Source organism: Poecile atricapillus, chromosome 1 (genome assembly GCF_030490865.1).
Source record: "Poecile atricapillus isolate bPoeAtr1 chromosome 1, bPoeAtr1.hap1, whole genome shotgun sequence".
Classification (NCBI taxonomy): Eukaryota; Metazoa; Chordata; class Aves; order Passeriformes; family Paridae; genus Poecile; species Poecile atricapillus.
In genome coordinates, this window is record NC_081249.1 from 161,367,984 (window position 1) to 161,440,072 (window position 72,089).

The 72,089-nt window shown below is 38.4% G+C and overlaps 1 protein-coding gene across 2 annotated transcripts; it reads right to left on the reverse strand.

Annotated features, from left to right (window-relative positions):
* Positions 1–5,157: 5,157 nt before the first annotated feature.
* SEL1L (SEL1L adaptor subunit of SYVN1 ubiquitin ligase) lies at positions 5,158–41,914 on the reverse strand. Of its 2 annotated transcripts, XM_058835487.1 has the most exons (21): positions 41,728–41,914; positions 34,670–34,707; positions 34,092–34,314; positions 29,956–30,123; positions 29,253–29,358; positions 27,389–27,551; positions 25,886–25,939; positions 25,746–25,805; positions 25,065–25,146; positions 24,578–24,732; positions 23,771–23,827; positions 22,701–22,769; positions 20,161–20,238; positions 18,971–19,033; positions 18,112–18,199; positions 17,714–17,862; positions 16,992–17,157; positions 15,448–15,522; positions 13,779–13,951; positions 10,316–10,444; positions 5,158–9,082 (listed from the first exon to the last, which is right to left on the reverse strand). In XM_058835487.1, the coding sequence occupies exons 1-21, from the start codon at positions 41,819–41,821 to the stop codon at positions 8,879–8,881; spliced, it is 2,394 nt and encodes a 797-aa protein (XP_058691470.1). In that variant the 5' UTR covers positions 41,822–41,914; the 3' UTR covers positions 5,158–8,878. The 2 variants fall into 2 exon arrangements, with proteins under 2 accessions (XP_058691470.1, XP_058691480.1); XM_058835497.1 differs by lacking the exon at positions 15,448–15,522.
* Positions 41,915–72,089: the final 30,175 nt, after the last annotated feature.

Here is a 72,089-nt window from a genome sequence, read left to right on the forward strand (position 1 = left end):
AGGCAGTTTAACTTAATGGTCATTATAGATCCTTTCCACTGAAATATATTACAATAGAGAGTCAAACCCAAAATTATTCTATTTAAGTAAGTATATTCAATTTCTGGTTGCTCTTCTTACAACAGAAAGAGAGGTTAGAATATACTTCAGCACTTATCCCCACCAAAGAAAAGACAGGGGGAAAAAAAAATATATATAAAATAAATAAAAATAAAAAAATTCTAACACACTCCAGAGTCTGATTTGCTTACTTCAAATAGTTTGAAAATCTTTGAAGAACAAAGATTATGTTCTTCCATTTTCTAGAATATGACAATATTAATCATATTAACCATAAAAATTACAGCATTCTATTCTTGATATTCTGACTGATGTTGAAGATATATTTATGACACGACTCTACAGGGTTAGAGCATGTGAAATCATATAAACACATGTACTGAGTAACTAAAGGCTAGAATGATCCCAATTCTAATTTATTTTGAATACACAAATCACCTGACTTTTTGTTCTTTCAACTTGACAGCTAACTAGGTTTTTAATATTAATATTTCATTATAAAGATATTAATAATTCATTATATCCTGGAAAATGATGCTATTTTATTCCAGTACAAAACCATGATTCGCATGCAAGCTGTACTGCAAATTTAATTAAATATGTCAGTTAACAGAATTCAATATATTTCATCATATTAAATGAGGCAGTATGACTTAACCTTAGTGGTGTGCCAAGAGAGGGTCAACTCAGAAGTGTATGGAAGCACTTTGAGATTTTCTTTACCTATCTGGACCTGCTTCCACAGTCTGTACTTCACGTAATTCTTCATACCGTATCCCAAAGCAGTCTCACAGGAGTGCTCTTTCTCAGCCAGTGAACTGATACTAACCACAGCGCAGCAAGAGAAAATAAATGTGTAGTGCCAAAATATTGTTTGCTTAGCTCCCTTACCTTGGACCATGTGCACAACCTGAGTGGTCTTTGCTCCAGCTGCCACAGCCCAGCATGGAAGATCACATATTTCAGGAGAGATTTGTTTAACTACACATCTCAGTAATGGCAAGCTTAGTTTAAAGTGAATATTGCTGGGACAAATGCACCATTTCCAGCATGGAAATTCCATCACCTTCACTTCCCCTTCACAGACAATATTTTCCCCACAGAAGGACATTTCTCAATGACCAGACACCCTTGTTTTGCTCCCTAACAGCAAACCAAATTACCAGTATCTGCAGAGCTTGTTCTGCCTGCAATCTGAGCAACTGAAGAGCTTGTAGAAAAGCAGTGTCAGGAGTGTAATGGCTAGTGGAGAAATTTGGAAGCATCAAATGCTTAATATAAGCATAGAGAGAGCTAAAGGCTTATCAAACATACTCATTTTAGGTAATTTCAAAGCTTCCTTTTCTGTAACTGCAAGAGTGTCTTTTGATTTGGCATTTAGAAGTCCCAAGGAGACAGTGGAAATTAATATTTTATTTGCTGTGCTTAAATAAGGAACAGTATTTTAAAATTACAGAGAATATCGTTTATTCAAGCACCTTTCACAGTGCCAAACGGGATGAGACACTAGATCTGAAATCTTAAAGAGTATTTATTTTTAGCTTACTTTTCTATAAATTTTCAGGATTTACCATAGAGTTTTTTCAGTTTTCAGCCGAAGGATTATTTGCAAACAGTTTACTCTAAACATGAGAGCTGTGTTTTATGATGCCGAACTAGTATCACCAGAAACATTTAGAAGTATTTAATATCATTCTATCTTTTGGAACTGAACTAAGAACAACAAATGTAGTGAAGAGTAAACTCTTTGGGACTTGTGAACCCAAACATAAAAATTAGGCCAATTTTGTGCAATTATGTGTGCAAAAAACCTCAAGTATTTTTTGTGACTCTATGGAGCTATTCACTGAATACGCGAGATAGAGTAGGCAAATAGTTAATAACAATGTTCAGTTTGTTAGCTGAGAGATTACATCAATGAAAAAAATCCCTTTCTTGCTCTGTTTTGAGAAGCTTCTACCTACTTGCACCCTTTGCCTTCCAAAAAATTCGGACTCCTGGTAGGGAACTCAGGCTGTTAGTTTAGCAAAGAGGCAGGAAAAGCCAACACAGCTGCATGCAGTGAGATCACCACATTTATCTCACTGCGTCTGAATTCTCTTACTAGAGTCACCTCCCTCCTGTGCAATGTTTCCCAGATTTCAACAACCAAGTCAAACACAGAATTTGTAAAAAATATGAAATCCTGTAGTTATCCAATTACAGCTGAACATTAACATAACATTGGATTCCACAAGAAAATGTATATAGACTTTGGTGTGGCTATTCTTCCTAAAGGAATGTTCAGTCCTACAATCAATGTGATGAAAACTCAATGCAACCTGAAAAGATTTAAGTCATTCTGATCTCACAGCCCCAGTAATGAAGGTAACAAAATCACTTTAGAAAACTCACCAACATGTAAGATTGTCACCAAAATGTATGATTGATTTGAATTCAAAGCTGGATGATTATTCAAGAAGTATCTTTTTTATAATGCAAAGTTTAACCCTTAAGCTGGAACATTCCATATATTTGTCAGTAATTTTAACAACAGCTATAATAATAACTTTGAAGTCTATGAAGTGTGTTTGACTTTTATCACATATCCCTTTTTAATACTAGCAATGCAAATTGGCTTTTCCTTTAAAATTGCTGTTGACTACATCTGGGAAACTTTCCAAATAGTAGTAGTAGTAATAATAAATTATTTAGAAGCACCTAAAATGCCATTAATTAATAGAATTTCAGTATATAGCAAAGTCTGGAGCCTAACAAACATTAAAATAAGATTGGACAGAAACAAATAGCACAAAATATTTTTAATTACCGTTTTCAAGCTATTTGGATAGCTCAAATAATGGACCACATGATCTCAGTGAAAAATTATTTTAAAAAAATTCTTCACCACCTGATACTAAACATTTTCACTTATTTTTGTGGGAAAGATTTTGTACTCTAAGAAAATATGGATTTAACTCTGCAAAAGAGGCCACTCTCCTGGAGACTGTGTACATAATATTCCAAACAATGTTGGAGGATAGTTTGGCACATTTTAGAATAATTTACATACTAAAAAAGTTGTAATAATCATGGGAAGGTAATTATTTGCCGGGTCTTACCAGAAACTACAGTGATTTTTAATTTTGAACATTTGCTCCACTAATATGAGAGAAATAAGAGTATGGAATTTAATTCCAAACACTCAGACACACATTCTCCCACGATGTGACAGTGATACCAAGTGTGGAAGTTACTCCCCAATCTTTGAGACCTCAAGTATTTAACAAGCCCGAGTTGCCATTATCGTCCAACACCCCCTTGTGGCTACAAACACATACCCCACGTACAAGATTCCACCACCCCAGCAAAGGCAGTTAATTAGAAGCAATAAAAAAAGTTATGAATCTTGTACAAAAATGGAGCCACATTCATAGCAGATGGGAACTGGAAGACAAATTTTACAGAACAGCCTGTGTTTAAGAGGAAGAATGAACAAAAACAAGTGTATAAAAAAATAAGGAAATACAGAAAATGATTGACAACAGAATTGAAGAGCTATAATTTCAGTATTCTGCAACACTGCAAAAAACGGATCCTCTTCAAAGTTATTTTCAAAAATCTGGAATTGAAACCCATGTTATATGGAAAGCTCAAAAAATTGGATATCAAAGAAATAAAAATGTCAGCAACCCATCTCTGTGGAAGCTAAATGACATCTATCTCTATTACTACCTGAAGTGCAACTACAATGGTACTTCATCTCCACTAACTTTTCTTTCTGAAAATAAAGCTTAAAACTATATGTTATAGTTTTCATTATCTGGATAGATGGTACACTGCCCTCCCTCATTCTTGGCTTTAGAAGAAGCTGATAACACTTGACTGAAGATTTTTGACAATAAGTAGGCTAAAGTGACTTTTTTTCTCAATTATTCTTTATAAAAAAAAGGAATTAAAGTCATGATTTAGAAAATCCATTAAGACCATGGTAGTTTAGAGAAGAACATTTTGTCATTATACCAAATAACACATTCTAATCAAACAGGTCTTGTAGGTTTAGAAACTATACTCTCTAATAATATTTTAACTGGTTGCAGTCTCAAGACTAAAATATAGAGATTACAGAAATATACCAAACAAAATATACTAGTCTACAATGAACATTATCCTGGAGCTTTTTAAAGCAAACAAACAACAAATCTGTTGCTCCTCCACACTGCATCATGTATTTACCTGGTACTCAAGTTCCTCCACAAAACACAGCTCCACATTGACTACAAGCTACAAATTATTACTATTACTATAAATTATTATTATTACTAAATTGACCGTACCTCAACTGAATATGTCAGCAGTCACATCTCAAACAATGGACTTTTTTGGAAGGTGAGGGATGACCTCACTAAGCTTGAGCTTTGTTAGTCCAACTCAAGCTGGTTTTAATACCTGATATTCCATTTTTACCTGCAACAACTACTTTTGGCAGAAGGACACAACATAGAAAGCCTCCAAATACTTCAGAAAACAATGTAACTTGGGCTGATGCTCAGAATCACTTGATGCCTTCCCTACCATTACTGCTCCCACACTGTTCTTCCTTTTATTCTCCCCAATGAACAAGCACACTGGAAAGCCCATCAACTTAACAAATTTAACAAGGGAGGACTTGATCTCAAGAGATGGAGCCTGAAGGGATGAATGGTCAAAAACAGCATGAAAAGCAAACAAATTTATCAGCCTGGAGTGGCCCCTCCCTCAGTATCTGTTCCAACTGAGTGAATTATCCCTGTATCAGTATTGAAAATGCAGTAGTAATTCTAAAGTTACTGGTCACTACTCTTGAATCACTCAGCAGTTCTGTCTCTACCAGGCATGGTACAAATGCTATCTGTATACACTGTCACACACATACACACACACAGAGGGAAAGTTTATAGCATAACTGAAGACAAAATGCATAATGATCCATTCCCCCTTTCTTTGCCCTTCCTAAGGAATGGAAGTGAAAGTATGAGAATCTTTACAGGAAGGGATGCATTGAACAGTGGCACGTACCAGTGCACATGACTAGCAATTCACATCTTCTGTTATCATAACCACTGTGAACACTGAGGGTAACCACACAGGTGGTATCTTTATTTCACAAGATTAAAGATACAGTACAAAATGAATCTGTACATCTTTCTATTAACAGAATTTGTTTACACAATTATATTACATTTGACCAGCCTTTATACTGATTTTAAATACAAAATAAATTTACAAAACTCCTACAAGACCCCTTAAAGAACTGTAGCTGATAAAAACAAAGGGTTGCCCCCAATAGTCCCTATTTGCCATATGCATTTGCAGTAGTTCAAATCAAACTAAATCTTTTCAGTTTAATATTCTCTGAAACAAAAATAGAATTTCAGTTCATTGTTGCCTGTCTAAAAGGAAAGCAACTTGCAAAGGTGAGTGTAATCCCCTTTTATAGGCCAAAACTAGCATATAATAGGTGGATATTAGATAATGCATAGTCTTAAAAAGTCCTTTCACAAGCCATAACCTAATGTTCTTCCCCTAAATTAAAACATTTGATAGTTTTTGTTTCTTTTTTTTTAATAAGAGTAGCTGACTTATGGAAGATGACTAAAAAGTGAGTAAAACTAATCTCGCAAAAGTCTCACGGGGATGTTTGTAACAAAGGCCTTATCTGCTGTTACACTGTCCCATCATGGACAATATAAAACAAGCAAATTATTTTAACAGCTCTGGGACAAGTTTCACCAGTGATGAACTAAAATCCTGTTTTCTCAACAGTTCAGTGTTTCCTTGAACTAGCAAGAACAGCTAATGTCTTTGATTAATAACTTGAGATGCAGAATAATGTATTTCTCTGTATTTTCCCACAGCTTTCCTACATATAAAAATCCCACCAATAACACTGCTCTGTAGTTTCATTTTCTGTGCAGGGAAAAAGAGCATGTGTCTATGAAGGTCAAACAGACAGGCTCTGGCCTATGTTATTACACACAAAGAGTACAACTTTTCCATTCAAACCATGCTGAACACACCCAGGAAGGCTTCTCTTAAATCAAGTTTCCCTTCTAAAATACTCCTGCATATAAGCTATAAGATAACCTGTGTGCTACTTAAAAGGGAAAAGTACTTCACTACAGTAAACTGAGCAACTCAGCTTCTTTAGGAAAAGGATGCTTGATTAACTGAGTGTACAACAAGGAACATATTGCTAGTAAGGGTTATATATACTTTTCTCAAAATGCAAGTTTCAGAACGGAGTAGTAAGGGATTGTCACAAAAACTGAAGTCATGGTGTAGATAACTGACTTAGAAAACTTATTCATTTCTTTAATCCCTGAGTAAACTTGCCATTATTTATGGTAAGTACCTTTTTTCTTCTACCACCATATTCAAATGAATGTCATCTGAAAAGTTAGTGGTAGTAATTTGGTGGAAGGGAAAAAAGCAGGAGAAAGACTTTCTTATTGCTCCTTCAAAAAGCATTTTTTTAAAATGCAGTAACTTGCTGATCTTCAATTGTTTTCTTCTGCTGATTTCTTGGATGTAAAAATGCATCAGATTCATTGAAAGTCATCTATAAGACTGTCACATAGCAGCAGTGATGAGAGATTCTCATGCAAGTAGAATAGAGCTTTCAGAATTTAGTTCTAATAGATCAACAACCAAAACATTTTAATAATGCAGTAACAAAGTAGTTAAATTGCCTACAAGACCAATACCAATGAACCAATGGTATTTAACTGAAGAACATTTTCCATATAATCTTTAATTTACTCATGCCAAGCTAAAAAAGAGTTATTAAGTGACAGTGGCAAAGTATTTCAGAGGGAGTGTTCAGAAGTCGCAGCTATCTTAGAAATGCAGCTGGGGAATGCTGTACATATAAGACACTACATTTAAGTTCAATACTGTTTCATCTGCTAATGGACTGAACAAGACATTCCTCTACAACATGCTGCAACCCTCCACACTAAAAGATTTGTCTTCATATGACCAACATAAACATTATGAAGTAGTGAGAAGTTCCACCTATAATACTAGTACCTTTAATACTAGTTATCCATGACATTTCCATTTACAAAAGGATGGATTACGTATCTCCTATCCCAAACTAGAGATCTATTGTAAAATGATCTCCTTGCAAATGTACCAAGTATGAAACCATACCAAAAATCTCAATTCTAAATTAAGTGTATTGATACATTGTTGCCAATACACCAGAAAAACATTTGCATGAAAAGAAGCCCTTAACCCTTCAAACACAACAGCTTTTGTCAGAAAGCAGCTAAAGCCTCCTCATTTGTATTCATTCAGCTTTATAACAGCATATTCAGAGGGTTTAATGCTAGTACAGAAACCAATATTTAATTACCATTGGTAAATAAGAACAGACACTTCTGCATTTCGTGCTTCTAAACTATTCCCCCACTGCTTCCCACCCCCAGCCCCAGAAATTATAGTTCAATGAAAATTGTCACTCTAAGTGAAGATTCCTCTTGCAGTCTTAAATCATCAGTCCACAGGTCACACTCTTCACACTCATTAAAAGGCCTTTACACTGACCTGGTGGCATCAAGAAGCCACTAGTCTTCTTTCTCTTTGGATTTTCTTTTTACAAGGGGTCCTCGAGATGGCACAGGCAGACATTACTGTGACTTTCCTCTTTGCCAGGTGTAAGAGAGGTTAGCAACAGCCAGAGCACCCCTGTAGCTTTGGAGTAGCATCACTGGCATAAGCCCATGCCCTTTTGTAGAAAGTATGCATTTTTGTGGCTCTTTTTTGTAGATGCATTAAGCAGATGCATGCATGAGATACAGACATTTCTTTCTTGCAGTACAAATCACTAACAGGATTGTTGAAAATTAAACACAGAACTTCCAACTCTAAAAGCAATTCAGCTAACTCACTGAGATTTCTGGCTCTTTCTTCAGTGTGCGCAGTAATACTGGTGCTTTCTGAAATCTAGACTCAGCCTCTTAGTAAAGACAAATTAAAATTTAGGAACACTACCAATATGGTTTCATGTCATGAAGGCTTGCAAACTACACAGGCTCCTGAAAAATTTTAGAAGTATGTGAGATCTGGGCGCTGTGTGGACAGTTTTCAATTGACAAGCTTTACCCAATCTGTTCCACTCCACCTCACAGGCTACATACTGACTTCTGAGAACTGTGTAAGGGGAATGGAGGAAAACACCCAAATGAAGAATGGCATGTTTGCTGGCTTAGTTTTAGAGGGTTTATCAATAATCTGTGTTAAACCATCCAAGACAGCATAAAAGACCGAAGTGTAAGAAATCATAAAAAAAATGAAATAAGGACTATATAAATAATTGGGATGCATGTCAGAATTTAAGTTCCTAACAGCTCTAATCTTTTCAGAATTTGAATACAGTTCAGCTTCTTGGACTTAAATTTGCCATAAATTTATTATTATTACTTTTAAAAAGGGTAACTGCTATTAAGCAGGCAAAAACCTTCCACTGCTCGCCTTCTGTCTCTCTAGGAGATGAAAAGGACTCTGAATAAAGAGGAACTAGATACAGCAGGCAACATTTTTGTAGTAGCACTCTTGTGTTTCCATGAAAAAAGCCATAGTGTTATTCCATTGGCACTGAAATAACATTCAAATCAGTTTCAAAATAATTTTCTTATCCCTGAAAAAAAGGCATCATTCTAAGCAGCTTTCAAACATTTTTTTTTTAAACTTCTTTGTGCCTCTTTTGGGGAGGGACTGTTGATCCAAAGTCCTAATTCACAATGAAAATTGTTCCTTTTGGAAAAATCCAGTTCTTTCACTGAGGCTCTTGTTGCTATTGTGGTGGTTGATGCTCTGGGGGCGGTTCTTGTTGAGGCACAGCTGGCCGCAGTCCTGCTGGTCTGGGAATTGCTTGGTGTTGCCTTTGTCTGTAAGCTATAATTGTTCCCAGGAGCAAGGCGATGATAGTCATAAGGTAGAGATCCCACTCAGGCCCCAGCAGCTGGTCCATATCAATATGTGAGAATACCTCTCTTATCTAAGAAAGAAAAAGTCCACATCATGTGAAAGAATACAAATGGTAAATTACTTTGATTTTAAATTTGACTTGTAACCGTTTTCATGTACAAGTACCAGTTTTAAAATCTAGTGTCTCTTCCTCTCTGAAAAAATAGTATCACATCAGTGACATTCTTAGTTTCCAGGAACTAAAATACCATTAATACTAAGAGCCATGAGAATATAGACTGAGGTACTCTATTTTCTACTTTAGAGATGAAAGTGCTCACTATGGAGTTTTGTGGCTTTCCCCATGAATGACAGAGCATCAAGCCTCAGGACACGTGTGCAGTACAACACTGAGATTTGTGCAGGTAATGGACAGGGAAATTAAAGTGACTTACTTTTAGTTTTGACTGAAGTGTCTTTTTGTAAGACTCCATTTGCATAAGGATTAGCCAACACACACTTTTATGCTTCACTACTGTATCTGATGATAATACACAGTCACTGCCAATTTAAATCTGAGCAGCAGACTTTTATCTAAGAAAAGCTGTGTTCTGCATACTACCTTCTGTGAGTGCTACGTGGGTATTTGCCCAATTGACTTAGAGCGTTTTGACTATCCTCAGCCTCAAGGCTACTATAATTTGTCAAACTTTGCTGAACTGCCTGAAACTGCATTTGCTCTAAGTGGTAATAACTTCCATACCATCTTAATTTATTACCTAATCCAAAAAGGCAGTAAGATGTCAGAACACTGAGAAATATTGGAAAGACGTCACTCTAATTCCAGACAATTCTTTTTCCACAGCCATCACCCAGTAGGAACCTAAACTATCTAATACAAATACATTTTTCACCCCCCAGAGATCAAACACAACTCTAATGGGGTTGTTACAGCTGAATATAAAATAGCATGAGAATTAGAGATATAATTTTTTTCTCCCTGAGCAATTATATCAGTTAAATCTGCTTCATTTTGATAGCAGATGGTCATGGATTAGAACAGTCAAACAGTTCTGAGAAAGTCTCTTCAAGGGAAGAACAACACAGAAGAGCACTGCCTGTGCACATTTCAGTTTCAGAGTTGCACAAATAGGAAACAGGAATGAAAGCTCCAGTGACTTTAATATGCAACAGTAGAAAACAAATCTATCCTAAGTTTGCACAAGGCTCAAGTAATACTTCTACTCAAGTAGGATTACAAACTGAGCTTCTTTTAAAAATGGAAAACACGTTTGCTGTTTTCTTTTAATTCTGCATTACTTACATTGATTTCTCGTATGTACTGCAAGGAATAAATCACTCCAAGCTTGCAAAGTGCTAGGAAGACTGGAACCTGGGCATCTGGGCTTGCTTCAGCTGCCATGTCATAGAATCGTTTTGCAAGATGAATATCCTGCAGTTAAGAAAATGCAAAGCTCAGTTTTGAAGAACTTGCAAAAATAAACCATAGTTTGTTTTCTTTTCCTGAGATATGTTCACCTTTGAATAAACAAGTAAATGGAAGCTTCAATTTGAGGATGAAGCTATTTTAACTGATGCTAGACTTGAAGTTCACGAACAGGTTAGCAATAACATATTCAACCTATTCAATGTAAACCAAGGCATGTATTTCAGAAACTCTAGTACTCTAGCATCTCCAACACAAGCAACATAAAAGACTACGAAAACCCAAGTTTCAGAGGAATATGCAGCAGCATTTCCTCTCAGTTACACTAAAGTATGCCTGCTGCATAGTGCAGCTTCTAATAATTTCTGCACATATAAACAAATTAGATTTTACTACTTGTCCAATATGCACATAACTGGCATTAGTGAGAGCAGCCTGGCAAAAGTATGAGCACGAAGAGCAATTTAAGGAAGAGCTTAAATTAGTGCTCTCTTTGGTGGCAATTGAAACAAGGTGGTGACTGTAAGAACTGAGTGTACATGTACTAAATAGTTTAAGTTTCGTTGTTTGTTCAGTGTTTTTTTCAGCTCTGCTTCAGATACATACTGTGCAATGTTAGGATATTTGGATATAAACTGGCTATGTTTACCCAATGATGTGAAGAACAGGCTCAGCTAAGACTTGCCTCTGAAAGTGTTCCAAATCAGACACTTAAAATAAGAGAAAACTCCAGGACTTCATGCCACATGCTCATCTGATAATTTCCTGATGGTGAAATACCATAAAGGTTTTTTCATTGATACAGCAAAGCTTAGTTCTATAACACTCATGGAAATAACAGTATGAAAGCTGACAAATGAAGGAGATGTAGTAGCTCACATTTTAGTATTTTAATTTAATAGAACAACTCTTAGTACTCATTGAGGCTAGAAAGTTTATCTTTTGTGTAACTCTTTAAAAGTGTTTCCTTACCTCCTCCGCATTGTGCTAGTGTTGGTTTAAAAGGAGATCCTAAATAATGACGTATTTTCATTTCTAATTAGCAAGCGCTTCATTCTGCTTATATATGCTTTTCTCTTACTTGACAGAAAAGTGCAAAGCATAGCAGTCTGGGCTATAACACACAAATAGCACTGAAATACCACACCAAATTTTGAAGATGATACTGTAATAAAATTAACTCATCATTTTGAGCAGTTTATGGAAACCATCTTCATTCTGACATGTATCCTCAGGGACTGACAGCATTAAACCTATGAAAAGTGTCTAAGTGTACATGTGTGAGATTTGTGAAAGGGATTAGTATTTGGCATTGGTCTGAGTTTGAAAACCATCTTGGTACAGGAAGCATAGCATAAAATTCTGTATGTAAGAAAAAGACAATTTTTCAATAATTAAAGTGAGAATAAGGCAAAAGCTGTTTGGTGGGGAAAAAAAAATAATCCCCATATTAAGAAACACCACATTTATCCAGAACAAACAGTGAGCTGAACTGAAGTTGTGCAGGCCCCCTTATTGGAACTCTCCCTGGCTCTGGAGTGTTTGCAATCTCCATGACATGGATCTAGGTAAGGAAAGATTTAAAGTACATGTCCCTTTCTTCAAACACTAACCTCCCAATTTTGTTACATACCACAGTACCACTACAGTTTATATGACCCATCCAGAGGCCTCTAGTGGAAGAACAGACTTCAGTGGTAGACATCCTACCACACCAGGAAATATGACTTCAACTGTCTGTCATTTTCAGAGGTGCTCAAAATTAAGCAATTTCCATTCTGTGAAAGCCAAATATTCTGCTTCATGCAAAACTCAGTCTTAGCCTTTTTTAGAATATCTTGGCCCAGTCTGTAGCCTTATCTAATTCGTCCTAAATCTCCAGCTTCTCATCTTACAGTTGTAAAGTTTTAGAACACAGAAAGCAGACATTACATATTCAGAATTACTAAGACTGGTTTTATACATGCAGTTTCCTTGCTTAGACATTCTCAGTGCTCCTTTCCTATATCTCTATCTCTATTTCGCTTGCAATTTCACATTTCATTCCATGGTGGATCTGAATGAGAGAAAATATTATTCCTCTGCATAAAGGAAGACTACATATGCTCATCATGAGTCTTTGTGCACTCATTTTGTCTCCCTGTGTGTAACCATCTCTGCTTCAGACTGGAGTATACTCCAAGCAAATGATAGCATTAGGAATCATTTTTCTCATCATGCTGAACATGATGCAATAACTTTTTCAAACCTTTCATTATTTGATCTACATTGTATTCAAAACAGAAGCAAAATAAAAAAGGTCCAGGCCTGAAAATTTTTTTTGAAGAAAACTACCAACTTCATATATGTTGCTTTTAGCTGCACACTTGCTTTCAGAAGTCAACTACTTTTGAGGGCTCAGTTACCAAGGGAAAACCATCCTAAAGTAACATTTGAAAAAAAACTTTAGAAAAAATGGTTTGTGTACTGTGTTGTCACTTCTGCATCTAGGTAATTAAGCATTTTTCAGATGTTGATTGCCTGATGCTGCCAAGTAACAACACGGACCTATGATCTGCTCTGCATTGTTCTCTTATTTTGTCAAGAAGCAAAACCTGGTATTTTAATAGACAAACAGAATAATGAAAATGTGCATATGTAGACAAAGAAAAGTTGAAGCTCACCGAAAATAAGAGTAAATGAAAGCATTTCTTACAGTTTCAGGTCAAGTTATTAAATTCATACATTACACTAAAGTAGGCTGCTCAAAATTAGTATGCAATTGCCAGTTGCACTATTTTGACACATACAGAAATCTGTTGTTCTGGATTCTATAAGAATTAACTCATGGACAGCGACACACCACAGGCTTCCTAGAAGAACCAGAAATACTGTCTTCTTTACACGATGTAGCTCGCCTAACTTGAAAAACCACAGTTGATTTGGTTGTGGTTATGCTTTGTTACCTTGTTTCCAAAGTGTCATTTTACAGGAAACAATTTAACCAGTGTTTCAGAGGACGAGAATAATCCTATACTAAAATACCATGAGCCTGGATCTGATTTGCATTCATATCACTACACTTCAATGTCTTGAAAGCATTACTGAATCATATGGCACCCTTTTTACCAATATTCACAATTTTGGGCAAATGTTTCTTCCCTGTCTATTCATCATTACTTCACATAGTGAAGTGTGAAGTCAATATAGTTATCCATTGCCTATTGGTGAAGGTATTGGGAAACATGCTAATTCCAATTAAGTGGTTATATAGTACCCAAAGCTCAGTAGTATATGGACTTAATTGATTATTAGCAAATGTACCCTAACAAAGCAGACTCTCAGTCTACAGCTTACTCACCTGCTTGATGCCCAATCCCTTTTCATGCATGTAGCCCAGATTAAACATTGCTTGAGCACTGTGCTGCTGCTCTGATGCCAGTCGATAATGAATAAATGCAGTTTCATAATCAACATCAGTACCAAACCCATAAAAGTGGTAATCTCCAAGTTTAATTCTTGCAACAGTATATCCTAAAAATCAAGCAACAAACAAACAAAAAAAGGATAAAGTAGCTAGGCAAAGAAACCCTTTTGGCTTCCTATGAAGAGGTAGTAGGAGCGTTAGTATTACTTTTCACAGCTTGTACGAACTTTTTATCTTTCACCACCTCTTACATAAACAGCTTTTATTTTTTACATTTGGTTAAGCTAACCAAAACACAACCAATTTCTATTTGCAGGTAAGACCTTTTCCTAGTAATCCTACCAACATTTTTATTGCTATTAAGTAGTATCAGCTTAAAACCTGACATTATAGAAAAAAAAATTCACTTGCTATATGGCCTTTGAAGGATTCAACTTTTTTTTTAAAGCAGTGGAAGCTTGAAAAATAGTGTCTCATCATCCATGTTATCATCTCAATTTCTTAATTTTCAACTGAAAGCCTTGCAAGTCTGAATTTGCATAGAACTGTTACTCTAAAGTCAAAAACTAGTAGATATATATTAGCGTAGATACATCCATTTGTAAGTCAGATACCTCAAGATACTTCATCATTAAGTTCACTTTTTGCTGATGTTAGGGTAGGATTACAAGCACCAGAGCTTAAATTTGTGTTGTTTGGACATCAAGATTGCATTCTTGATCACTGGACTCTGCCTACTTTGAATAGGAAATTGCATTTCTTATAAATGATGAAAAGTAACAAATTACTCTTAAGGAATTCGGATCAATTTTTTCAAGCAGATGTATTTTTAGAAAAGTCAGTGCACACATTGCTAATGTGGTTTAACACTGCTCTACAATTCCATATGAACTGTAAAAAGAAAGAAAGAGACAAAAAGAAAAACACAATACATTTGTATTTTAGTCTTTTTAGTCTTCAGAATCACAGAAAGGCTCAGATCTGCAAGGATATTGCAATGACACTACAATAGATAACAACAGAACAAAAAATGCCAACTACCCTACCTGGGATACAACTTCCGTTGAACAGTAGGAGGTAAACTTTTCCTCTTTACATGTTTCATAGCAAAACATATGAAATCAGAGATTAATGGCTCTACTAAATGTTAAGGAAACCTTCCTGTCCATTTTGGAGGCACTCTGGCCATCACACTCCCACCACTATTATGCAGGGACTGAAGCACCTTCCCCCTTCACAGTGGGTGGCTGCAAGGGCTGATGGGCGCTTCACTCCCGGACTTGTGTCACTCTCACACAGTCAGACAAGCTTTCCTTACTGGTTTGACCCTCCAAGAGAGAGTCTCAGATGCCTGAATCTTTTATACAATTTAATAATGTCACAGTAACATAAAAAATAGCCTGAGCTTGTATTTCCAAGGAGGAATCCCAAACAAAGGAATCCCTGGACTTTTATACCCTCACAGTCTGTCCATACTTAAGTCTGGGGTCCTTAACTCCTGCTGTGTCTCCTAACCTGGCTGGGCCACAGGTCCCCATGCCCTTTGTTATGCAAAGGGTCAACATAAAAATAAATTTATTGGAATTGTGAGGTACAGACATACCTTGAGAAGCTGCTCTATTCCAGTGAAGCAAAGCTCGAGGATAGGTTTCATTTTCTCCTACTATACTAGCTTCTTCTAAAGAAGAAAATAATCCAGTTAAATAGAACCATGGTATATGCACAGACAACCACAAAAACCCCTCTGCTTATCTTCAGTCTGCTGAAGTAAGTTAAAAACTTGAAGCAATCTGCTATAGAACAAACAAGATTCAACCCATCTGAAACTTATAAAAAACCCTTTCATTTATATGGCCTTTCCATTTATCTGCCCACACAACAGAGCTAGGAACAAACTATGTAATTTCACCCTGAACTATGGCTTACCAAGCATCTCTCCCATTCCAGCTGTAGGAGATTCTGATGCATACTTGAGGAATGACAGAAAATGCAGCTCTTAAGATCACATAATTTGGACTTTGACAAACACAAGGTTGAAGTATAACCAGTTACAGTTTGGCCATCTGAAACCCAGGACTAGTCAGGTAAAACAAAGACTTAAACTCCTTAACCAGCCAGAGACTACAGTCTCTTACACAGCAGTGCTTTGGCTACTTCAGAAGTCGTTCTGAATGTCGCAATTTGAAGGTTCACAAACTATCAGAGTTCAGACAATTCAAAGGATTTGTAACTTGAACTTCTAGTGTAATTCTGGTTTCAGCTGTACTATCCCACAGCTGACACAAAGATTTTCTGTATAAAACATATAAAGTAATCTTAAATCAATCTCCAGCTGAGATGCAGATATATCTGAGTAAAGACAATCAGAGTTTTAACTCGGGGAAAAAGGCTGTTTCTTTGCAAGAACACAGTTCCAGCCAAGGCTGTCATTACTGTACCTTATCTAAAGATGACTCACTCAGACACCTTTGAAAAACATTAGCTGGAAATGAAGATGTTAGATTAGCCCATCAGCCATAAATAGGTGCTTTCAATGCTAAGATATAAAGCTGGAAATGAAACCTAGATTTGCTATAGAGAAAGTTTAAAATACTGGGTTTTGCAGTTTCTAGAAAGCTTTGTCATTGTACTTCCATTGTCTCCCAATGACTTCTAATAAATCCAAGTTCTAGCCAGCTTGTTCTAGTAAGACACATGGGACAAGTTTTTTTTCAAATCTAAGAGAATCAGCTGCCCAGCTCCTTACCCCTGCTTCAAGAATAGCATCAGTAAAGTCACACAAAGAAGAAGGTGCTGAGAAAATGCATCACAAGAAAAAGAACAAAGGACACAGACTTCTATGCATAGTACAGGTCAAAGGTAAACCTAATGCAATTCCTACTTTTACAATTGTGCTTAGGAAATCCAAGGAAGAGAATTTTTAGCACTGTGCAAGTTTCTAAAGGCTCTCTGCCTATGTCATTTTAAAATCCCTAAGTCAAAACCTAAATGTATTTTAACTTTCAGTGTATGAAGTGATCCTTAGAAGTGAAAATGAAAACTGATTACTTTCCAGTGTGAAGAGCAGGAAAGAGGACAAGAGCATCATTAAAGTTCTAACATGCCACCTCCAGAAAAAACCTTTTCAATACATATTCGGATTCTTACTCTGATCAAGTATGAAAGCCGCATTGCTTTGTGCAACTTCATAGCCTTGTTCTGCCAGAAGAAGGTACTGAACCACAGCAGAATTCGAATCACCATCTTTATAGCTGTTGTAGGCAGTCATCAGTCTTTCAGACCAACGCCCCCGTTCACATACATTCTTAAACAACTGCAGAGGAAAAAGGAAGGGGGAGGTACTGATTGTCAGGAACTTCAAAAATTTAGTTTTTGCAAGAAGTAACACTTGAACATTCTGATGCCTGTTCAAAATATTTATATCTCACATGAAAAACATGACAAGCAAACTCCACTGTTTAAGACAGGCTTACTTTTAGATACAAGTTGCTAAGCAGATAGATGCTCAGTAACTTGTAAAATTCTTAGTAAGTAAAAATAGTAACTTTTAAGATTCAGATGCTTAGTCAGAATTATTTAGTATCTTAGATTTTTTAGACTTAAATAGAGGTATAAAAGAAGAATTTCGTACTATTAAGTTACTGTTGCCTGCTTTGTATTGCATTCTTCAAAGTTAATAAAGGAAATAAAAACCTGACATGACATAAAAGCAAAAGCTTTTTCTCATGAAATACAAACGAGTTTGTTAATATACCACGTTCCCTTTTAATAGCATTGACTCTGCAGTCACTGCTGGAAATTGGCTATAATCACATCAGTCTGTATAGGACATCTCTTGCATCTTGATCTTTATAAATGGGTGACCTTACCTCAACAGCAGTATGACAGGACCGCATCACTCCAGTGCCAGTAGCATGCATCTGAGCCAGATTATAAAAAGCAAGAATGTGGCCACCCTGGGAGGCCAAGTTAAAATATTTCAAAGCTTGTTTATAGTCTTTCTTGACTCCAATGCCATCTAAAAGAAAGATCAAATCATTGCTATTCATTCATCTTGAAAAGCAGTGTTGTATGAAATACACTACTTACTCTTTAAAATAACTCCAGAAAAGCATTGTGAACATGTTAGGAAAAAACAGAATGAAACACAAGTTCAGTGTAGTAAGCCCATCCTACATGCAGTGTAGGCACACTTCTAATGCCACCTAGTGAACAATGACTGAAAGGGCAAGTGCTTAGACCTTCAAATGGTTTTGATGTCACTTACTGTAATACATGGAACCTAGTTGAAGCTGTCCATCAACCCATCCCTGTTCTGCAGCTTTCTGGAAATACTTCAGTGCTAGCTCATAGTTCTGCAGAAAGATTTGGTCCAGTCATTAGAGCCTTGCAACACACCAAAGTTTAAGAGAGAAAATGTGCATATGTGAAAGGACAGATCTGTTTTACAGAAAAATTATAGCAAGATTTTCCAGTCAAAGTATTCCTCTGTTCAAAAACTGGAAGCAAAAAAGGAAATAGACTACAATGATATTTAACCTATTATAACTCAGTAGCTATCTCAAAGCTGGCATCCACAAACAGCATTGCTATGAACAGCTATGCTTAATAGAATGGAAGCCCTGTTCTGTTTCTAGAGCATTTACTTATTTCCTCAACTTTGGTCTAATTCAACTTTTGAGTACCTGCATAGCTAAATATAAAAGATTTGACAAGAAACCTTCCTGTGGGAAAAGCAAATGAACTAATTAAAAGTTTCAAACTGTTCCTCCACTCCCACAAGAGACACAAAATGGGGACAGTTAGGATTTGTTTTATTTCACAAGAAAACCATAGACAAGCTCGAATCTCCTGCTAAAATGCATACTTCTATGCATTTCTAATAGCTTAAGTAACATTTTAAAACTTTTGAGAGGAAAATCAGGATGTTTCTTTCATAACTGCCACCTCTGCACTAATTCCATAGTGCATTTTTTAACATTACAGATTTCCTCACGGAATTTTCAGTGTAAAAGAAATCTTCACAATTAAGCCTTCTACAGCCCTCCAGAGGAAAAAAAACATCTGTTGACAACAAAAAGTCACACAATCACCTATGATTAGAAAGACGACTGTCAAAAGCTTACCACTGGAACACCTCTTCCGTAGAGGTAAGCCATTCCTAATCCACTCTGTCCAACTGGATTACCCTGAAAACACAGAAAAACACTTCTGTAAAGAACAGCAAAACCTACACCTACATCTTTCTGGTATGTCTTTAACATCATTAAAACATATAGAGTACTCAAGAGAGATTAATTTTTTGCTCCTAGTAGTAGTTATTTAGAGAGGAAACAGCATTTACACTAACTTTTATTCAGTAACTACACAGCTGATGAACAGGGAAAAAACTTGCAGTATTAGTTATGAAAGTCTCCTGTGCACTTTTACAAGTATGTAGATGTTACAAGACGTAGAACCCATAACCCTAGAAAGATGGGGCATTAATAGCTTACTTATCTTTAGTTTTTCCAACTTCAAAATGTTTTGGGTGCTACAGAAGCTCCCAAAAGAATTCCAAGAATTTTAAGAACCTGTGTTAAGGGTAAAATAGTGGCTGTCCTGTGGGCTACATTACTAGCCATTGCCCCTGCAAAAGCAGGCACGATGGCATTCCTTTCAGTGCCAGGACAGGCAATAGGACACATCAGAAAGTTTCAGTGAATTCAGGGAATGAGCACACTGAGAAATCCTCACTTTGTGGAATATAAGAACTATGGAGGCAGTTATCTTACAACAGTCCCTTCAGAACTTAATTTACTGTGTTTCACATGCTAAACACTTGGAGGACTACAAATGCTTTAACTGTACAAATACTATCATAAGGGATAGGTCAAAGACATATACAAGGGGTTAACATGATCAAAAAACATCATCCCAAAAAGCACAGTCCAATGAGATGAGAAGTATAAAACTATTATATATTCACAAAACAGAAGCACTGTAAATTCCTGTGACAAGACAACTTCAAATTAACAAACACTAGCACTTCATAGATTTGCAGACTATTTAGGTGGACAGTATTTCATATTGCTGAAATAGAGTTAGACTCTATTCGTGAGAGTTAGATTCCTTATACTGAACAGAGCTTCATGAAGCACATTGCCAGAGCAGTTTTTGACATCTTAGGTAAGAAAGATTATGGGCTAATTAATCTGGGACAGAAACTGGGAGTAGGTGTGTGCACATGGAAGAGCACATAAAGCATTTGCAGCATTTCAGAGCTAATCAACTTCTTAGTGCATACACTGTAGTTCCACCTTACAGATAATCATACCATATCAGCAGCTTTCTTGAAATACTGAAGGGCTGTTTCATTGCTCTGAGGCACAACATCACTTCCTTCTGAGTACATCTGAAAGAGAAAGCCATTACTGAAGAACAGCCAAAGTAGTCAGTTTATCATGAAGACCATGAAGCATCTTCACTTCACATACTGAGAAGGAGTCTATTGTACTTAGATAATTCTGACTATTGCATTATTGAATAATCATTAAAACTTGTCTGGAAGCAGAAAATACATCTCTCTGCAGTAAAATTCAGAGCCTTTAACTTTCTAATGGAAAGTGAACTGCCCATAAAATTAGACATTTTTCATGACAATACCCTTCATTTTTAACTTCTACCAATGTGCAGTGAAAAAACACTCAATTAGGCAAAAATCTCGAGACCAGTGGAAATCAAACTGTATTGGCAGTCAAAATACTTTGCGAAAACAAAGCAAAAATTGGTTACTAAACACAGTTCACTTCAACAATAATTATTACCAATAGAGAAAGTAGAAACTGCAATTTCTTCTGTCAGGAGCCTTAAAAAGCACATTATGCTATTTTTTTATGCTTTAAGGACACGAATTTTGCATCCTCTACTACAATGACAGCCTGAAAAAGAGCTAGAGCTGGTGCTTATTGTAGCCTAACCCTAGAAGGTACTCAAATGGAGTAATAAGGATTTCACTCCTCACAGGCTGAAGGTAATCTACAACCCAGATCTCAGACAAGTGACCTAAATATCTTTCTAAGCAGTAATGCACTATCATCACTGCCAGCAGCCCACCAATCATGCTTTAAATTAAAAATCATACAACAGATTGGGTTAAAGATCACCTAGATCCAGCTACCATATCATGGGCAGGGATACTAGCCACTAGACCAGGTTGCTCAGGGCCCAAACAACTGGCCTGGAACTGTCCATGGATAGGATACCTACAACTTCTCTGGGCAACCATTTTCACTGCCTCACCATCCTCTGAATAAAGAGCTTGGCATAACATTTAACCTCTCCTCGTTTAGTTTAAAATCATTTCTCCTTGTCCTATCACTATCTGTTGTGCAAAACGTTGCCCTCCCTCTTTTTTGTAAGACCCCTTTAGGTACTGGAAGGTTGCAATGAGGTCTCCTAGGATCCTTTTCTTCTCTAAGCTGAAGAACTACCAGCTGTCTCAGCCTGTCTGCATTGGAAAGGTGCTCCATCCCTCTGATCATCTTGATGGCCCTCCTCTGTATTCACTCCAACAGGTCTGTATCTTGTCCAGCTTAGGACTACACACCTGGACACAGTACTCCAGGTGGGGTCTCATGAGGGCAGAGTAGAGGAGGAGAATTGCCTCCTTCAACCTGTTGGCCACTCCTCTTTTGATGCAGGCTACGATGCTGTTTGCCTTTTGGGCTGCAAGTGCACACTGCTGGGCCATGTCCAGCTTTTCATCCATGAGATCCCCCAAGTCCTTCTTCGCAAGGCTGCTCTCAAGGAGTTCATCTCCCAGTCTGAACTCGTATTTGTACAGGTGCAGCCCTCCCATTTGCACTTGTTGAACTTCATGAGGTTCTTATGGGCCCACATCTCAGGTTTGCCCAGGTCCCTTTGGATGGCATCCCATCCCTCTTGTGTCACTGCAGTGCTCAGCTTGGTGTCATCTACAAACTTGCTGAGGCTGTGCTCAATCTCACTGTCTATGCCACTGGTAAAGATATTAGAGAGCACCAGTCCCAAGACAGAGCCCTGAGGGACCCCACTTGTTACCAGCCTCCACCTGGTCGTAAGGCCATTAATCAAAACTCGCGGGCTATATCCAGCCAATTCCTTATCTTCTGGATATTCCACCCCTCAATCCACATCTCTCCAATCTGAAGACAAGGATGTTGTATGGGACCATGCTGAAGGCCTTACAGAAGTCTAGATAGCTCATATCAGACATGCTTCCCTTGCTGATCATTGTTTTTGCTCCATCATAGAAGGCAACCAGATTGGTCAGGTAGGATTTGCCCCTAGACAAAAAGGCCTTAAATCTGAGGTGGCTGAAACAATGGCCCACCCTGCAGATAGATTCAGGCTATAGTGCAAAGTAAGTTCAGGCCTATTGACAATTTTGACTCAGATGCCTCAATTCTCTACACAGAATGAAACTGGAAGAATTTCCTTCCCATTTTCTTTCCCAACTTGGTATTTCCTGCAGGGCAAAGTTTTGAGAAGCCTAGCTTTTCCCCATACATTGTGTGGAAAAGAATAGCTGCCTGTTTAGAGTTTTGAATTCCACCACAAAAAAGGACACTAAAAAAATTATTTGATTTTAAAAAAACCTTCTAGTTCAAGCACTATTTAAAAAACCCCAAAAATTCCTAAAGTAAAGGAAAACTCAGACAAGACATAACAGACTACAACACTCAAATCTTGCAGAAAAATTCAAAACAGGAGTTAAATGACAATACATAGATTCCAGAATTCAAGTTTTAAATTGCCTGATATCAGAAAGCAGGGAGCATGGCTATTTTTCACTGCAAGGCAGATTTCTTGCTTTTGAGAGTGCTTATACCTTACCTTTCCTAGAAAAGCCATAGCATGGGAATTGCCAGCATTAGCTGCTTGATTGAAGTATTCAAATGCTCGCTGTAGAGAAGAAAACAAGTGTTTTAACCATCATCATTATTATTTGAGTAGCTATCTTGCAAATGGAGTAGAGGCAGGTAGATTTGTTACTAGGTTCTTCTGGGAATAAAGTTATCAATCCCACTTAATTTAATATATGTGACAGGGTTCTTCACTTACATAATTGCAATATTAAGCAGCAATCCCTCTAACCAGTGTATTCCAAAAACAGAAGGGGAAAAACCAACAAAGTACAACTGTTACTATGCACTAGTTACACAGTTAAGTCTTACTTTCTTATTGTATCATCAAACCCTGTTCAGAATTAGCAAGATTTGCCAATTCTATTCTACTTTTACACAGAATTTGGTTATACTCCTTCTGACCACTCCCTGAACCCTCCTGAAACAGTCATTTTGACGTACTTTAAATATGATGACCAATAAATAATTTCTGTTAAATAATTACTGTATTGGATGAAATAATCCCCAGGATTATTAATAATCCTTAGCTCTCCATTTTTTCAATATATACTTCAATAGGTGGTTAGCTATTTCAGCTTCCGTAAGCAAGGTAGTTATCTTGGCTTATATCAGCAGAAGTTCTACTTTCTATGCACACTTAATACCTTTAGTATTTAAAGTTGAAGTGTTTTGTCTGCAGAAGCAAAATATTTTTGTAAGCCACAAACTACACTACATCACTAATGCATGCCCACTGCATCATGAAGATTGTACCACATTTACAAAGCTCAGTCAGCTCCAGTACTACCTGATAAAACCAGTTTTTATTTTTGACATTCTCATTTCTAAGACAGTTAGTCTTAAACTAATTATGTAAAAAAAAAAAAAAACAGTTCCATCTTCTAGTCACATAAAGATTAAGTTTCATTGAACAAGGCCACTGAAATTGTTACATACCATACAGTGGCACTCACACACTTTTGCATCACTGTTTTCTCAGTAATACTTTCTCAACCTCTGCTTAGTGTAATATGATTCAGAGACAGAGAGAAACGGTACCTGGTGATTTTGCTCTACTCCTCTTCCCCCATGCAAGTGCAACTGTCCAAGGCCAACCTAAAAATAAATTTTACATTGCAAGTAAATTTTTCCCTTGGGATTTCCTTTTTCTAGCAATACAGATACAGGTGAGCTAATTACATACACAAAGATAAACAATATCAGACTTAAAGACGTCACAAAATTTGAAGGCACAGATTTGCTTCAGTAACTACAGTACAGCCCTACTTTTTCACACTAGCCTAAATGGAAATTTATCCTAGATAGAAGCAACATACTGTCCTATATGTAAAGTAACAACTGTTCACATGAATCCCATCTACCTAAGTCTTAAGTCATACATGAGCAACTTGGCTTGGGACAATTTGCTTCTATTAGCATCCTCCCCTCCTGCACTGTGTGTAGAAGAGGTCCAGCCTGCAGAAATCACACAAAAGCAGGAGCAGTAATAAATTGAAATCCCTTGTCAAGGCCAGTTTTTTTATTTAGCCTTCCACCACAACATCTGAAGCTATCCTTGAAATAGTCTGGCTGGTTTCTAGTGAAAGCCAAGATCTCATTCCTTAGATGCTGAAGTCGTAACGTTTTGGACTTATTTTCAAAAAAAAATCTGCATTTTCTGTCCAAGTTCTACCTTAAACACACTTCAATGTAAGTCTCGTTACACAAAAACTAATGGGGAAATAACAAACAGGTTGATTCTGGATGAAGAGAACACTGAAGCGCCAATGTCTTTCCATATTTCATAAAGCTGTTCCTGTAATTCTTGAAAAAAGTCTGAATGTCATCAGATGAATTAAATCTTACCTGTGCTTGTACATCTCCCTTCTCTGCTAAAAACTGGTAATATTGGATCAAGTCTTCTTCTAGCATCCCACTTGCCATTCCCGGGTTTTCTACTTCATCTGCTAAGCGAATTCGCTGAACCACTGTGCCACCAGTCAAGGAAATGTCACTAGCAACTGGAAAACAGATGAGATAAATTTTCAGACAGGTTTTTTCAATACAGAAGTTTCACCATAACTTAATAAAACCAGATGCCTACAGAGCTTCAAGCTGTTACTCAAGAGAGAATTAATTACTTTGATACCCTCTAAGACATTTCAATAGAGATAAAAATAGTATATCATAATGCAGAGCCAAATGGATAACTTGTTTAATAGCAGGAATTCTCTATTTATACATATTTATCTCTACATTTATATTAGTTTTGGGAGTACTTTAGTATCTTGTAGTTGAATGATACAGAAGTACACAGAAAGTCAATAATGTTACCCTAGTGAAAAGTTTTTACCGTGATTAGCTACAAGTCGGTAGTGAGTGAGAGCAGATTCACAACTCTGAAGGACTCCTATCCCAGCCCAGTACCGGTAACCCTAGAAAGGAAATGATATAAATATGGGATTATCAGTTACTTGAGAACATACTGCTTGCCAGGTTACAACCTTTTTTCACATTACTTGATCAAGATTTGATGAGACAATAGGCTGGACAAAGGCCACAAGTCCATTGTAGCTACATAAAGAAAGAACAACTGACACTATTAATGGTTAAACATGGCCAGTATAGTTTGGATATTACTCAAGAAAAAGCAAATAAGCAGAATGATGCTTAAAGAGTGAACATGTAAAGTCTTTTATTTACATATTGCACTTGGTCTTAAATCTCACAATACTGATTAAAACAGCATTTTCTGTAAAGATCTCTTTCACAGTTCTCATTAGATTACAAAAATTTTAAGTCTGACAATTCTAAGTCAAGAAATGTAAACATGGTCCATCTAAATTCATAGCAGCACACAGCTTAAAATGAGCAGACTCGTCCTTGAATTAAAAATAAATAATGGGGAAGATACTACTGCCCACCCAATGCATGCAAAAAGATCTAGTATTTGGACAGGGTATTCACAGGAAAAGAAATCTTAACACTGAAAATGTAGTCTTGCATGTTTAAAGTTATTAGCCATCTTACTTACCAAGATCATATGAGCGATCAGATTTCCTCCTAAGGCTCCGAAAGTGTAATACACCAGGGCCTTAAAACAAAATCATTGGTTATTTAACATCAGCCCCCAAGAGAAAATACAAGATCACACACTGAAAATTGCAAAATTACCTTAGCTTGACTAGAATTGACTCCTAGGCCAGATGCATAAAGAAATCCAAGTGCCTAGAAATAAAATAAAGTTTGTCAGCACACCTTTTAAAAAAACAAGGATTAGTTTTCCTGGAATACATAGGCAGAAAGATTCAAAGCTGTGAAGACTACTCCAAGTTCTACCTTCAGTTTGGTGCTGCCTCTATCTGTACTCTTCCCTGCCCCTTTCAAAGTATCAAGTTTCTAAATTATTCAGTTGCTTAGGATGCTAACATAAATTAGTGTTTCACTGGAATTCAGATGAGTGAATCAAATTAAAAGAACAAACTACTATTTCCCTGTATATCAAGTGTAGATCCAAAGGTCCTAAACAGTGAAAGTATCACAGTTTAAAGACCCTCAAGTGAAGCTAAGCAGTATCTGTCAGGTTATTCATGTACTCAGTTTGCCTCTGACACCAGTGTATAAATATCTGTGCATCACAGCCTTGCATAGAAGGCTTGTACTGTCTGATTCACAGATCCTATGAATTTACAGTTTTGCATCTGTTCTGCCACCGGTGACTTGCAACTGTGACTATAAATATAAACAATCAGAATGCTCTGAGCTATTTGGCTGAGGTTCTTTCAGAAGTTATTTTTGTTCTTAAGATTTACATAGTTATTGCTCTACCTATCACACCTGTTACAGCTGGTAGCTCAAAACAGAAACTAGTAGCACAGAAGACAGTGTACATGTAAAGATGTCTTTGTTTCACAGTGTTCTAAGACTATTCTAGGCAATCTGAAAGTATACACAAGAATTATTTCATGCAGACAGTACTGAATTCCAGACCAATAAAAGTCAAGGTCATCACTGAGAGATAAAGTCTCTGGAGAAAACATGCTTTCTATGGTAAATCAGTACTCCACCATTAAACAGGAAACAGCTGGAGATTTGGTAGCCAAAGAGAAGAGAAAGTTATTAGCTCCTTAAGAAGCTGACACTTCCAAAACAAGTTAGAACTAAACAATAAGTATATGCAGATACTGAGACATTAAAATCAGTAACACCCATATTTTATGACATTTTGTAATAGTGAGTATGAATAATTCTGTGTTCAAAGGCACAGAGACTAAGCAAGTCCCAATCCACTAGATACATGTCAAGTTTCCTAGGAGGTTTTATTTCCTAGATTATAAATAGGTGTCATCTCAGATAAAAGTGCAAATGAAAAGCCATAACATTGCACAATAAACACAAAAAGTACACAGCTTCAGAAGATTTGTTGACTGAAGTCACCTATTTTTTTGACTTATACATCCAGTGTTGTCAGTCATATAAGGAAAAAAAATAAATTAAAAGCCCATCACCATCCCATATTACTGGTAGTTAAACATTTTTTTACAACTCAAACAGAAGATATGTTTGTGTTTACTTTGAGGGTGCAGGTACCATCTATAAAAGCACCCTAGACGAAGTACAATCATAAACCAGTTATAAACCTATAGAAGCATCTGCAGAATCTAAGGACATACATACCATCTGTCCTTTAGGAGAGCCTTCTTCTGTTAGTTTTTCAAACAGTTCTTTTGATGACTGGATATTCTGCTTGAGGTAATCTCCAAACAACAAAGCATAAGACACTTTTTCCATTGCCTTGGTATGATTCATGTCAGCTGCTTTCAGAAGATACTGATATGCTCTTAAGAGAAAACAATTTCTTTGTCAACTTTAAGCAAAGTAGCAAATTCCATTCATAAATCTGAAGATTCTTGAGAGGGGCTTTGTTTCTGTGTTTTAGCCTTTATTTTCTAAAAATGTAGCTACCTCCAGCCATTTGTTTGAGCTACAAATCATAAACATAAGCAACAACTCATGATTTAGTTAAGAGACAAGCTGAATTTTAATGCTTGCTGTACTCCACAAGCAAAGCAGTATGCATTTCCACTCCTCTAAGATATACAAGAAATTTAAGGTCAAATGACCATATTTTTGTAGCAACAATTTTTAGTTCTGTACTAGGCATCTGATAGGACCACTCCCGTAACAGTCTTGTATATCACCATAAAAAGAAGCAGCCTAAAAAAGACTATGGAGTCTCTACAATTTGAGTACAAAACAACTCCAGTGAAAACATCAAGCCTTGGGCCCAGGACAACTGCATATGTGATCAATTTTGTGCTGAAAAAGTCATGCTACCAATCAGGAGTATTCTGGAATCTCCTCTTTCTATTTCAGTCTCAGAAACTACAGTAGCCCTTCACAGTAGCTGGTTTCACAGCAATTAAAAACCCCCATACCTTACACGGAGTTACACAGTATCAGCAAGCCTGCATCAGCTTAGCCTCAGGGACTTTTGAGAACAGTCCAAGATTTTCATTTACCTGTCCTCCTTTCGATTCTCAGGCTTGTTCTTTAGGATTACTAAGGCATACCTTGTTCCTCTCAGAAATTCATCTTCTAAGAAAGTGTAAAGTACACAAGAGAACTAACAGCTAATATTGTTTTAGAATTTTTATACTAAAAAATATGACTCAGAATCCAACTGATATTACCTCCCTTTGTTTTTGCCAAGGTGCAGACAACTTTAGATGTGCCTCATTTTCCCTGATACAAAGTAGAAATACAGTCCTTTATTTCCACAAACAAATTTAACTCACATATTAATCAGCAGAAGTCACCACTTACTGAGGAAGGTGTCAACATGAATAGGAGGAAGATCTAAGTTAACATAGCAATTCTAAATTATAGTGGTAAGTCCACAGCTATTTAATCAGTTGTTGGATGCATACAGAAGAGAAAGTAGAGACAAGAATGAACAGAACACCAATATTTTATTTTTTGTTTTGTCTACACACATTACTCTCTTCTTTCTAACAACATTCATTATTAGAATTTTAATGATTTGTTGAGTTTAAGTTTAATATTATTTTTATGGTGACCAAAACCATCAGAAAGGAGGAGAAAAAACAGAGTAGGACAAGAAAGGCCAGTTTTTCCCATTTCATCTTTAAAGCAGAACAAAAACCAGACCGTAAGAAACATCTGAAAAAGGGCAATTATCTCGTATCATGTTCTCAGTTTTTCTCTGGGCAGTTGCCACATACAAACAGAGGCTAGAGAACTGCAGCATCGTCTTGCATTAAGTCAATGTTTTGATGACACCCACCCTTCAGAAATTAGTCTTACACAATTTTTACTGCATTCAAAGGCAGTAAAAGTGCAGGCATAAATTTGTTTTTCTAAATACTCTGAATTTACTACCTTCTATCATTGCATAGTTTGATGTTGAGTCCAATAAAGCCCAGAACCTCAGGGCAGCTCATTCAAGTTCTTTTTGAGTTAAGCAAAAGTGACCAGCCATATCATCCTTCTCCTGTGGGGGTGGATGAGGTATACTTACACTTTCTTCTGAGCCTTTTTGCTGCTTTCATTAAGTATTTTCATTCCAATCTGATAAACATCCTCAGCTTCTTGCATCTGCCTTCTCTTATTAGACTGCTCTTCAGCTAAAAAAAAAGTGTACATTAAGAGTTCCAATTATACACTCAAAACTATCCTGTCAAAATTTCTACTGGTTCTAAAGGGTAAGTACAGCCAGAAATGTGTTTCTGAAGACCAATAAACAAACTAAATGATTATAAAAAGCTGTCTAATGGATGTGTTTGGTATATTAATAGGTGATTTCTTCTTGCGTTATGTCTCTCATGTACAAGTTTGCTGATAAAATGTTCTTTTCATTCATTGTACAAAAGCAAGCTGCACAGGTTCCTACTCCAGAAGGGGGTTTCCTAGAGAAGCGTTACCTTTGTGCAACAAATCAGTAAGTTTAATGGGTAACACTGTCAAATCCCTACCCTCCTACAACCCCAGAGAAACAGTTTTACAGATGCCTTCACTGCAAGATTTCCAAATCAGGTCTGGGAACTTGCATTTTTTAAAACTTCTTCCGTCATAAAAAAAAAACTTTGCCTTTCTAACTACTTGGTTATTGTGGCATGAAGTGGCCAGGGAATTCTACATCCTGAAATAGAGTGTTAAGAGGATTGAGAACACTAGCCTAAAAAAGCATTCCTTAAACAATAACAAGACAAAAGGTTGCTTACATTCACAGAAGCCCCACTTTTGATCTTTCTTGTAATCATAGGTTGTTGCACACCAAAGCCTGCCATCTTCCCTCCCATCGGCAGTGCACTCTGCATATTCCTTCTCCATAAACAAAAACGGAAAGTGGCAAGGTTCACCATCTGCAGTGCCTCCAATAGCTGTCAAAACTGAAAATGCACACCCAGCAATTAGATTACTCTCCTTTACTCCCAAATTAAAATCATATATTACATATAGAAAAGTGCTCCTATGTTGGTTTTAATTTCTATGAACTACAATTAATCAATTTTTCAGTAGAATTTCTAAATTTAAAAAGCTTGAAAAAGCAGTTTTTCTAAATAGCATTTGAAAAATATAACTTAGTTTTAATTATGAAATTAAGCAAAAGGTATATGGTTTCTTATATTCTCTGTTCTAAGCAAAGAAAATGTCATTTGATTGGAGAAGGCAAATCTCAGTTACATTTTTATTGCCTACCAAAATAAATAGTCTTTCTGTCGCTCTATTAGGAACGGCTGGGAAGAACGACACAGACTCTCTATGGAGTCGATTAGGAGAATGTCTCGTAGTTTATTACTTCAGCTCTGTTTTATAGACTGATACGTGGAAAGTACAGAAAGGAAGCTCTTATTGGTTAGCAAACCATTACATCACCATCATTGGTCAGTGGGGCACACACCCCCCGACCTTCTCCCGCAAAGAAAACAAGAGACAGAGAAACAAGACCTGTAAGGCTGTTTTCTGTCTTTGAGGATTGTTTTGAATCCTCCCATGAATTTCCCAGGCCAGCTTCTCAGGCAAGACTGAGAAGCTATATGGCCTGCAGTTTCACAAGCTCTCTGTCTCAGAGTTAGCATCCACAGTCTTTCCTTGCACTTTCTCTTCTCTGCAAAAGACCTTGTAATGCATGTTTGAAATGCATTGCAGACCACATTTGTTTTAGCCCCAGGGTTAGACACAATCATGACAGAACACCATACATCACGAAATGCTATATTGAAAGTACTGGTACCCCCTGGAGTATCAGCAGGGAGTACACTTGATCCTACAACTATATGTAAAGTCTTAAGTGAAATCCCTACGATGTAGATGAAAGGATTCTCCTCACAATGAGTTTGGTAATTTTCTACTCTTGAAAATACTTAGATTAAAATCGTTATTTCATTTAACCAATATATTTAGTTGCATTCTAAATGGCTTTGAACAGCACAATTTATCATTTCTCATGCACTAAAATGTCAAAGGTTACTGATTCCAATATCATGGCATTTTAAAATAAAATCAATCTTCTATGAAGACTAAGAATTCTCTAGGTTTTGAAGATGGAATTATTTCAATTGGACTTGTATAAAAGTTTTCCTCTTTCAGTAAGCTAAATCCAACAATGGGGTTCAGCTTAATTTGAAAACATTTGCAAAACCATGGAAATGACAATGCAAATTATAGTTTTTTCAACTTAACTTTGTAAATTTTGTACTTACAGAGAAAAATAGTTATTTTTTTGAGGATCTATAATTGAAAGGCCTAAAGACTATACTAATTTAATTAATTCATGTTGATTTTTTTGAAGCAAAAGAAAGTCTTCAGGAATAGCTGGACCTGTTCAAACTGCTTTTCGTAACTGGATGCCTTGACACAGGTTGCACCATATCACTCCAAGTTAATTATATCACAAGAGAAAAACTTATTTTCAGTAACTGCACTCAAAAATAATGTGTTAAGATGCAACTAGCCTGGAATAATTTCAGACATTTGTTAGTTAGGTTAGCTATGAAGTAATATACAAACTCCTTCTAAGGGTTCATGTAACTACAACTTGTGGGACCTCTTATCACTGTCATTTTAACATGCTCCGAGTCCAGAATATCAGCACTACTCGAGAACTCATGGTTTTACTTGTACTGTTTTGTACCTTGCCTCCTGTGTGGAAAGCAGTTTTACACAGCATTTTGCATGAGATGTAGCTGCATACTAAAGTTATGAAATTACTCTGCCCCAATGCTCCCCTTTGCATTTTTTTTTACTTCTAAATTCAACCACAATGCTGTTTTTGCTCCCAGATAATAACAAAGACTAATCCCAAGAGCAACACAGCAATGAAATCACAGGTTAAAATGCTCACAACAGTTATTTATGTACTTAGACATTTATAAATATTAAGTGAGGCAAACAATTTACCCAGAGGAAAAATTAGCTTTTGTCAAACCAAATGCTCCAGAAGGAATTCACCTCTTTACTATCTCTGAATAAAATACGTAATTCATTTTATTTAAATATGTTTATTAAATATGTATTTCATTTTATTTTGTCCTAATTTACTTATGTCTTGTTTCATACTTTATGCTGTAGGAAACCCAAATACAGATTACTTATGAGTATTGGCAATATTACTGTAAGATTCTTCCAAACAGGAAAATAAATGCAACAGGAATTGCTAGCTCTGTATAAACTTGTGAGCAATTTTCAGCAAAAATTGTTATTTGTATGGAGCTTTAGTGTTATAAAACCCTAAAACACAAAATAGCAATAACTAAAAAAATACTTTCTTTACACACAATCTCCTCACTCATCAGAAGAGAGCGGGACAACTTTCTTAGAAAGTTAAAACCTTTACTAGCACTAATTCTAAATTACTGACTTTTGGTTCCATATCCTAGAAAATATATATGGAAATTCACAGAATATACTTTTGTTCCACACAATGTCACGACCATACAGAGTAGCTAAATTGTTTTCAGAAAAGCTTTTGTGTCCCTTAATGCAGTCCTGTCACCAGTAGCTCATCTAGAGGTGTAACATCTGTAGCTCAGATAGATGCTCAATTAAAGCATATGTAAAGTTGTCCTTTAGCACTCTTTTCTCCTAACAGAAAACATGCACTTTTCTTTTAAAATTGCTTTTTTAAACAAAAAATCCCTCCATTCACACTGCTTATTTAATTCATAAGATGTTCCAAGAACTGTGCAAGACTTAAATTTATGATTTTTGAAAGTCACTTGCAGTATGTTGATAGGTAGAGTTAAAAACTTTAGTTCCCGAGGAGCCAGCCAGCTGGATATATTTTTGTATGAGATTAAAAGTATCTTAAAGTTTACTTTTGAAATAGACTGCACTGACTAAATTAACATTAATTACTAACAGTGCTTAGCTCACTATTTTGTGGCAGAAATATATTTAGTGGATTTTATACAATTTTTTCCTGTACAACACAGCATCAAAAGCAATGGTTAATATCATCACTCAGTTTTCACAAACTGGTATTAGTTCTGTTCTAATAACGAAACAGCTTAGAAAACACTCAGTCATTACATGATAGAGCTCATTTACCAACTTCTGCTTTCTTCTGACATTTCAGTATGAGTTGAGAAGACAAGTATCGTTAGTACCACATGACTGTATTTTTCAGTAATATTGAAGATTTACTTTTTATGGACAAGTAAAAAGGAAAAGTCTGCTGCACAGGTTAAGGTACTCAATGTACTCATCTAGTTATCATCTAGTACTCATCTAGTTATCATCGACTACTAAGTGCAAATCAAAAAATCATAAAATTATGTAGTAAAAAAACAATATTAGAATTTCCTGGGAATTTAGGCCCAAGACATAAGGTTTTACCTATATTTAAAAACTTCATGAAGTTTACATGCAATTTAGCTACTGCCCTGAGGCTCTCAATGCTGCTCTAAGAAGCTTGTCTTTACATTACTATTTGTTCCTTTTCTGTCAATTGACTCACCAGGCAAACAGCCAGGGGATTGAAAAAAAAATGATGCAAATTCCTCTTTGTACTGCTGGTGTACATACACAGAGCACAGGATCTGTAATTGACTTCTATTTGAAGAAATCATGACATTCTCTATTTGATAGTTAAAGTTTCCCAGCAAGACAGAAACATTAAGAAAAATGGACAATTCTTTCAAACGCATCTGAAAATAATTACTCATTTCAATTACAATACATTTCAAGACATTTTGATGCTACTTTCTTATGAAAAAGGCAGCAATTACCATTCCATTGCAGAAAGGCTACACTAGCTTTTTCATATGTTCAAAATTACTGTTTGTGTTGAGCCACATGCTGCAGTTACTCAGAGGCATCTATGTAGCCACTTGTTCAAAAGTCTGTGAGCAGTTACCTGGACTCTGTATTTCTGTTTCTTCCAAATCCTTATTTAATAGATTTGACATTTCTAGAGAGTTCAACTCTTCCAGTGAATTCTCTTTTTCTTCTTCTTGACTGTGAAAGTTCTCTTCATTTTCTGATTGAGAGTCTGATTTCCCAGATTCAAGGAAGATCTGACCTGCTACCACTCGAGTTCCTGTGGAATGATCCTTTACCTGGTCCTCTGCAGATAAAGTCTGAAGGAAAGCAGCCACATAATTCAGAAGATTAGAAACTGAGAAGCAGCAGCTGGCTTAAAATCCATTTAAAAGCATCTTAAAAGATATGGTTAATTAACTTAAACAATACAATCAAAAGTAAGCTCAGCTACCTCTATCAGCTCTCATTGCCTCTATCCCTTTCATATATTTGAAAAAAAATGTTTCAAACTTGTAACACAATATTAATTTCTCTGATGCACAATAAAAAAATAATAAGACAGTAAGAGCTACAGAAAAGCTGAAAACATAAAATCAAATTAATGTTCTGAATTTCAGACCTTTGCTCTCACTCCATAGGTAAAACAGAATGATTTGAAACTTATCTCCTCACCTTTGACTCCAGTGATTCATCTTGATTTCCTTCTTCATCTAGAAGAGACATTATAAGTCAATAAAATACTTTTCCATGAGTAACTACCAAAATAAGACCTTTGTTACAATACTGTACCATGGTTCTGAAATACTCCAGTAACTTGACTAATGCTCCTCAGAAAAACCTTATTCCTGTGACAGGGAGGAATTGAATGTTTCACAGATGATTGTCTTCCTTAAATTATTTTTTCTAAACCCAAATCACAGTCTGAATAGTTTGAGTCCAATGAAACTACTTAAAAAGGTGTGCATTAAGTGAAAAGGCCTATGGAACATAAGGTTTTTAGTCACCATATCAGCTTTAGTATGAACAGCTTCAGCAGCGACCAGAAGTTGTATTCATCCCCCCAAGCTTGTAACTAAACATTCTACTTTATAGAATGCCAATTCATTCTGCCTGACCAGCTTATTCAAACCTTTATATAGAGGTTTCTCTTCAAAACTGTGAGGAATTAGTTTATCTTTTAAGATACTCTTCAAGAGATGCAAGTCTTAACTGTCATCTTACTTGTCTAAAAGCTATACGATATTTGATTAGGAAGACTGGAAGAAGAAGAAATGGTAAAGAAGAAAGGTTATTAGGCAGACATCTAAAGGAATATAGATGAAAAGGTGAAGATAATCAGAAAAGCTTATTTATGACAGATTTGCAATTGTTTTCCAGAATGGTTTTCGTAACCACTGTTTTGTTGTTCCTTTAACTGAAATGGGCTACTCATTGTGCTTCAAACAACCTGGTCCATGCTATCATTTTGATGGGAAGTCTCTAAAATTAACATCACTGAGACGTGACTGTTCAGAGTCATCAGAATCTGATACCACCTCATTCCAGAACTCGCCTTGAAACTTGAAAGAAGATGCCACAGGCCTCCCTGTCTCTGGTACACAACTCATTACATTGAAATAAAAGCTCAAAACATAAACAGACCAATTAGCAAAGCTGTCACTAACTCCTCCTATGTTTAGAAATCTCCCTTTCTGAGGCTCTGGGTGCACAATGCTGTGTAGCAGTGGCAACGCAATGATGGGCTGGAGACCTGCACCTTGATTGGAAAAGGTGTCTGATAGAAGTTAAGGCCCTATATATGAGATACATTTGGTATGTTACAGTTAGCCATGAATGGCTACCTGCACAAACACTTCCAACAGTTTATAGAACTCTGCTGACACCTTTACGCACTTAGCAGCAAACAAAACTTGCACAATTTTCATTGTCATGCAAGTAAAGTGACCTACCAGAGATAATCTCTGAAGCAACAAATTCCAAACATGACACTTCATTGGGTCATGTTTTGAAACCTACTACAATATAACTATATATAACCCTAGCAATGAAAGGGTTAATCTTGGAAATTGCTTTCTGAAATCTCGATTCCATATTGTTACTTGAAGTACAACCTTTGATTGGAACAAGTAAAAAGATGAGGGAGAATTCAGCTTTAACCCATAACAGTGTAATAGAAATTAAGAAAAAATGCGAAGACTTGTAAATGAAGCTGCAAAACTATGGTGATGAGATGATTGAGAGCACAACTGAGACATATAAAAAAGGATGTTGAGGATGGTGAAGAGGATGTAAAGTTCAAAGAGCTTGACTGCCAGCAGGCATGGGATTAAAAAGGATCTAGAACAGTTGATGCAGGTAAGCAGCTGTACTCTACAGGTCTGAAAATGACAATGTGTAGAGTACTTTGGAAAAACTTGTGGAGACAGCAAAGAGCCCTCCAGATGAAACAGATCCTTGCAAGGAGCAACAAAGACAGCTTAAGAAGAAACACAAATTTGGAAAAAAAACCCCACATTATGAGGCATAAGGAAAAAACGAGGCCAGCTGCATTTTTGGCAGAGACTTCAGGGCTTATCAGCTTGAGTAATCTAACAGATAAGAGTGATTGTGGTAACTCATAAGAAGTTCTACCACCATACTTTGACACTCCAAATCATGATATGACAACTGGTCCTTAAATTCAGTAAAAGTACACATACAGTTAGGATACTTGTAGGTGTTTCTATTTCGAAACTATGAAAGAAATTGTCATTTACCATGTTTACCACATATTACATTCTATTTTCCTAAATAATTTTGACCTAAAACCAAATGACACCTTCAAACTTCAGAGCTTGTCAGGTTATCCAGACATGCTTCTGGAGAGTGGGAAAGCTAAGACAAGATAACCTACCCAGTAGCTTGTATGTCCCTTCTAATATATACAAAGCACTTATAAAGTACCTGTAATTGCAGTAGGAAACATCACGTTTGTTTGTTTAATAGTTACACTAGCTAGGGTTATTGTTTTTGTCTGTAAAAAACACCAGCCTATATACCTGACAGCACTAGAGCTTTCTAACATTTCGGGAAAGCTTCACTAACTGATTTCAATCTGTGGTGGTAGGCTCACTTTATCTCAAAAGACCACACAAGAACAAATATAAATAGGGCTATGCACACATATCAAAGGACAATTATATTATAACTTCATATGCAAAGCAAAAGGTTTACTAAATTGAAAGGCACCTGAGCAACATAAGGCAGAGCTCACTGTTTGCTCTTCTTCCTTTAAAGTAAATAAACCCATTTCCTTTCCATTGCATCATTTAAATTTTCTCTGAAGAAACCAGCTTTGTTACTGTGAAGTTATACTTGAACAACTGTTTTCAAACAGTGGTTCCAAAAGGCACTGAAGCAAAACCAAAATATTAATTTAACTTTCCTTAGCTCTGAGACTTCTTTCTAAGGTAGGAAGATGAGGTTGCAGACATAATGAATAGTATGACTGAAGGAGGGATCACTTACAGCCTTGTTGTTTCATGAAACTGCTGACTAATATGCACCTACTACTTATAGAAGTGTGTACTCCTATGAAGCAGTTAGGAAAACTATTCTGAAACTGTTAATGAAAGGTCTATGAAAGGTCACAGTTGGACCTAAGAACAGTTTATCAGTCAAGGCTGAGCTACTGAACAAAGTCACAGATGTTTATGCACCTGCTTCAGAGATTAACGCTGATAGTTTAGCTTGTTTTTCCACACTTCAATTAAAAAAAGTAACTAAGTTTTTACTTTTTTTTTTATTTGGATCTGTTACCAAGGCTGTCTAATTCTATAAACCTCTTCTGAAAAGGCCAAGTGGAAATAAATGTCACAATTCGTTAAGTTAGGGAGTGCAATGATCCATTGAAAGAAAAAGGTAGGCAAAAATACCTGTGGCTCAAGCAGGCAGCTGACAATGTTGTACAGAATGCTTCACTTAGAAAGAGTGTTGAACTGTAGACATTGTTGGGTGCTCTCACGCCCAGCTAGAACTTTAAAGCACTTCACAAAACCAATATCTTTTTCCAACTATCCACCAGTTCACATATAATTAAAAAAGTATTCATTTTCCCTCAATTAGAAAGACCAGTGTTCAAGCATGCGATGTAAATATAGCAAAAGTACTCTGGCAGCCTATGTTGGAGAAAAAGATCCCACCATATGCTGGATAAAGATCTTACAATTTTTTGAGAATTACTGTTTTCAAGAGAGCACTAAGGAGAGAAGGGTAGAAACCAGAAGAGCTATGCAGTGTGATTCAGCAATAACGTCATTAGCTTGAGGGAGTTCAACAGTTCCAAAGTTTCGCTGTATTAGAAGAACAGATCAACTGACATCCCACAAAGCTAAACGGCTGCTACTGCCAGACAAGAAATACCACTAGTTCCAGTGCTAAAATGGTCACTCACTTTGAGGAAGTAGCCAAAAATTCAGTAAGTGAAGTAGTCTCCTACAGCTCTGATGAATCCCTAACTGATTACTGGTGTCAGTTTCCTTCTAGTTTTTGCCAAGCTCTTCAAGCCTCAACAAAGCAACTAGTGGGATTCTGCTGAGAGCAGGGATCTCCCAAGTGGAGTGTGCCCACCCGAAGGAGTATGCCAGCTAACCCAGCCGAGCTGCAGGAATAACACGCCTTTCGGACCGTTAATACATAAAACTTTTCTTAATACTGTGGTCATTCCACCTTTATTTGATTATTTTTTCATTTGTGCTTTTGTGCATGTTTTATGAGGTACATAATATGTTAGGACAAGAGTATATCAATGTTTAACTTATAAAAAATACATGTAAAATGCATGCTCAAAAATCTTCTTATGGAGAGGGGTGCATGAACAGAAATGGTTTGGCAGTGTCTGCTTTAGAGCATACATGAGACATTTTCTGTAGTATTTTTGGCAATCTCCTTCAATGTTGTTCTTGTGCAAGTGACTAGATAGACATTGAAAGAGAACGCAAACTTTGTTTATCCAAACTCTGTTTATTTTCTTGCAGGAAAAAAGTAAATCTTAAAAAAATTACCTCAGACTGCTTCTCATCAATTTTTTGACTGATACATTCTGCACAGAAACAGGCTCAATAGCATAGATGCTATTCCCATTACATGAAGCTTTAAAACAGGCAGTGAGTTAAGTAAAACTCTTTAAGTGGCACCTATTCAGCATGAATAGTTCCAAAGTATCCTTGGCAGCAAGTAAATTGTTCCCAGCTACAATCTGTGCAACATATTCATTTTAGTTCAACTAGAAGATTGAGATATAGGTCAACCCTCACGCTGAATAAAAATCTTTTTTCCAATGTCGTTGCAATTGCTGGCTAGCTAGTTACAGAACTTAATCTCCAGCAGTTCCTCAGTAGGAACTGAGGCTCCCAACCAGGTAACAAGGCAAATAGTTTAGGGACTATTTTTCAATCAGGTAAGTAAAAACAGAAAGGTCAGGAAAAACTACAAAGCTCTGTCTTACAGAAGTATATGAAGGTATATGAGTGTGCTCACTTGTCCCACCAATCAGTGGGGCAGTATGAAAACATCTGCCTATCCATGGCTGAAGTCAGCCATGGAACACACAGCAGAGTCAGAGGAAGCATCACTTCCTCCCTTCAGGCAGAATGAGAACATTTTTACCTCTTAGTCTGTGAACATGAGGAAACAATCCCAGGAATCAAATAATACCAGCAATCACAAAAACAAAAAAAAAAGGGATTTTTTTCAATGTTCTTAATGAGTGATCAGTAGGGGATGCTGATGTGATGACCAGAAGACAGACAGTTTCATCTGGAGAACACACACACTCTTAGCATTTTGTGGCTGCTTTTGCCAATGCTTCTTAATATCTTTCCCCAGTCCCAATTTTAAACACTTTCATAATCTGCAGCAATATCATATGTTTAAAAAATATATAGCACCCCTTTCCTTAGGCTTGAATTTTCTGGCAGTCAACTCAAATTTTCAATAAAGTGATTTAAACAAATTTATGACAATATTTTATTTAAAATACTCACTACTGAAAAAAAAGTCCTCATTAAAAATTCTTCCTGAAGTTAGGAAATTTAATACTTGGACCATTTTTACTCATTCTTAAAACCCCTCCCACTATACTCACATCCCAGATGATTCTTTCCAGACCAGACATTAGAAACAAATAAGCATTCATGGAAGCACTTAATACACAGTCCCAAGGCTTATACCAGTCTCTTCTACTGAAAGTCATACTGTCACTGTGGGAAATCAAATCATGAAGTGAGGACAAGTTTCAGAATGATTCTTGTCAAAAACTGGAGCACAAAATGTATTCCTCTCATAGCTTTCTGCCAAAAGATGTACTTTGAACATTCTCTCCTAATTAACTGTGCCTATCAATTAACAGTTTGACATCACAGCAGCAATTTCAATTTGTAAACAGCTCCTAAGTCTACATTCGTGTACTGTGCTTTCTTTGACTTATTAATTGTATTAGTTCAATTGAATCGAAACATTTTGTAACAGGCTGAATTAAACTATCAGAACTTCATGCCCACAAACAATTTTGTAATAGTACACAGTCAAGACAGAAGAGCTGCATGGTAGTACAGCCACTGATGCACACTTGACCAGCCCTTATCACTTAACTTTCACATATACAACAGATGGTTCATCTGACATTCACAGTGTCACCTCACCATAGCTTTCTTTCTTCATATACACTATAAATGAGAGCACATTGTTTTAAAGTTTAGCTACATCTCTCTGGTTTGTCAGAACTTGTCTGTATCCTTTCCATAACTTCAAAAGTGCCTTGCTGGCTTATAAAGTGACCTACAAGCTCATATAATCCGAAGTCCAGTAATACTACTTTAAATTTCAACTTCCTATCACATACAGGAAAATGAACCCCAAACTACTGAACTTACCGCTAGAGAGAACGATAAGTTACTTTCCTGAAATACTGCAAAAGCAAATCCCCAGTAGCACCACATATGGCTGTCGTTAAGGTAGTGGCTTCTGGCTTTATAAATAAATGCACTGCACATCCCCCCTACCAGCCCATGGTGGAAAGAAGGGTGTGGGAGGTAGAAGCCCCAGGAAAGGAAGTAGATGACAACACATGCGAATCAGACAAAACCCGAGCTGCAGAACAACAAAATAGGGATGGGGAAAAAAATAGTACGGGGACATAAAGCAGAACGCATAAATGCTCTCTACATACAGACATGAGAAAACTGTTCTGATAAGGCTGAAATCGGCATTATCACCGCCTCGGGGAGAAAATGCGTTCTAGGGAGAATAAAACGCCTCACTTCGGTTTTAAGCAGTGCAAGCACTACAAAGTAGGCTCCTAAACAAGCTGTTTAAAAGCAGGCACCGCACTGAGTAATGCGTCTACACCTACCAGGCCTACAGAGCAGCGCCGGTGAAGCAAAGCTCAAGCCAGCCCGGCCCTGTCACCCGCGGCCACACAGCTGACAGGAGACCCCCTCCCCACCTCTCCGTGGCTCCGCTCCGCCGCCTCAGCGCCCCGGCGAGGTCGGCGCTGCTCCCACGCACTTCCAAGCCCCAGCGAGAGCACCGGGTCGCCTCCCCCGCTGTCGCCGCCTCCGCGCCCCGGTGTAGACGTCAGGAGCCACACAGATACCTCTGCGCCCCCCTCCGCCGCCGCAGGCCCCGGGGGGCAATGCCGCCGCAGCGCTCGGGCCCAGGGGGGCGTAGGGAGGCGGAACCGCCGTACTCACCAGCCGCAGGAAGCGCTCCGACCGCGGGCAGCGCTCCGGCCGAGAGAGCGGCCAGGCAGAGCAGCAGGACCACCCAGCGCACCCACCGCCCCATCCCGCTGGGCTCTGAGGGGCCGCGCCGAGCGCCCCCGACTCCGGCTCTCTCGCCCCGCCCACCGCACCGCCGCCACCAATCAGCTGCCGCGCTGACGGCCGACTACGGGCCGCTGGCAGCAGCACACGCAACCCCGGGGAACGGCTGGCTCTACATGGCCCGTTCCGATTGGTTCGGCGGAGGCCCGGCTCGCCCGTCACGCCCTCCCGTCAGCAAATAGCGCCGCACGTGTCTCAGCGAGGGCCGCTGCGCGAGCGGATCCTTCCGAAACGGCGCCTTCCATTGGCTGCTGCGCCGTTCCTACAGAACCCACAGTTCCTTGCGAGGGCCGCGGCGCAGCCTGGGAGCGCGTGCCCCCAAGTGCCCGCAGTGGGGCAGGGACTACGTCACCCACAACTCCCTGCGACGAACGGCGCAGAGCGCGAGCACGGCGTCGCCGCCCGCAGCCCCGCCCATTACAGACCGCAGAATTTCGGGGAATGAGATACACTTCGTTGACTAAGAGTATGGAAGGAGCAGAAAATTAAGTATGTGCCTAAACCAGCACAGATGGAGTATGTGAAACATAAAGAGTTTAATGCAACTGTATCTTCAGAAAGGGGTCACTTCTAGAAATGAGTGTAGCGCTGTGGAACACAACTCTTTAGTTCTCGTAGGAATTGCATCTTTTTGTGGGTCAGTTAAAAAGCAAACGAGGAAGGGAGTTTGCAACCCAGCCTTTAACGGACTGAAACATGGCTGGGTGGTAAACGATACTCAGGCGTGACAGGACTGTACTGCTGCACAGTGCTGTGCTGAAATATAAAGTGGGTTTTTCCCACACTGTCTAGTGTCAAGCCACTTCAGCCTTACAGCGCTATACTTGGGATCTCTGCAGGGCGAGAGTGGCCACCACATTTCTCCCATGAGACACAGTGGCAAGCAGCTGTGGGAAATGCAATCCCACCCAGGGCTGAGGGATTTTCTGCCTTCTAGGGAACAGAATGCCTGCTCTGCTCCAGACAGGAGGTGTCTAAAGAGCATGTAAACTCCTTGGATAGAACTAACGAGTGGTTCTGATTCTAAGTAGGAGAGTTAAAAAAAAAAAACAAAAAAAAAACAGTCAATTTTTTCTAGCTACAGTACAGCTAAACAGCACACATGGCTGAACAGTTTGACAGAACAAACCTGCACAGGTGTGCGAGTGTCATTTTGGAATGGGTCTGAAGGGGCTTCACCAGGGCTCTTCTCTGTTCTGAGATCATTCCTAAGCTGAACCTATGTTTTGGTAAATGGAAAAGCATAAATCCAGCTGCTTGTGAATGTCACTCCCTGGAGCGGAGGAGGGGAGCCCACCCCATCTGGGGAGCGGCATGAGGCCCCTGCGTGTGGCAGTGACAGCACTCAGGGGAGCTGGAAGGACCAGCGCTGGGGGGCAGCATGAGGGGCCATGAGGTTACCTGAAGCCTCAGCAGTACTTCAGGAAATGGCTGAGGGCATGATGGCAGGGGTGGATGGGGTAGGTTTGGGTAGTGTGTTGGTTTGGCCTGATTTTTTTGGTAGCAGGGCAGGGCCACAGGGGTAGCCTCTGTGAGAAGCTGCTAGAAGCTTCCACCATGTCTGACAGAGCCAATGTCTGATGGCTCTGAAGATGGGTATGCTGCTGGCCCAGTTAGAGAGGTTGGTAATGCTTCTGTGATGACATATTTGAGAAGAAAATCAAAACATCACACGTGCAGTTTTTGTCAGGGGTGGCGAGGCACTTCCACCAGAGGCCATCCCTGGCACAGTGCGTAGCAATACTGTCTCCATCTCGGTGTGGTTTGTGGTGAACCTGGCCTGCCTGGCCACCCCTAGCCAGCCATGCTGCAGGCAGAAGGGCACGGGTAGCAGTGGCAGCTTCCCCTTTCCCAGCACCCCATATGAGGAGAGGCATTAAACAGGGCCACAGCGGCTGCCCCTGCCTGCTTGGTGGTGGTGGGGCCTCATGGCTGGCAGTGAAAACATGGTGAGTGACTCTCCGATGTGGAACCTAGATGAGATCGACCTCTTGATGCTGTGGGATCCTGCAGGAATCTTTAATTGTTGACAATGGTACCTACAAGCAGTAGTTTTTTCTTCTAGTCAGAGAAGAGGAAGAAGTGAGGACATGTGAAGGAAAACAACATGGCAATACCAAGGTCACTGGAAAAAACAGAAGGGGAGGAGGTGAATCAAGCATTGGAGCCGAGATTCCTCTTCAGGCTGTGGAGAGGACTACGGTAAAACAAACTGGCCTCCTGTGATGCATGAAGTCCATATGGGATGCAGAGATCCACTCACAGCCTGTGGGATAAGTTGATCAAGTCTGGAGCAGGTATATGCCAGAGAAAGCTCTAATCCAGTGGAAGACCAAAATAGGGAGAGAGGGCCCTTGCTTCCAAACTAGAGTAGCCTTTACTTAGAGGACTGCATCCTATGAACCACGCCACAACAGTTTCAGGGAGAGCCCCCATGGCATAACAGAAAAAACACAACAGAAAAAAGGATTCCTCTCCCTGAATGAACAGATCTTGAGTGATGAACTGATCAAACCCCCCATGCTCTGCCTCCCTGTGCTGTTGATAAGAAAGAGGAAGGGACTGAGGGGGGGAAAAAGGATGTTTTAAAGGCTTATTTTACTTCTCATTATCCTCCTCTGTCTCTGTTAATAGTAAATTTACCTTATACCTTTAAATTTGAACCTGTTTTGCCCTTAGGGTGTTTTTCTCCTAGTCCTTATCTCAACTCATGAGCCCTTCATTAATTTTTTTTCCCCCTCCTCTGCTCAACTATAGCAGAAGAGGATGAATGAACAACTTTTGTAAGTGCCTGGTGTTTGGCCAATATCAAACCATGACAGGTAGCCATGGTGGGGGACTACAGGGCTGTGAGAAGCTGCCAGAAGCCTTCCCCATGTCTGACAGTCAATGCCAGCTGACTGGCAGACAGGTCCAAGATGGACCTGTCACTGGCCAAGGCTGAGCCAATCACTCACAGTGGTGGCACCTCTAGGGAAGGGAGAAAAGTTCCTGCACAGTGGCAATGGCTTTGGGACAGAATATGTGAGAGAAACAGCTCTGTAAACACCAAGGTGAGTGGAGAAGGAGGAGAGGATGTGCTCCAGGTGTGGGAAGTAAGATTCTCCTGCAGTCCATGGAAGGTGGGGAGGACCATGGTGAGGCAGCTATGTCCCTGTAACCCATGGAGGTTGATGGAGAGGCAGAGATTCCATGCCAGAGCAGGTGATGCTTGGAGGAGTCTGTGACCCTGTGGGAAGTCCATGCTGGAGTAGGCTCCTGGCAGGGCCTGTGGGCCTGTGGAGAGAGGATCCTGCATTGAAGAAGGATTGCTGGTGGGGCCTGTGGAGGACCCACACTGGAGCAGGCTGTGCCTGAAGGACTGACTGTACTCTGTGGAAGGTACCTACACTGGGGCACTTTGTGAAGGACTGCAGCTTATGGGGGGGAGTCACACTGAAGAAGTTTGTGGAGGACTGTCTCTGGGTGATGGAGCCCATGCTGTAGCAGCAGCGCTGTGAAGAGTCCTTCCTGTGAGAAGGAAGGAACAGCAGAAAGTGGTGAACTCACTGTAACACCCTTTCCCTGTCCTGCTGTACCATGAGGATGGAGAGGTATAGAATTTGTGAGTAAAGGCTGGGAAGAAGGATGGGGTGAGGGGAAAATGTGTCATTAAGATTTGGTTTTACCCTACTCTGATTAGATTTGTAATTAATTTTCCCTAGTCAAGTCTGTTTTGCTGTGACAATCTGGCAGTAATTGGTGAGTGATCTCTCTCTGTCCTCATCATGACCCTCAGCCCTTTTCTTATATTTTCTCTCCTCTGTCTGGCTGAGGAAGGGAGTGATTGAGAGGTTTTGGTGGTCACCTGGTGATGAGCCAGGGTCAATCCATCACAGCTGCCCAGAGCCCTTATGGACTCCCTGTCCATGAGTTGTTCAAGGCTTCATTCAACAAATCTCTCCTCAACTTGACCCAGTCAACCTTCCTGCAAGCAGGGGGTGAACTAGATGACCTCTGGAGGTCACTTCGAACCAAATTTATTCTATATCTAAAGCTCTGTGTGTGGGGTTAAGTGAACTGGAGGAACAAGAGGAAAAATACAATGGAGGAAACAGATTTTTTTTTCTGAATTAATTAATTACCTTCCAAACAAAAAAAAAATAAATTAGATAATACTGCAGACTGAGTTAGTTCTGATTAATTTATTATATTCTGTACTCTAAAGGTGTGGTAAATTCATTGCTGCCTTTCCATTTATGTGTGCAACAGTCATAAAATTCCCATTAATTTTCTTAATCAGTTTTGCATTTTTTTCTCTGAAGCTTTGAATAGAACCTTAGGTATTTTTACAGTGTTCTTCCTTTATTCTGTGCCAAAATGTTGTGGTCTTTTATGCAGAAGTCCAAGTGACAAGACAAGTGGCAAGGGTCCAAACTACATCTTTGCATTTTAGGTACTCTTAAATACGTTTTCTCAAACTATTATCTGATTTAAATTCTCAAGAGATTTTTACATTTGATATGTTAAGTACTGCCTAGCTTGTGTGGCATGATGTAATACTGGATATTTTCTAGTTAAGAGAATGGAAGTGAGGGAGTTAAGTTAGGAATACTTTAGTGATATGTATTCTTTATGATTATTTCTCATACTCTCTTTCTTGTCTTCTGTCTCTGTAGTTTGATCATACAACTATCTGTGTTGTACCAACATTATCTTTTACTTTGATTGTAGAAACTTTCTTGTATTTTTTTTTAATGAAAAACTGCACATGTGGGAGAGGTATGAAGCTTGGTAGATTTTGAAGAGCAATTTCCCAGGAGTTCTCCTTGCACAGTGTTCTCATAAAGTTTTTCAGCTTGCTTCAGAAAAATTAAAAGCAGAAAGCTTCACACACCTTTCAGGGAAGATTTCTGTTCTAAAATACTTCGTGACAGATTTTTCTGGCAAAAAGTTATACAATTACTTTTTTTTTTTAATTAGTGTACAAAATATATAGTTTTAACCAGACTAATTTTCATAACTTTTTAATGATTTAAAAAAAGACTATTTTGTTTAAAGCTTTTGCACACTAATTTCTGAGAAAACAATTAGAAGCAGAATAATACTTTTATATCTCCGGTGTTCATGGCAGTTGGAGTGTTATGATTCTAGTGAGGTCTATATGCAAAGTAAGAGACACAATACAGATGTTATTTAAGCAACCTAAGGGAGAAAGGTGAAAATTGTCATAATTAATATTACCCAGTCTGTAAAATTAAGTGCCCAGTCACAGGGAATGACAGAGAGAGAAGCAGTGATGAAGAAAGGAAAGAAGATTCTTCCACTATATGTTAGAAAAGAGATTGTTGCCAAGGCTTTTGTGAAGACTCCAGTCAAGAGGAACAAGAAGGATGTAGCTTGAAGAGCTGTCACCCAGTCTAGACCAGTAACAAATTGTCGAGGTTAAGCAACACTGTGAACTACCAGCATTTGCATAAACAGAAATGCAGATAGCCCAGGCTTGTTTCTCCTCTCCAAATGGTAAGGGTTGAAGCTCATTGGTGAAAACATCAGACCTTGCTTTCTAGCTTCCCAAATACACCAGCATTCACAGATCTCTGCAATATCAGTGTGAGCTCAAATATCCATGTCTACCCTCACCCATTATTTGGGGGCTCCCCTACTTACCATGAGAGTCTGGCTTAATCTTCAGTACAGAACAGATGCACACACTCATGCACTGTTCTCACAAGCATGCTTGCTCAGGTGTTAGATCTCCCACTGGGTGGTGATCCAACGTCCATGCACACACACTCTGTCCCTTACATAGCTGCTGACCCAGAGCTGGAGTCTTTCCAGATATAGATCTTCTATTTCATGGCTACTCCAGTTTAAGATTGGCTAGCAAAGTATATATATGTGTACACATGGATGTGCATATACACAGGTGTATGCACACTTAAATTCTCTAGGGAAATAGTCTGGTGTCTCCAACCACTGGCACTTAAACACATGGGCCCTGTAAGCTACAGTCCCTGCTCCAGTTGCTGATGTTTAGATCCCACCAATACACACCCTATTCCTAGTGGGGAATGATCCCTTCCTCTGTTGCTGGCACTCAGATCTCAATTGTATTCTAGGCTCTCTGTTGTCACCTGGATCTACAACCTGGTGACCTGTGTGTTCTCCAGCTGCTGGCAATTGGACATTGTAGCACTCATGTAGGATAGAGTGAGGTTACAAAGGCAAAGTCAGTAATAGAATTTATTAAGGAGAGAGGATGCACTGTGTTGATCATGAGGCTCAGACATGTATCCTATGTTTGCTCCTCTGCTATCCATCCATATCTCTAACTTTCCTTACATTTTTCACTTCCCCTAATGAATCTATATTTTTTTCACAACCCTCACAAGTTCTTTTTTCTTTTTCATGACTTTGGTACACTCTCACAAAGACTTTCAAATATGCCATCATACTCATGAAGTCTTGATTTCTTCTCTGTTTCCCTCCTCTGCTCCCTCCTTCCCTTTGCCCTTTCCTATGTCTAAGTAGTTCCTTCTAACAGCCCATCAATCAACGACTGAAAAGTTCTGGTCTTTGTCTACCTTATTACCTGCTCATTAGTGCTAGTGTATTCATTTCCTTTATTGCTTTTTTATTTTCCTTGTTACTCATTACTTTTATTACACTGAATGGTCCTTAACTAGAGAGCTAATGAACCAGATGCTCTTACAGTCGATGTATTCTTAACAGCGGCATAGAGGAAAAATACTCTTGTTTATTTAAGGTCCTGGAATCATGCTGCTTTTTGTATTGGTTCTGGTTTTACCTCTGTTATTGAATTATTGCTATTGCTTGCTTTTTTTTCTGTTAATTTTCTCAAGGGAAGAGCTCCAGTTATCTTCAATGAGATTTCCTGTAGGATTTAACAAAACCTGAGTATTACACGCTCACCACAATTGTAATGTTAGAGTCCCAGAGGCATGACTGAGTTGCTTATATAGATTTCTTCTGTGTACAAATTGTGCTGAGAGCTTCAGTTTGTGCCTAGTGTGGGAAACCTCCAGCAAGTACAATTGGTGTGCTTGTATTAAAAATAATGATATCCAGCTGTCTGTGTGCTCGAGATGCACACAGATGACAATGAATAGCAAGACAAACGAGTTTGCAGGTATTACAGCAAAACAAATCCTAGCCTACTCTAGAGATAAAGTATAGTGACATCAGGCTAACCTGTGTACAAGTCTGGTGAAAACATAGTATTCATGATTTAAAACCCATTTGTAATATTGTTCTAAGGCTGTGTAAAATCTGTAGAATTGTATTCAAGCCCATAATTTTCAGAAACTGGACAAAATGAAGAAAAGAAGAAATAGTCTGTTAAGTATCTACAATTGGAAATCACAGATGAGGGTGTGCTCCCTTTCTGTACTAATGAACAGAATCACAGAATTGTTAGTGTTGGAAGGGACTTTTGGAGATCATCTAGCCCAACCCACCTGTAGGGTCACCTAGAACAGGTGATACAGGAACTTGTCCAGGTGAGTTTTGGGTATCTCCAGAGAGGGAGACCTCCCTGGGCAGCCTGTGCCATTGCACTGCCACACTCATTGTAAAGTTCTTCCTCATGTTGAAGTGGAACTTATTGTGTTTTAGTTTATGGCCATTGCTCCTTGCCCTGTTGCTGGGCAATCACTGAAAAGAGTCTGGCACCATCCTCTTGACACCCATGTTTGAGATATTAATATGCATTTGTCCAGGCTATTGATAAACAAGTTGAAATGTACACACATGTGAATTTTTATATATTAGTGTTTTTTTCACACAATTTCCAGAGAAGTGTCTTATGAATTGCAGTGCAGGTAAAATGAAACCATATGCTGCCTGCAAGCTAAAATTTTCATATTTGTCGCATTTCAGTTGCAGTTATGGATTTAGCAGTGGCAGTTATTTTAGTGGCAGTTTATAGAGTAGCCTGAATAACTTAAAAGTAAGAAAACCTCAACGGGACTGAAAGCTTTCAAGGAAAAATAGGACAAGATAACAAGTACAGCATGGAAATGGTTCAAGAGTAAGTGGGACCTGGTTTTGATGTTTTTCTTCCCAGCTTGTGAGCCCTTTTCTTGAAAGTTTTTGTGCAGACTGCAGGCTCAAGACCAAAGCCAGAGCTCTGCTCAATGATCAGGCAATGAGCAGGATATTTATTACAGTAATAGGGCTGGGTATAAACAGGGAGACATCTCCAGAGCTGTAATTTCAGGAGGTACACAATGGCAGATGAAGAAAAGTGCATCTCTGAAAACATCACATTTTGCTATGTTTACTATCCCCTAGCTTTCTGTGAATTCTTAGGTATCTAATTTATGTTTACAGGATGCCAACACTGTTATTTCTTGGGCTTTTTCAGAGTTAGCCTTAAATATGGGTAGTTAGTATTCGTAATGGTTTGCTCAGAAAATTTGAGTCATTAATGTGGAAAAAACCAGAAAACCATCACAAGGTTTAAACTATCAATCATAAATAAACAATTTTGGCATTCATGCAGAGTGTCATTTATTCAGTAAAATGGTTAACAAACACTTGAAAATAATGAACATGCTTGTGGGATTTTTTTAAGGTTATTTGGGAGCAGAGAATGGTAAAAATGGTTAATTGTATATATTTAGAAACAGGTATGTAGAAATAATTTATGTGTAAAATAACCTAATACTTGATATTAGACTATTCAGAATAGATGTCAGCGAGATTCTATGAAGGACATCATAGAACTAATTCAGGGTATAAAAAATGGGACTTAATAGAAAGCCAGGACTGAAGTGTATAAGCTGGGCTCTGTTCCTCAGGAATGGAACAGAATCTTGTCACCAAATTATATTGTCACAATTATTCACATGAAGTTTCCACTGCTGTCAGTTTCATTGTGTTTCTCATGTCTGGCCCCTGCTGCACTAACAATAGTCTAGTGATCAGATGTCTAGAGAGAGAATAACGGAAAAGTATCAAAATATTTTATTTTGAAAATATTTGCTTTGGTGAAAAAGCTGTTTCCTCTAATGCTTTATCTGCCTCTGTTTATGGTTTAACTGTAATTAAAAGTGTAAGCTACAAAGTGAGATGACTGAAAGAATGTCTGTAAGACTGTAAGAAAATTCTGTAAGAATGGCTGGGAAATAAATTGGAGTTAACTTTTCTTATTACTATGTGTCTCATAAGTTTTGTGCTTTGTTAAAGGACACACAGGTGTCAGAGATGGCTTCAGAGTTATGGCGCTTGGGTTCAGGTATTGCTAGTCAGATGTGATTTAAGGCAGGTTATTCATCTACTGCACCTTGAGTATGAGCTTTCCAATGGATTGCTCAGGGCAAGCATCCATCAGTTCATGCCATGGAAAGACAAATGATTCTTACATTGGGAAGAAGCACAAACTGCACTTCAGATTATTTTTTTTCTTTGGTGTGATTGTGAGTTTTAGATGTTTGGCATATCAGTCTTTTTTGACTCCTTTACATTTCCTCAGGACGCTGGTGACCAGCTTACTTCTATCGTGATCTTGGGTTTTGTCTGCTTAACTGATCTGTAAGCCACAGCATTACAAACAGTTTGGATGGAGCGCAGTGCTCACGTTGCAAACTTCAGTATGCTCAGCTATAAACTGACTAGATTAGAGATCCAACTATCCATTTGTTGTGCAGGAGGAGTTCAGGTTTAAGAATAATTTTGGGTTGAGCAGAAAGCTGTCTGTACTACTTCTGCTGCCATGCATGTCACATTCAATTTAGCGATTTGGGCATTGTTCCTCAACAGTGCCCGTTCTAAACACTGAAGTAAAGTAAAAATGTAATCTACGCTTGCGATGTAGATTAGATTTGTCCTGAATCGTATGTGGGTCTTCTCTACTGTAGTTTCCTGCTGCGTACTAACTCAGATACTTCAAAGCTTCTGAAAGCTGACAGCTGGGCGCTGCAGGCAGTATTTTAAGGTTGTTGTTATACAGTATGGTATATTAGATGTACGCACGTCTGTATGTTCCATGGACACGCGTGCCTGCAGCGTGTACGTTCCGCGGGCCCGTTTGTGACCTTGGCCCGTTGCGCGGGGTCCCCGCCCGCGGCGCCTGCGCGAGCCGCCAGGTGTCGCTGCGGCGCCAGGCTGGGGCCGGGTGAGGCCGCCCGGGCTGCGGCGCGGAGTGCGCGGGGCAGGGAGAAAAAAAGGGTCTGCAGGTAATCTCCGGCGTTTTCCCTGCCGCTGACGCTTATGAATTGGGTCTGCTTTGGGGTGTATGACAACGCCTTGAACGCTGCTGCGGAGCGCTGTGCGCTGCGGCGAGGCCGCTGCTACGGACTATGCCGAAGGACGTGGTGCCCAGCGACAGGGCGAGGGCAAGAAGCGCCAGCTGGAGCACAGGAGGCTCTGTCTTAACTTGAGGAAAAGCTCCTTTGATGGCAGGGCAACTGAGCACTGAACAGGCTAGCCAGGGAGTCTGGGGAATCTCCTCTCGACAGCCGCCTGGATGCGATCCTGGCAGCCTGCTTTGGGTGAACCTGCTTTAGCAAAGGGGTTGGACGGCATGGTCTCCAAAGATCCCTTCCAACCCCATTCTGTCAATTCTGTGAAAATAACAGGCAAAGCTTTTCTGGTTCAAAGTCCACTTTTTGAGAAGTCTTGCCTTAATCTCTCAAGACTTACATAGCTCAACTGTGAAATGGCATTAGTAATGCATCCCTTCTCTACTGAAAAAGAACTTGCTTGTGGAGTGATATTCTGGTATTTTAATAATAAACCTATTTAAATCTTTGGGTAAAAACCTCAAAGAAAGCAAATGCAAGGAAAAATTGACTTCAGTACAGTAAACAGCATGTGGCATCGTTGTGCATAACCTGCCTCACCAAGTTGTAGAATAATAGCTGATTTTTTCATCATGAAAACAAGTGTTCAGAGGCTGAGACATTTTAATCTCTAAACTTGTTTGAAGTATGTATATCCAAAAACATGAGGAGCAGTTTATGTTTCTATCCTTTTCTTTTTACTTCTACTTTTACTTTGGTGTTTTTTAGTTGTGAGGGTATTTTTTTCAGCTTGTTTGTTGTGTTTGTTTTTTAGTTTTTAGGTTTTTTGTTTGTTTTATCTAAATGGGACTGACTAGGTAACTTTGTTTTCACTTTTAAGTTCTAAGCAATTTATAACTCAAAGCAATTTCATATTGAAAAAGCACACTTTTCTGATTTGAGATTGAAAGATGAATGGTGTAATTTTTATATAACACATTCCAGATAACTTCTTGTCTGATTTAAAACTGGTCTCTCCGTATTGCTGGTGATGTAGCTGAAGCTTGATACTACAAGTGCATCCAGTTCCAGTTTTGTAATGATTAGTGTTTGTTTTTATCCCAAATTTTATATCTTTGTTTCTTTTTGTTATATTGACTGCTGAAGTGAACCAGCATGTTATGAGGGCAGAAATAGATCAGCATTTAATATATACTATACTTGCTGATGAAAACTTGCTAGTGTAGAGGATTGGCAAAAGACACTGAGACTTTAAAGAGAATAAATAAAATTGATACCGAGATAGCTCTGTTATTTTATATATATTTTCTAGGATATTTTATTGTGTGGAACAATAAGGTAGAGATATGGGTATCTTCTTAGGGATTCAGGAGGAGGAGCAGTTCAAAGGTCAGATTTTGTTTGTGTATGAGTATTACAATCATATATTTCAAATAAAGCAAAATGGGATTGGGGACAGCCCTAGATATTTAAGGCTGTATGGTTGAGTGGCTGCAAGTGCTGCTTTGCAGACATGTCCTACACCTTTCTGGACTAGAGTCATTTGAGTTTGTTTCCTCTACCATACTGAAAGTTTGTGACTGAAAAGCAGTGTAGCCCGCTGATTCCTTTCTTTAAAGTCAAATTTCCCCAAAGTTCATGGAGAAACAATTAAGCTACAGAATTTGTTAATGAACTGAGTCTTGACTTCATGCTTAGACTGAGGAGTGGCTTTTCTTCTGTGGTGTGACTAACTACCCATATGCACAACAACTGTGTTCCAGGGCTCAGTATTAGGAGCGAATGAGCTTCTTTAGATCATAAGCCTCTAGCCCTCCTTTCAGTTGGACCTACAAACCACAAGGCTATTAGCTTTATAATCAGACGCTAGTCAAACTACTGAACAGATAGCCATTTCTTCCTAATGATATCCATGGTCTTATCATATTGATCATAATTCCCAAAAATTAACTCCTGTTATTCTTAGCTTAGTCAATGCGTAAGTTCCTAAAACACTGTCTTGACATTCAAAGATCTTGAACTCCTTCAGTTCTCGATGTGAATATAGTAATTTGAATATAGGAGACCTAATTTGAAAATGTCAGTTATGTCAATTACCCCATCTGTAAAATTAGAAATATTAATTAGATTAAGATTAGTATATTTGAAAGAGATTTGTAATCCTTGAGTAATCTCTTGGAAATACAAGTATTCTAAAACCTCTCATGCATTAAATATCTTTTTATAGCTTTAGAAAAGTAGGTGTTGAAGTCAAACATTTTTCTCCCTTCTTGCTAATGTGTTTATTTGTACTTTTGAATAAGAAAGAAATAAATAACAAACATTTTGACTCAGTTTATGTGAATTACAAGTCATTGTATTATTTCTATTAGGACTGCTAAAAATCTTGAGTTTAAGATGAAATTAGCGAGACAGGTTTTCCAGGACAGAAAGCATCATGTTAGAAAGCACTGTGATGATTAGCACTGTGCCAGTGAAATCATGTGCCTTAGAGGTTTAGTAATGGGTTTAATCCTACAAGAACTTAATTATTTTGATGTTCTGAAACAAATTTTGAACTCTGTGAATTCTTATGTGATGTGAATAGTGTCCCAGAAATGCATGGTATCACTCGTACCTAAAACCAAAGTGTAGTGAATGCTTTACTGGGTCAGATTTTATGAAAAGAAGCTCATTATGAGGAAAAATTTATTAGGCCAGAAGCAAGTACAGAGTACAGTCCTCTCTGATTTTTTTCCCCCCTAGATCAGGGAGTACATGATGTCTAATGACTGATAACCTTCTAATTCTGGGATAGCACTATCTTTCTTTAACTGTTCCAGATGTCTTCTTTTAATCTTCTGCTACTTGATGTATCTTTTATTTCATCTATTCTCCAGTGGCAAATTACAGCAAATATTTTTTTTTCTGTTTCAGCACCTAGGATTTGAGCAATGTTTAAACCCTGTTTTGTATTTTGTACCTTTACTTTTGTATGTCTTACAGAAAGCAGAGAAATATGATGTTATGGAACAATATGTCCAGTTTTATTAGGGAACATTGGGCCTAACACTGACTTTTAATATATGTACAATTGTACTATCCCAAAGAAGCACAGTCTTCATGGAAAATGGATGTATTTCCATTGAGATTAATTGTGGGGAAAAACCCATTTCTTTTCCCTCAGTTTCCTATAATCCCAGAGCATACCCCCAAATGGTTTTATTTTTTGAAATGTAAGTACTTCAACAGCTGCAGCTTAATATGAATAAACAGTGTATGCATGTGAACTACAGTGAATGTATATAAAATTACCTGCCTGATATGTGATATCACCATGCCATAAATCTGGGAGCTGTATGAGGACTGTAATCAAGTTACATTTAGAAAAGTAGGTGTATGATTCTCTTGCACTTATGCCTGCCTTCTGAAAAGATAAATCTCAGATTTACAGAAGAAATGTTTTATGTGTATTCTGGTTGAGCTTTTATGAGATGCTATATCAGCAAACAAGAAATTGAATTTCAAAGGATAGAGGAAAGGGACAGAGCAGATATAACAAAAAGGACTAATTCTACCTGTCTTGTCTCTCAGACTGTCTACTAAATTCTCTTTTTCTCTGTGTGCTTTAAAGCAGAGCTGCAGAAATAAATAAAAAAACAACTAACCTTGCAATAAAATCCTATGGTGTCATGTTCTTCACATCCATTGTGAAGTGTACAGAAAGAGCAGGGATTTTTATTCTAAGGCTTGGGACAAATAACCCCAGACATATAGATGTTGAGATGGAACTTTCAGAAGTTTTAGTTCTGTATAAAGGAATTTAGCATATGCAGCTAAGCTGGAGCAATAAAAATGCCAGCGTACTTGCCTGAGTGTTCACAGTGCTGTCATTGTGAGTGCTGAATCCTCAAACCAAGACTTGCATTGGTATAGACTAGAAGGAAATACTTGTCTGGATAAGTACAAAAAGCAAACATCTATAAAATAGCTTGGTCTTTGTGGACAATTTGAATAGTAAAGGAACTACATTTGGAGACTAAATTGTTTATTGTGAGTTGCTCTCCCAGCTTCTCTAGTCAATGATCTCATACATCAGTGTTCAGTGCTTTCTCAAATAAAATAAACCAGTCTGGCACCGTGCCACTGCCTCACTTCCATTCACATGCTATTATGTTTACCACCAGCATGCATCTTTCTCTCCAGAGGAAATATACTAATGGGCAGTGCTTGACATTCTTTTGCTTTCCTTTTTCTTCTCTTAGTTTGCGTCAAGCTACCCATGCACTACAGAGATCATACTTTTTTCTTTTTAGTAGAATTGAAAATGCCTTTTGCCTTTCTGGAAGAGTTGCATCAAAAAAAATCACTTTTTCTACCCTAATTTTTTTTTTCTTTAATAATCCTAGTAAAGGCAGTAGTTTATTTTGGTTTTGCTTTTTATCTGAATGGATAATTTAACAGGCTAATCATGAGACTGTGGATAGAAATAGAAAGTACCTTCTAATTTCTGAAAATGTAAGTGACATTACTGAGGTCACCTGAAGCAATTGCTCTACACTACCATTGTCAAATCATGGAGTTATTACAGTTTTGCAGAGATGAAAAGCTGAACAGTCAGAAGACTGTTCACAGATTGTGATCATATCAGAGATCTAATATCCAAGCAAAGATTGTGATCACAGAATGGATCCAATAGCCCCACAGTGCTCATGGCTGCAGGAGAGTAAGGGTTTATGTGGACAGAAATGGCTACATAGACACATGTCTCAGTTTGAACAGGTGATGGCAATAATGTAAAACTTAATGTAAGCTGTTTAGTCTAGTCATCAGCACGTGTCTGATTGGTTTGGGCAGATAACTTGGGCTCATACTAGATTGAAATAGTTCAGTTATGGGTAATACTCTTATCTGTATTGGCTTGAATGGAAAGCATGAAGCATACTTTATTTCTATATTGGGACTTTGGGGCATATACTTGGGAAAGAATGTGCTTGTAAGTGCTTTGTGAGGTAGGGGCCAATGAAAAATGTTTTTAAGGATTAGGCAACGATTGACAAAAATAGGCCTGTTAATTTAAATCTTTCCATATATGCTTCTTATGCTGTCATTCAAAGTGGTAGCACACTAGTGAAAGTCTCAGAAGTTAGGTGGTTAACTTCTCAGAGAAGGATACAGGAAAAATTCATTAAGGTTACATGGACTGTAATTTGTCAGGAGAATTAGACTTTTTCCTTAATCTGTTCAGAATTTGTGATACGTGGAGTACTGAATTCCAAGTGGATGTATTAGGCTAGGGAATAGCCTCCCAAAGAGGGGAGGAGAAGTTTGTCTATTGGGGTACTTACAACTGTGTAGTGAAAACACTGGGGAACTAAGCTTATTATTGTTCTTAAAGGATGGATTAATCTGTGATTTAGACATAAGGAATCTGGCCTTAGGGGGTCACAAAAGGGGGTGGAGAGAAAATAATACAGATTTTCTTTAATTTGATTAAAAATGTACTATTTATTTTGTTGAGTCATTTATAAAAGCCTTCCCATTCTTCTTATTAAGGCAGACCCTTACTGAAGAGTGGACTTTGTTGAGGCAATCTAATTTCATTTTTAGTCAGGGTGCCTCACCACACTGATAAAGGACATAGAAGTTTTAGGGTGACACAGGTGTTGAGCTCAACTAAAACAGATCATGATACTTTGTGAAAGTGTCCAGCCTTTATAACAAGATGTCGTGGTTTTAAACCAGTAACTAACAAAAAAATTACTTATTTCTTGCTGTGAGATATGGATTAGAACAAGAGCAAAACAGGCATAAAACTTAAAAGGAATAAAGAAAGTTTATTGACAAACTACAATAATAAGAACACCAGAATAAACTTCCAGAAACTTTTTCATCCCCTATTTACCCACTATTCCCTTGTTCACATGACAACAGAGACAAAAACTTTGGAACTTTGGTGGTTAAAACAGTCCCAATTCCTGCTACAGTCTTTTCACCAGTCTTTGTAGAGAAACAGAAGTTTCTTCCTGTTAATTTATGGAGTTTTTCACAAGAAAACTATTTTTGTTATAGTTTTCCATTGCCCTGATGTTAGCTGCCCAGAGCTGCTGTTATCAGAGCTCACTCCTCCCATTTCACATCACTCTGAGGTGTGTATGAGCCATAAGTCTAGGGATGGCATTTTAAGGATGAGTTATTCAAAAGCAAAAGCCTTCATCTGTTTCTTTGAGCTTCACCAGAAAACAGTTTTTCTCATTGCCCCCCCCAAGGCTTCAAATTTTCGTTTCACTGTTTCCAGCACTTCACTATATCACAATCACTCTACTTTCTACTCAAAATTTTCATTTTGAACACTCTATTCCTCCCCATACTCCGTCATGAATTAAAGGAATTCTTTCAGGACTTTATTGTCTATCTCCATAGCTTTAACAGAAAAATATTTCATCTTAATTAAAGCATCTTCTTAATTCTCTACCTTTCCTGAAGCTTCTTTTCTTTCTTGTCACTGGTAGTTTATAAAGTCTCTTTTCATGTTGATCACTCTCTTTTTCCTTTTCTGGATAAAAAAGATTAATCTGCAAGTCTCATCTGGAAAATGAAAAGTTTAAAATCTTGCCCAGGCTTTGTAGATGGCTCTGTGACCTCTGCGGGTGCAGGAGCTGGAGCTGTCTGCGACAGAAAATTCTTCATGGCTGCTCTGGAGAATGTAGTCGCTGCCCCAGCCCGCTGCAGGTCCAGAGCCTCTCTCCTTCTTCACTCGGCAGTCTCTAGTAAATTTAGTCACAGCAAAATCTGCAGCCGAGCCAGAGATCAGCCCGGCCTGGCCCGGCCAGAGCCAGGGGAAAACCTTCCGCAGGCCCGCATCTCCCGGCCGGGAGCCGCTGGGCCCAGCCCAGCCCCCGCCCGGCTGCGTGGCCTGGGCAGGGAACGGGAGGCCTGGAGCTCCGCCACCCTTCACGGCCAGGAAACAAAGAGAACCCAAGTGCCCTGACTTTACATCTTAAGGTAGGGTTCACAGGTTGATCTCCCTTTTCAATGGTTAAAATTGCTGTCAATCCCCAGTAATGACCAATAATTGCTCAGGAGAAGAGACTCCTTTCAGTCCCCAGCAACTTCAACTTCCTTAGCTCTCACAACCACCTTAAAGGTAAAGTCACCTCATGACACAAGAACTGAAGTAAATAAACAAAAGTTGAGTCAGTTCTGGGTATTCTTCTGCCTTTGAGCTCACTGACTAGGACCTAAATGCCTTTGATGCTTTGGGTTTCTAGTTTTGTCATGTGATTTAGTATAGGGCATTGATATTGTGCAACAGCATCTTCTCCCATCCAGCCATTACTCCACTGTCTGCTGTGTCCTCTACAAAGGCAAAAAGGAATAATTTCTATCAGGATTATTTTGTCCATCATCTTGATGGATGTGCCAAACACTGGAAGCCCCGTGGGGAAGAGATTGTCAAATGCACAAACCCAAAGTGGGAATTAACTGTCCATAAAACAATTAAGGCAGAGTTTGTAAACAGCCCACAGGATTAAGTATTGTTCACTATTTGAATAATTTGGTAAATCCTTACAATGCCAACATACAAGATTAATTTACAATGGATTTCCGAATAGCTACTTGCTCCCTTGCTTTTTTGGTAAGCTGTGTGAGTCTTTCTCTTTACCTGCTGGCAGGGAAGGCCTGCACAAATTACAGGTGTATTCATCCTTGGCTGCTTTGGAGTAATGCCACAAGGGAAAGAGTGCTTGCCTTTGAAGATTGATTCCAGTCTCTGATTCCTTGATCCCAAAAACCAAAGCAGCATAACTACTTCAGGAAGGTTTATGTCTTCCTGTGGCACCTGATAGTCAGTTAGCAGTCAATCTATCTGCTAGGTGCAGACCTAATTCGAGAGAGTAGTAAAATCTTATTTTCTAGTTGCTGGGTACGAAAAGCTACACAACTTCTCTGTAGAGGCTTAGTGGGATTTCAGTTAAGGTGAATAACTCTCAACTAGAGAGAGAGTTGTCTGATAAAAGCAGTCAACCAGTCCCCCAAAAGATTTTTATGGCAGAATGTATTGAAGACATCTGCTAAACGGGACAGAGCCAGCCCCCGGGCCATATGCTTCATGTCCCTGGCATATGCGCAACTAAGCACAACAGCACTGAGCATATTGGGAGAGGTATGGATGCCTCTCCACCATCTCCTCCCACTCCTCAGAGAAACAAAATGGAATAAACTTTTCCTGCGTAAAAAAACTGTATTAGAAATTCACCGACCCTTAGGCAATGATGTAATCAAGAGAAGAGTCAGAACACTTCTGTGCCTGTCCAGCTCTGACGGTCACTTTTTAGCTGCAGCTCAGAAGCTACCTTTGTTTTCTGTTTGTGTTGGGAAAGATTAGGGTTGCAGAATTTTCTGCCTCTCAACTCCCTTTACACTGCTTCAAAACCATGAGACAGAGAGTGTGTGTCAGGGGTGTTGGTATCCAAGGTGAAGTATTTTCTGGTTCTCTTAAAAGTGATTTCTTTCAGCTGTGTTTCTCACCGGTGACAGTTCTATCTTTACATTGTAAAATAATTAAGAGTCTTCTAGGTTTATATATTTCCCTGTATCTTGTGGAAATAATAAAAAGTAATTGTCAACATTCAAAGTCAAGTGAAAATCATTGAAGTAGCAGTTACCTAAATTTTGCTTGCAGTTTCATTTGATTTTTTTTTCAATGAAGTATGTTTTCTTCCATGTACATTGTTACTTAGACAATATTATTGTACTGTTTTTTTTCCCCTGTTCTTTCAGTGTAAAACTGACATAAAGATATTTTTGTCTAACTTGATGTGTACTTTTGTCCCTGTGTTAAAGCAAGCCATGGGGGGGTGAAGTGAATACCAAAATCTAACAGTAGTAAGATGGCATTTTTAAGGTATATTATGAAAGTATATTATGAATAAGATATATTATGAATCAGCCTCCAGTTGATACATATAAATTGGGTTGAGTTATCTGTTGCTAAACTGAAAGTAAAATTATAAATAATGATGCAGTACAGCTAGAAATATTCAGCAGCTGTTTCTGCTCTGTTTTTCAACCCTCCTGTGATAGATAGTATACGTTTATTCGTTATAGTCGAAGTGCAATATGGGGTGCACTGGGTAAAAGTAAGTACATTATGACTAGCAGTTCTCAAGTCCTACTAGATAAATAAATCTAGCGTTTGTGTTCTGAGCCATTAATTAAATATTAAAGATTGTTGGAGAGTAGAGAAGCTCTGTAACAATGCAGGAGTACCATCGTAATACAAATACTTAGGAGAATTATAAGGAACTATCCACGACTCAAAGAATAGCTACTTTCACAGAAGTCTTGGCGACAGAACAGAACAGTTTGGATGCCATCTACAAAAGGTTAGAGACGAAGAGCATATTATTGTCAGTCAAGATGGTTTTTTGGAAATGTGTTCTGTCAAACAAAACTGTCATCACTTGACAAGATCATAGATCTGGCTGATAAAGAGAGCAGAATGCATATAGTGTACTTGAATTTCTCAAAGGCATTTGTCTTATCACTAACATCTTGATGGGGGAAACCAATGAAATGTGTCTCTAAGAGGTTATATATTAGATGGATTAAAATCTGGCTTTGTGGCAGATCTAAAAAGTTGCTATTGGGAAGAAAACAGGGTGTCTGTTTTCTGACAAGGTACCTCAGGAATCCTGTTTGCTTTATGTTATTCAGCAGTTTAACAGTGTTCTGAAATGCTATTTAAATTATTTAATAGCAAATAATACTCTAATTATAATACTGCATTATAACAGTGTAATCTAAATTACTGAAGTCATCACATTCTTTACAGATAAATAAAACATAGTGTGGATAGGAGTAGAGAATACTGGCCATACCTATTCAAAGAAACTCCTGAAAAGGAGTAACTTAGAGCAGTAATTATGAAAGTGAGTACCTATCACAATACAGGTTTTTACTGAAGTGATCAAAATGTTTCTGCTATGAACACTGGGACTCTACTGAAAATCGGAATAGCAGGTAAACAAACAGATGTAGTTTTACATCTGCATGAAATACTGGTAAGAGTGCTACATTCTTATGTCCAGGTTAGAACTTTCTATCCAAAACCAATATAGCAACATTGGTGGAACTTCAGAGAAGGGTATAAAAATGATCCGTGGCTGGAGATGGATTTAAAAATACATAGATATATTTCTCTTCTTTCTCTGGAGTCTCAAAGTTGACTTTATATATACTAATAACTTTAGATGAGAACATGACGCCCTAGTAGGAAAAATTCTCAGTCTTCATTGCAATAAAAATGAAATAGATCAGTTTACTCTAAAAAAGGTACGGTATTTAAGCAAAGGTTGTTTCAAGCAGTTCATTGAAGAATGTGGTGAACTTGCCCTCACATTTGATGTTTTAACATTTTAAGATTTTCTTGTTAAAAAGCATTCTTATATATAATTCCTAGAAATCTGTATTAAAATTGAAAGAAATCATGCTGGAGGAAATCTGCAGGCATTGAAATCTGTGAAGATCTGTTGTTTGCTGGGGGATGCTGATTTGACTGAGTTTGTCAAGACTTTGTCTAACGAACATCCTAAAAATGGCTAACGAAGAGTGTGAAGTAAAATGTAAAGCCATGATTTGGGATGAGGAAGATGAAACTGAAGTAACAAGGAGGGAAGTATTAGTGAGGTAGGAGGAAAACACTAAACCCTCAAACTGGAGAAGAGGCTAAGAAGAAAAGAGATGTTAGAGAATGAACCACTCCAAAGAGATGCCCCAGTCTTAGCAGGTACATATTTCATGCCTGTTAGTTATACCTTACTTAGTAGTTTCACCTAGTACTTTTCATTATGGGGAAGAATAAAATGCTTCATTTGGGAGCAAGACCTCACTATGATTGCAAACATACTATCTATTGGTCATTTCAGTAACTTCCCTTTTAATTAGAGTCACGTGGGCTAAAGGGAGTTCTTTTCAATTTTGCAGCGGATCATACGAATTCAGGACTCTGAATTTTAGCCCACTCCATTTCTGGACTAAAGAATAAATCTTTTAGAGATTTATGAATTTCTGAATGCTCTTTTTACAGTATCTGACAGCTAGCTTGATACAAAGATTTTCCATGGTTTTAGTCACAGCAAGAGCTGTATTTATTATCAGTTCTCTCTTCTACTACTGAAATGAGAAGGACATCAGGTGTTAAAAATTTTGCAATCAAAGGCAACCCCCTGGATACCATCCACAGCTTATTCCCCCCCCCCCCCCCCCCCCCCCAATTCTTTGTAAGGTCTTGGGGCCAAAACTTAAATAAAAGGCAAAAAAAAATAAAATATTTGTCTTGGGAACTGTACCAGCTAATTAAATTTATGCTTACCCTGCAGAGAAAATAATACCAGTGGCTACAAGCAAACCTGAGATGAAGTATGTTTACTGGCATATACAGACGTGTCCAATGCACACAATTTTTAAGTGATGTGAAAAATGATGTTTTGTACCAGTGGGGGTGAAGGGTACAACTGGACACAAGAAAGGCTTGTCAGTTTGTATATTTAATTTACCCTCGAGTCCTTCCAGTCACTACTTTTTCCTAACAAGTCTTTGTAACAGTGAAGTTGAGAGACAAGCTGAAAATCACATTCATATGCATGAAAGGCTTTTGAAGAAGAGATTTTTTTACAAAGTTAAACCATGAAGACTGTAACAGAAAAAGAAGAGAGTATTTTTCCTCTACTGAACTCCCATTGCTATGCTAAAGTTCTTCGTGCATTTGTAACTGGCTACATGCCAGCACCAGCTGTTCTGAAGGGAACCTGATGTGCCAGACTTCACCTCTAACTTGAACATGTGGAATGTGTTTGAGCAAAGGCATGTCTGATAGGCAAAACAGTGTGTCTCAGGGAAAAGATGAGGATGTGGCTGGTGTGCTTCAGTCATTCAGCTAAAATATTTTATGATAAGTGGATGGCAGTGCCAAAATCAGCGTCTTTAAAAAAAACTGCAGTTGCTGACAAAAGCATCTCCACAAGATCTTCTGTGAGCCTTTACCTGAGAGTGGTCCAGGTGTATGGCCTTACTGCTGTACTAGGGGCTCTTGCAGACATTTTCTGCTGTACTTAGTTTTTTGTCTTGGTTTGCATCTGCTCACAAAATCACAGAATCTTGGACAAGCTGTTTGGAAGGACTCTGAGCATATTCTCGCCCAACATCCCTCTGGGGGTAGGACTGTTCTTACTGATAGACCAGGTCAGCTGTGGTTTTGTCTGGAAGCGGCTTGGAGATTCCACCGTCTTTCTGTATTACGTCTTCCAATGCTACATTACCCTCCTGGTAAAGACAGTTTTCTTTATGTTCATCATGTTCTTCTCAAGCAACTGAAAGCTGTGGCTTTTGTTCCTTGCCAAGTTTCTGAAGTTAATAAAATTGCTAATTGGTGTCTTTTCTGCAGCAAAATTTCCTTCCAGTGCAATATCAGGGCTTTGCCTTTTAAGATGCCTCTCTATGAGCATTAATGAGCAGTTTAAGTCTCTGTGATCCATTCCTTGTGCGTGCAAGACTTCTGAGAATGCGACAGTATGGCCACTTTTCATTGTTAAACAATTCTGTAATATCTATGGGTATCAATTTGACAGGAGATTGCTGCTAAAAGCAATGGCTGTAATACTCTTTCCATAATCAGAGCTCTTGCACTTCTACTGTAAATTTAGCTCACTTTGCATTAGATATTCACTGAACTGGTTAAGATAACTTTAGACACTTAATCACTGTAGTGTTATTAAATAGTTGCATACTAATGTGTTCAGATGACTTGTAAGCCTCATGTAATCAGAGGCCAGTTGAGCCATCACAGCAGGTTCAAAGGAAAAGACAATTCTGTCTCGCTGGCTTTAGCTCTTTCATATTAAAGTAAATGAAGCATGTTTTGATCATGGTGGGATATTACTAGATTATCAGCTCTGGGACTGATGCCCTTTTTGATTGGCCACAATACAACAATATGAAATGAGCCCAAATATGTTTCTGACGTGTTTATTTGCCCTTTTTTTTCTTTCTGTTTTTATTTTCATTTGGCTGGTTTTTGGTGGTTGTTTTGTTTGTGTTTTTTTGGGGGGGTATTTGTTTGTTTGTTTGTTTGTGTGGGTTTTTTAAAAAATCTGTTTGTGGTGGGGGTTGTTTAGGTGTAAAATCTAGTTACATCCAAGATGATGGGCGTTTCAAAGAGACAGCTTATATAGGATTTCCAGTCTAGTGTTTCTGGTCTGGTGAGAATATAAGGATAATTTTAAAATTAAAAACAGGATTAAATTTCTGTTTTAATTCTGTTTACCTACAGTTATATCTTTTAATTTACTTTATGATACTTTCTGAGTGTAACACTTGATCTGTACTTGAGAAATATCACACGCCTGGTGGCTTTCAGCGATGAGAGTGAATGATGTGTGATGGAAAAGCTGAGCAGAAGGAGTTAGAAGTGTTTGTATGTGCTGCATCACAGGAGGTCCATGTGTTACTTTGGGATAGGACTAACAGTATTTCATCTTCCTTTGTATGACGAAGGCTTTGACTTCCTGTGCATATTAATAAAAAGGGGAGGAAGTGAAATGCTCAGTCTCCCTTTTCACTGCTGCTAATTAATAAGCAGAATTGATATAGGAAAGATACTTATCTTTGGGTTGCACGTTCTTGTCAGATCTGTTGTATTGCTACAGTTTCATTCACTGTACTGCACCTTTGTCTTTTATACTGTGCTAAGACAAATCAGACTAATCTGACATTATCAGTCAGATGTATGGTCCATATGTCAGCCCGTGCTTGCATACATGCAACGTAGAACAGAACAAGCAGGCTGCTTCACGCTTCCAATAAATCCATTTCCAGGGCAAGTAGTGCCTGTGCATTTTTCAAACCTTTTTAAGAGCTGCTTTTAGGAGCACTTCCATACAGTGTTTGGGCTTCTCCCTTTCAATCACTGATGAACTGCCTCCCCAGCTTGTTTCAGAGCAGTGCTGGTATGGTTTAGGTGATGAAGTGCAGTCTAATTTTTCCTTTTGATGTACAAGAAGTCTTGACCATTTCAGTTTATTAAATATTCAATGGCACTATTCTAGGGAGTGGTTTGTAGCCCTAGTGTTTTCTCCAAATGTCTTGTGAAACTTCCCTTGTGATTTAAAATTAATAGAGTTTGTTTGCTTGTTTGTTTTGTTTTTCTTCCTTACGTAATGAAATGTAATTTAATGCTGTCTTTTTCAGTTGTGCTCAGAGATGGCTGGATTTCAATATTAAGTGAATAGCACTTTGCTGCTTATATAAATTATAAAACATCCTGAGATCTCTAGCGAAGAAGAATCATTAAAAAGAGAGACTATTGTTGCTGTTACTGTTGTTACTAGAAGTAATTATTACCTATTTATTTTTGGAAATTCTATACAGTATTTTTTCTAGGAGCTCCCCTTGTCTTGATGCTTTTCTTGTGGTCTTTAAGCTTTAATTTGCAGCCTTTGGAAACATTTTACATAGAGGCTGAGACAGATTTTGTTACCAAAGAAAGCCCTACTGCTGATGGAGCTCTGTGTTTAAGTCTTGGCAGAGCTGGGGAAGCACTTGGATTGGTTTGCCTGCTGTTGATCTTTTTCATGTAGCCTTTTGTGAGATCTTGATAATTCTGAATTGCAGCTCAAAAGAAAGAGGACCACAGTGTATTTCAAGAATACTGCAAGGAAATTATTCTATTTGATTTGAAAACTTGGTTTGATAAGCCTTTTTAGACATGTATAAATGATGCAGTTCCTTTTAACAGCAGGACTAAAATGGTGATAATGTAGTTAGGCATTCAGTGAGGTCAGCGAGGTGCACATCTACACTTGTTAAAAATGCATTTTGAAAGAAATGAAGGAAATATTATACCAAAAAATGTAGCACTGATTTACCTCTGATTTTTTTCTTGCATTTGTGTGTTAAGGTTTTTAATTACTTTTTGAGTATACCTTATTGTGATACTACCTGCCTATTTGTAACAGGAAGTGAATACAGCAGCAAACCACTTCTGTTGTATTTTTTTGACAGTTTGGAACTAGTGAGGCTCTACTGATATAAGTGGATTTATGTTAACTTACAAATAAGAGGGTTTGGTCATTACTTCTGTTTGTTTGAGTTTGTTGGGTCCTCCTGTGCCCTATGCATTATAATCTTGCAAGCAATTATTTAAATCAAGCCAGTCTGTGTCAAACACTGGACACCCAAATGTGGACATTTATCTTAGACTAGTTTCCCCAGGTTCCCTAGTGGTAGCAATGGGTTCTTTCAGGAGGCAGCTAAGGACAATGTTGCTTAAGCTGTAGCTATAAATTGTATTTTGAATGCTTGTATTTCTGTCTCTGGATGATATGAGATGATTAGCCTTCTAATTTAGGCACCCAAAATCAGATGATATGAAACCTGTTTGCTTTTGGCATTTCTCCCCATACGCTGCAGTATCTGGATACATATCAGATGTTAATGATCCTGTGTGCTGCAGCCCAGAGATGATTAGCCTTTATGACAGAAATGTGCTGTTATCAAGCAACAATGACTCAGGAGTGTCACTTTAAGATATCACAGTGTTGTGTGACAACATCAGTTCTAGTCTTCTGGCACAGTCACCAAGCAGGTTCTTGTGACAAGATACAACCATACTATCAGATGCTCTTTTGCAACAGTTTCATGATAGGATAATGAAGCTGTGCAGCCACTGGCCAATAACAATATATTTTGACACTAACCGATGAGTGTGTGTATTGTGAGGCTTGCTTGTAATGTTACACTGCTTTGAATCCTTATTTAGTCATCTTGTTTGCCTTGTGCAACAAGGCTATGATTCCTAAATGAAGTCTGCAGAACAGGGAGTAAGAATGAAATACTGTACCTTTACTTATAACTTCCTTTCATTTGAAGTAACTTAATTTCTGCAGAGAAGCATTTAATAGACTGCTAAAATAGTTCTGAATTTGTGACATGATAACACAAGAATAAAATACAACTACAGCAAGCCCCCTGAAAATTAATTTGGTTCCATTTCAAAAGCACTGCTGATGCTCAGGAGGGTGGGGGAGGAAGCTGGTGTGTACAAACATAATAGCTTTGTGATAGGGGACAGCTTATAATGTCCAAAAGATGCATCCTGATCAAGTGGTGGAAAGAGAAGTGCTTTCTGCTCTGTATGCATTATTAAGGATAATAACCATCTGGTGGGTGGAAAACTGGAGGAAACTTTACTTAGCAACTCTTTGCCTTTAGTATCTTCTCTTTATAACAAATCTTAAAGTTGAAATATTTGAAGTTAAATGAGTAGCATAAAATAGCTGAAAATTGTTTCAACTTGGTTGTAAGTGCCCAGTTAATTTCACAGTGGAATTATAGATAGTTTTTCAGTGCTTTTTATCACTAGCATATGTTCCTGTATTAAAAGTGAGGATCAGAAGACTTTACCTTGTTATTTCCTTTGGTCCCTGACTGAAATATCTCAGAGTATGAAGTCTCTCCTGCGGTCTAAGAGGGGATGCCCTGCTCAAAGGATCACAGACACCAGAGACTGCAAATAGCTTAGGGACAGGAGCACTTAAACCCAGAGAACCTGAAGGTTGGTCCATGTGTTAGTTAATAATTTTGCTGCAGAGGCAGAAGCAGCTTTACTGGTACAGGCTGGGGACTGATCTGCTGGAAAGAAGCTCTTCAAAAAAGGATTGGGGGTGCTGGTGGACAACAAGTTGTCCATGAGCCAGCATTGTGCCCTGGGGGCAAATGAAGGAAGAGCATGGCCAGCGGGTCATGTGAGGTGATCCTGCCCTCTGCTCAGCCCTAGTGAGGCCACAGCTGGAGTGCTGTGTCCAGTTCTGGGCTTCTCAATCCAAGAGAGACATGGAGCTCCTGGAGCGGGTCCAGGGGAGGGCAATGAACATGATCAAGGGACTGGAGCATCTCTCTCAGGAGGAAGGGCTGAGGGAGCTGGGCCTGTTCAGCCTTGAGAACAGATGACTGAGAGGGGACCTTATCTATGTCTGTCAGTGTCTGAGAGGAAGTTGCCGAGAGGAAGGATCCAGGCTCTGCTCAGTGGTGCCCAGCAATAGGACAAGAGACAGCAGCAGCCAGAAACCGATGGACAGAAAGTTCCACCTGAGCACGAGGAAGAACTTTACTGTGTGGGTGCTTTAGCACTGGAACAGTTTTGGCTGTGTAGTCTCCCATAATGGAGACATTCAACAATGGTCTGAATGCAATCCTGTGCAATGTGCTCTTGGATGACCCTGCTTGAGCAGGGAGGTTTGACCAGATGACCCAACTGTGGTCTCTTCCAATCTTACCCATTCTGTGATTCTGTGGTTCTGTGAATTCTATTCAGTTGGAAATTATTGGAGGAGGTGATATTTCCAAGATTATTTCTCTGTGCTTTAGAGCTAGATCTGGATTTTGGATTTTCTGCTTTCTAAAGAAAGTTTAAATTTATTGGATTTAAGTTGTTAAACATAGAACCTTGCTGAGAAATTCAGAAGCAGACTGATTTTGTACAAGGTCTGAATCTTGGTTAACACCTGGCATTTTTAATCTGTCCACTTTCTGTTTCCAAACCTACAAAATTCCCAAGCAATGGACTATCACTGCTGTTCTGGGGTTTGTTCCATTGTCGTTATTTCATTCCCATTAAGTAATGGTGTCCACCCTTTCCAAACTTCCCAAGCATTTGCAGTTAAGAGACAAGACTCTTCCTTGCATTTTTCTGGCACTGTGACTGGAAATACTTTAACATCCATCACAGCCCCAGGGGAACTGCAGTGTAAAGTTATCTGTTGATTCATCTGCCTACTTTCCTTACTGTGGGGGACTTTTTTATATAAGCTATAACGGAGCAAATATGATTACCAAGAAAAGTAAATTCACAGATTTTTTTTTCCCCCTCTTTTGGGACCAGCAGTCTCCCATGGGAGAAGATACATTTGACTTTCATAAACTAATTCTTTTGTCTGTCTTCTTCTAGTTTCTGAAGTACAATTTCATCATATTTTGGTCTTTTCTGTTCCAGTGGTGCATCTCCTTCCATTTTTCCTTCCATTGCTTTTATGATTCTTCCTGAGGTGTCTGTTGATGTGACATTTGCTCAGTTACCTTTTTCACTGTTTAGATGTAGGCATTTTAGCTGCTTCTAGTTAAAGACAGAGGCAAACAGCAAAACATACGAACAATAACAGTGCTGTTATCTTGTCAGCACTGGTCTGTTTCTACACCTCCCTCTTACTCAGGCATTTTTCTCAGCTTATCCATTGTTATCTGGTCAAGCAGATACACTGTGTGATGTTCCTGAGGAGTTAATTGCCATTTTCTGAAAATTCCCCATTTCCCTTACCTACTGTAGTGTGAATTTTTGCCTGTCAGCCATCTATCCTGTTAAATGAAAAGATGCCCTTCAGGGAGAGCCTATGGATTTCAGTGACCGCAGAATCACATTTCTGGGGAAAAATAAATTATCTCCGAGGCACCTAGAACCAAATTCACACTGAATTAACCTGGACTCTTAACTGATACAGTTTATGGAAAAAAATAATGATAGGGACAAATCCTGACTATGCATATCAGTTCACTGACTAATTTAATAGAAATTAGCCAAGTTAGGTTGGGGCCTTCAGTTTGAAGTGCTTGATACTCTCCCAAAGCAAGGATGTTATTCAAAATCTGTGGCATATCCTTGGTTTTCTGTATAGTTTTCTTTGTATTGTCTTAAGTACTGAGCCTAAGAAGGTCATCCTTTTTGCTATATCCAAATAGCAAAGGAAGTGGACAACCCCTGGTCTGTCACTTGTTAGTTTCCTAGAATTGTAGAAAATTATTCAGGATAAGACCTCACAATAACTCAGTGTGTTCTTGTACTCAAAACAGGGTGATGAAGAGAATCAGTCCCTTGCTCTTTGAAATCTGTGGTCAAGCACTGCCCATGACCTACCCAAAGAAGCATGTTTATCTGGTTATTACCATGGCAGTAGATCCTGAGATACCTGGATCTCAACTTTGAAATTACCCAGAGAGGAAGAATGCTTTGATTACTATTGGCAACTTTCTTTGTATAAACTGAATCATACCCTTTTGCAATAGCAAATTTGTAATTATGGAAGCACTGACCTCTTGAACTCTACTGTGCCATCCTAGGATGTAGGCAGGGATTTGGTATTATTTTTAATAAATTACCAATATTATTGGTATTTGAGTTAGTGCCTGTTGCTGAGAATGGCAGTCCTCAGCTGCATTTCTCCCAGTTTCTTCTTTCACACACTGTCTACAATCTGCTGCCAAATGCAAACATGTTCCTTTCTGCCTGAGAGTTAATGGAAGCACACTCAGCAACACACAAAACACATTTAGACTCATAAAACTTAAATAATACCATTTGGTGGTGATATGCTCTATTAATGGATAGATCAGTCATATTTCCTTGCCATTATCTCAAGTCACTGGCTGAAACTTATTGGCTAAAGGCAACTGATGGAATACGTTTTGTCTTAAAACCCCCACAAAACCTCAAAAGACTTTCTTGTCATCTTTGAAAGTTGTCTTTTGCTGAAGTGAGAGGACATCTTTGTCTACCCAGGAATATTCCTTCTGCTTCCTCTTCAGAGCCAGGCACAGAGAACTGTTTGCACCATCAGTATTAGGGTTGGACATTGCAGCAAAAAGAACTCAGCAGCACTTCCAGTTGACCTTTGCCTCTTCTAAAGAGAGACAGATGGTCCTTTCTGGACCCTACTGGACCAACCCTAGCAAGGAAATATGGGGTAAATAGAACCCTTTTACAGGTTCTAAGTTAGAATGGGCACTGCATTCCCAAGCTGATTAAAGACAGTGGCACAAGGTAAGGCACTAATTTGTTTAGTTGACTAAAACAGGCCCTAGTTTGTCCTTTAGTTAAGTGCATTTGACTGTAAAACTAGACAAACCCAAAGAAGAGATACATCCATAAAATTGCATGTGCCCTTTGAGCACTGT

Bases quoted from the DNA above. Each gene is read 5' to 3' on its own strand.
- SEL1L (XM_058835487.1), bottom strand. From the start codon at position 41,821: ATGGGGCGGTGGGTGCGCTGGGTGGTCCTGCTGCTCTGCCTGGCCGCT. The intron at 27,552-29,252 runs GTAAGTATACCT...TTTTCTCTTAAG, and splicing joins AAAAAGGCTCAGAAGAAAGT to AGCATATCAGTATCTTCTGA. The intron at 18,200-18,970 runs GTAAGCTTTTGA...ATCTTTCTGCAG, and splicing joins ACGGAAGAGGTGTTCCAGTG to AACTATGAGCTAGCACTGAA.